The sequence below is a fragment of the Patagioenas fasciata genome, chromosome 10 (genome assembly GCF_037038585.1).
Source record: "Patagioenas fasciata isolate bPatFas1 chromosome 10, bPatFas1.hap1, whole genome shotgun sequence".
In the NCBI taxonomy this organism is placed as follows: Eukaryota; Metazoa; Chordata; class Aves; order Columbiformes; family Columbidae; genus Patagioenas; species Patagioenas fasciata.
This window is the reverse complement of record NC_092529.1, coordinates 25,080,242-25,151,689: the sequence shown is the minus strand read 5'-3', so window position 1 is coordinate 25,151,689 and position 71,448 is coordinate 25,080,242. Positions and strand designations below refer to the sequence as shown.

General features: G+C 53.0%; 1 pseudogene; it reads right to left on the bottom strand.

Annotated features, from left to right (window-relative positions):
- Positions 1 to 34,221: 34,221 nt before the first annotated feature.
- LOC136105621 (antigen WC1.1-like) lies at positions 34,222 to 43,792 on the bottom strand (annotated as a pseudogene).
- Between the last annotated feature and the right edge of the window lie 27,656 nt (positions 43,793 to 71,448).

The window sequence follows — 71,448 nt, the reverse complement described above, 5'->3', positions numbered from 1 at the left end:
GTAATCATGGCGAAAGATTTAAAGAGCTTCTAATAAAAATGTCTTTTTTATTGTAAAGGGTGTATTTTATTACTCTTCAGTTTGCAGAAGAGGTGACTGCAGCATTATCTGATGTTGATCCAGGGTCTCTCCTAAGGAGGTCTGGACTGGCTGGAGAAGCTGTCCCTTGAGGTCTCACACCGTGTGCACAACCTTGCTCCTCACCTCCCCAACCCCATCGTTTCTCTCATGGCCCCCTGGGTCTTGCATCCCTTTTCCTTACACCAGACTTCTCCACTGCAGTCTGCAGCTGGATGTGCCAGCTCCTTTGCACCAGCTCCCACCTGCTCTCCTTGGAGACCTGGCTGCACACAGCAAACAGGGACTTTGTTTTACCTTTGAAGAAACAAAATACAACTGATGAGAGTCATGATTAAAAGAAAACACACTCCTCAACTGTACGCCAAGGACAAACTGCCACCACTGAGGTTCACCTTCTCCAAGGCAGAACCATGCAAGAAATGTTGTAGACAGTAAGGTAATTATAAAATAAACACAATAAAAGAGTTGGCTAAAGACAGAATTAGACAAACTACTGAAAGACAAGGAAGCTTCTAACTCCTTGAAGCTGAAAGCAGCAACTGGATTGTGGAAAAGTGTCTGAGTGATCAAAGAACAGGAGGAAGGGAAATCCAGAGAGCAATCGCAAGTGCTTGTGTGCAGATCAGCTGCTGGAAATGTGACTTCAGACATGGTCGGTTTAATTAGGGCAGGAGGAAATACCTGGAGGATGAGGGAGATCAGATGCACAGATAACAGAGAGAGTGCTGAGAAGGCAAAACTAGTGGAAGATCAGTAGTTCTCCTGTTGCTCTTAATGCACATGCTGAATAGTCTGATTTTGGTCTCATGGGAAAACACTGGTATTTAAAATATTCAAAACAAAGAAAGGAGAAATAAAACACCAACAATATGTGATGCTTAAATTTGCAAGAAGACAGTTCCTTCACTCTACATCTTTCATTTGATTTCTTTTTCCCTTCAGTTTTTAAAAATGTTCTCTAGATTTCTGTCCTGCCAAAGCATCCAGCATTAAAAAGATAATCCTTTTTCTTTCGTGGAGTCGAAGGCACCAAACAATCCACTGCCATGGACTGTCAGTGCCACTTTTTACCCTTGGCACAGAGTGAGTCCTGCTGGAAGCTGTTGGCCACTCTTGCCTGATGGAGGGAAGAAGGAGAAAAAGGTTAATTGAACTGTTCTCTTTTTAGATGGTCATATTGACAGTCATCTTAACACACCTGTGTTATATGTCTTTCTATGTGGTCATGAGCTCCCTTTGAGCCTGAATGGCACTGCCCTTCCTTCTCCTTCATGTTTTCAGTTTAGAGATTCTCCCTGACCACAGGAATAATTCACATGAAGTGCAGGGCTGCTTTACAAGTACCCCTGAACAGTCCTGACCACATTGCTTTTCGTTTGACCCAACCCAACTTGTTCTTTTTTGCTATACTAATGCTCTTCCAGAAAACACTGCCCATTTTGTTAATCCTCTCAGAGCAGGTTGTTCAAGAGGTGTCAGCATCCATGTGCAGAGTCTGCACATCAGCCAGGCAGCAAAGCCACCACTGCAGAAATGGAGACAAGGAACTTGACCAGATCCTTGAACCCAGATATCAGCGTGAGGTGTCTGCTGAGACTGCAGTGAACATCTGAACTTGAAGAGCAGAGCATGTGAGTCCCCAGTGGGTATCCTGGCTTGTCTCCTGACCCATGGGGTGCTTCAGGGTGTGAAGAGAACCAAAAAAGCCATTTGACTGGGGTAGTTCCATTTTACACGTGTCACACTGGGCAGGTGAAGGTGAAGGGAGCTCAGAACTCCAGACTCTGCTGCACAGTTGGGACTTGAGAGACTGGATATGCATGTAAAAGTGTTGTGTAAGTGTACATCACATAAACATTCTGTCTTCCTTTGTGCCTTTGCACTGACCTGGGATCTGTTCCTTGGCCTTCTTTGCCTCAAAAAGAAACTGTTCTCATATGCCACCTCCACATCACACCAGGGAAAATAAAAAAGGAGGAAAGTTATGAAAGAAGCATGATTTCGGGGTAATTCTTTCCAACAGGTGTAATCTTTAAATGATTAAAATAAAGGTGAGACAAAAAGCATTGCTCCAAGAACTTATTTCAGGACACAACTACTGAGGCGTAGTAGATGTTTTGAAAAGTAAGAATGACTGTTAGGAATGCAATTAAAGAGCTTTACTTCATAACCATCATCAGTGAGAATAAGGAGTTCCCTGTTACTGTTTTTAGTGATAGCACCACTGTTCAAAACCATCTTTCAGAGCATCTCTGTTGCCCCTCGGCTCCAAAGCTCAGCCTGCTCAGATTTTGAAGGGATTGCTTCAAACCCCTGTGACCCAAATCTCTACAACTGTCTCTCCTCAACAGCCCTTTACCCCAGGAAGGGGAAAACTCCCAATGCAGGCACCAAACCAGTGCCCAACCTGCCTGGAGAGTCAGGACAGCTGTGCCACACAACAGCAGCCTCTGAGGGAAGCTGGAGGTGATGGAATTGAAATGGTTTCAACCCAAATCATAGAACTGTAGAATCATTTAGGCTGGAAAAGACCCTTAAGAACATGGAGTCCAACCATAAATCAAACACTGTCAAGCTCACCACTAAACCATATCCCAAAGTGCCACATCTCCACATGTTTTAAATACCTCCAGCAATGGAAGCTCCAGTCCTGAGCTGGCAGGACACCATTGGCTGCAGTTGGGCATAAGATCCTGGCCATGACTGTGATTTCAGCCCTCGCTGGCAGAATGTCTCACACCCTCACTGAGGAGGGCAGGGGGTTGGGAGATGGGAGCACGTTTCAGTTTCCAGATCTCAGGACAGAGCCCAAACCATCCTGCCCTTGAACTCTGGCATCCCATTTCCTGAGATGCAAAGCTGGTGGCCTTCTGAGGATAATCAGGTTAAAAGGCATGAGAAGTCCTTCAAATGTTTGCGTAACTTATCTAGACACAGGGGTAACTCACCAGGTCTTTACAGCATTTCACTCGGCATCAGTTTGACATAATGGGTGCTGTCCTGTGACTGCCCTTTCTGCACAAATGATCATAAAAACACAACCATTAAGTAAGACATGGCCATAGGGGGCTGTTATGGACAAGAAAGCTCACCATGAACTCTGCAGAGAGCAAAGAAGTTTATTATTATCACCATGAAGAACCAAGAAGCTCAAGGCCTCTTCTGAAGAGTGGGAGGCCCTGAGCAGCCATGATTGGCCATGTGTAGGTGTGGGAGAGGGTCAGGGCATGTCAGGGAGAAGCAATGAGATGGCTGATGGCTTCAGTGAACCCTTCCAGCCATGTCTGAGCCCAGAAATGGAAAGCAGTTGATGTCTGTAGGCGGAGGAGGAATAGGAGGAAGATTTTCCTGGGAATATGGAAGGAAGAAAGGCCTCTCTTGGGCTACTCATGTATGGCAGTGCCATTTGCATGCTGTGGGCATGGCTGTGCCTGGGAGATGGGGAATGGCTGCTGCTGGGGTGTTTGTGCTCAGCCATGGCCCATGAGCTGACCCTGCTCTGCTCCTCTCTTACACTGCCCACACTTGGATGGTCTTCAGGAATCATCCATGAGCCTCGTGGACGCATGAACCTCCTGGAGTGATGGGTATGGATCCAAATAGAGGATTCAAGCAAGTTTGGGACTGGGACAGCTCAGGTGATTGGTGACCATTGCCAGGTGTGTGAAAGAAGCTGGATGAGTTGTGAGGAACTCACAGGCATTTGCAGATCCACAGAAAACCACAGCCTTGCAGTTAAAGCAACAGCAGTTCACATAAAACCAACTCCCAAAACACAAAACACACTGTCCACAGGAAAAACCTTGATAAATATTTGAGAAGGATCTACCAGGTCCCAGGGGTCAGGTCTCAGCCATTCTGGAGATGAACAAGCATCAAGGGCTCACATGGCATCAGAGCCACCTCCACATGGCCCTCACCACCTGTAACCAGTGTCTCCACGTCTTTCCTTGACCAGCCTCCAGGGACAGGGACCTGCACTGGTTGTTTCCTTCACAGCTGTGTCAGTGATGGCCCTTCATGGGGTTCCAAACACCCTCAGAAACTTGGGGTTTGCTTCTGCCTTTCACTTCATCAGAGGTTTGTTCGTTGTTTCTGTAGCTGCAGTTCAGGATCATGGCAGCTCATTAACATTGAAAATGCTCTAACAAGCCAAGGCTCTGTGCAGCATTTTCCTAAATGTTTCAAGTCTGGTGTGGATGATTAGAGAGATTTCAGGAATAGCCAAACAGAAAGCATTTCCATAATAAACAGCAAGAAATCAGTATTTCTTCTGTTTCCTTCCCTGCTCACCCTTCCCTTCCTTTCCAGAGCAGTTCATCTCAACAGTTTCGTTTTCATATTGTTCTGGAGCGTGTCCTGATAAAGACTGAATATAATGGAAAAGTGGGTGCCTAAATCACCATGTGAATGAGGAGACAGGCCAGGACACCTCAAGAGGAGTCACACTCCTCTGGACCAGAAGGTGTTCCTGGGAATTTCAGGCAACAGAACACAGTGATACTTGTGTTCAAGGACCTGGTCAAATGACCCATCTCCTTTTCTGTAATGGTATCTGAGTTTCCTCAGGTCACCCCTGACTTGAGCCCCACCCACTCCTGGGTGTTCTCCTTTAGGATTAAAGTCCCAGGAAACCTTGCTGGGAAAGATGGAGGCAAGGAAGCCATGAAGAACCTCAGTCCTGTCTGATTCTACTCTTACGAAGTTCAGCAGCAGACCCATGATCTAGACAGGCTGTCTGTTCTTTTACTGCAAATGAAGCAATGCCAGCTCGTCTTGGTGTCCTCAGACTCCCATTCAAAGATCAAGCCCAGGGCATCTTTCCATCATCCCTACATCCATGTTATAAATGTCTTCTTTTGCAGCTTCCCCTGCTTCCACCTCGTGTGTGCTGCCTTTTTGCCCTGGAGCTCCATCAGTTCAGACAAGCACCCTCAATGAGATAAATGCTTCTGTTCATGGGTGCTTGGAGAGAAAATTCTTTGCTTGGAGCAGGCTGCCCTGTAAGGCTGATCAGATTTCCTGAGCTCCTTCATCCTTCAGACCTACTTCCTACTTCCAGACCTACTTCCTACTTTGCTCACCATCCCCCAGTATGGCAGTCTTCTCCTCTGGAGCCCACCAGGCTGTGCTCTGCTGCTGCTCTTCCTCCCTCCCCTCCGGGGTCTGGGACCCCACTGTTTCCTGGTCACGACAGCCAAGGTGGACACTGATGTTCACATCCCTCACCAGGTCTTCCTTCTTCATCAGTACCAGATCCAGGTGAGCATCACCCTCATTGGCCCACCAGGCAGATATGTTAAGAAGTTGGCCCAAGATCCTTTGAACTGTTGGCACCTGCAGCTTTGCCTGGCCAGGTAATGTCAGGGCAATTACAGGTCCCGTAGGAACCTGCTCATTGACTGGAGACATCCTAAGGTTCCTGACAGAACATCTTTTTCATTTCTTCTGCATGATCAAGTAGTTTGTAACATCTAACTGGATTTACATGGCAAAGTCTTGGAACTGGGGGTGAGTGTGGCTGTGCTACAGTTGTCACCTCTCTGAGAAGATAACAAGAGTTTGACCAACGTCAGACAGAGCCGACTTCAGCTGCTCCAAGATGGACCCACTCCTGCCAAATCTGAGCCACTCAGTGATGCTGGCAGCACCTCTGTGATATTGTGTTTGAGAAAGGGTAAAAAACACTGCACAACAGCAGGTGGGGGAGAGGAGGGAGGAGATGTGAGAGAAAAGCACTGCAGACACCAAGGTCATATCCCACAGGACCCAAGCAGGTTCCTCAGCAGGCCAAAGCTTGCTCTCCTGAAATCCTGCTCTTGGCCTTGTTATCATCTCCCAGGAGCCTCAGCTCCACTTTCCCATCCCTGACTGTTCCATCCTGACCAACTCTTTCTGGTTTGTAAGCGTGAAGTCCCACAGGGCACCTCACCCCACTGACTCCTCAGTCACCCGTGTCAGGAAGATGTTGTCAATGAGCTCCAACCCCTCCTGGATGGCTGGTACCTTGCAGATATTGGGATATCTCAGGTCTGACACAAGGACACTGCCCTGGAAACATGAGGCTTCTTTCATTTGTCTGAAGGAGGCCTCATCTAATTCCTCTTCCTGATCAGGGACCCTGTAGCTGATGTCCAGTCACCACAACATTGCCCATGCTGTTCTGCCCTGTCATTCAGACTCCTCAAACTTCAGCTGGCATTGTCTGCCCCCAGGCAGAACTTCAGGCATCTGGTATTTACCCATCAGAAAACTGAATTTTGACAAGATGAAATGACCAGTGATGTATCGGGGCAGGAGAATAAACCCATCCATGAGGACAGAGCAGGACCTGACACGCTGAGCAGTGACCCTGAGGAGAAGGGCCTGGGCACTCCAAGGTCCCCACACCAGCCCGTGGTGCACGCTCACCATGAACAAGGCAGCTGCACACGGGGCTGCATGAGGAGGAGCGCGGGGACCCAGACCTGGAGTTCTCATCCCATTCGGTTCAGCACTGGTGTGACCCCACACACACGGGGGTGTGCCAGTGTGCGGCTTCCCAGTTTGGAGAAGCAGGGAGGAACTGGAGAGTGCAGGGCTCTGCCAAAGCAGGTTCAGCACCTTTTGCACATGGTGTGGGATGCTGAGGGACCTGGGCTGCTTTGGCCCAGCAGCGCTGGGGAGGCTGCAGCAGTGCAGGAGTAGCCTGAGAGTGCTTGAAGGGTGGCTTCAGAGATGGTGGAGGTTTCTTCATAGTGGGAAAGAGCATGAGAAAGAAATAATGGCCCAAAGTGCAGCTGGGGAGGTCCAGGCTGGACATGAGCAGAAACTAATGTGACTGGAAGGGCAGTGCTGTGGTGGAGCAGGTCAGCAGAGGGAGTCTGCATCAGCCCAAGGCTTTGTGCTTCAAGGAACAGCTGGGGAGGATGCAGAGATCTCAGCAAAGGAAGGAAGATGCTCAGACAAGAGCAAGGTGGGGCAGCAGGGGGGATGTCTGCAGCCTGCAGGGAAAGAGGTGCAGGGGATGCCACAGCACAGGACAGGCTGTCGTGGAGATGATCAAGGGATGTAGATGCCAAAAACCCCACCAGACATGAGCTCCTTTTCCCCTTAGCGATGGTTGTTGTGTCCACCTCTGATGCCTGTGAGGAGACACCTCGTCCTTCCAGCACAGGGGCCTCATGGCCTCCATGTCCCCAGCCAGGAACCTAGGAGGTGTAGGACCATAGTGCTGCCCTTGGCCTTGCACAGCCCCACATCACACTGTCCCAGGAAGAGCCCAGGGTTGGGGTCAGGGCTTGGCCCTTTGGTTAAAGAAACACATCCAGGTTTAATCAGTATCAAAGAGACCTTTACTTTGCTTTTGCTGACCTGTCATCACTGCCTCCAATTTTCTGCTCTACCCAGATCCTGGATATTGTTTCTCAGTAGGTTCCCTCAGTGGGACTCATTAACATTACAAGAAACTTTGCAGTTTGAATCTGACTTTGACTTCTTGAGAAGTTTCTTCATCTTCCTCCAGGGTCTGAGGTCCATGGACTCAGCACCAACGCCACCAGAGGGGTCATTAAAGCGCCTTGGGCTGCTCCTGTGCTGCTGAGCTGGGCTGGGCTCCTGGGACAGAGGGAGCTCCTGGCAAGCGGCAGCGCTGCAGAGAGACAGCTCTGCCCAGGAGCAGCTCCTCTGCACAGCGCAGCAGGGCTGAGGGCTCTGCCTGGGGATCTCAGGGAGACGAGCAAGGCAGAGAGAGATTAAAGGTGGTCAGGATTGGGAGGATGACTGAGAGCTCACTGGAGGAGGAACCTTTGCAGCCCTTGCCATGGTAAGTCTCTGGGTGCAGGGCAATGCAGCTGTAGCTCCTGGAGGCATCTCCTAAAACTGGCACAGGCACAGCTGGTGGGATCTGTAAGGAGGGGGCTCTTGTCAGGCAATGTTGAACAGCTGTGAAGCCGGGTGAGCACCCAGGGGTGCCCAGGGCTGTCCTGCAGACCAGGGTCCCTGCACCCCAGGGCTGTGCCGGGACAGGGACTCTGCCGCCTGCCAGGGTCAGCGCTCAGCCTGCCTGGGAGATCCCATGGCAGCAGCTGTGGGTGGAAGGAGCGACCCCCGGCAGGGCAGGCAGGGAGCTTGTGGGGTTGAAGGGTGCTGTGTGGGTCAGGGCTGCTCAGAGCTCCAGATCAACCCCACAGACATGGCAGAGGGTCCTTCTGAACAACAACATCAAGACAGCAACAGCTGCAAGGGAAGGAGTCTGTGCTTTCAGTTTTCCACTCTTGGTTGTCTGGGTGTGCAGTGGGAGATGGGGATTTATTTCTCTCTTTGGAGAAGACACTGAGACCCCAGTTCTCGTTAGGACTTGTCTGAGCTGCTCCTGAGCCCCTGCACACAGAGCTGCCCCTGGGCAGTGCCAGGAGGTGTGAGCAGGACAGAGCTGAGCACACAGCGGGTGGGACGGGGTCTGTGACACTGACAGGGAGCAGACCCAGGGACAGAGACACAGCTGCAGGCAGCACAGACATGGGCAGGGAGAGGGAGATGGACCAGAAATGCTGGGGAGGGGATTCAGGAACCCCCTGCAGTGCAGACACATTTCCCAGTGCAACCCCTGGTCTCCTCTCCTCCCCAGCAGAGCCTCTGCCCCAAAGCCATGGGGTCCAGGTCACGAATCTCCACCTCAGCAGCTGCTCCTCCAGGTGAAGGGTTCCTGGAACGTGGTACACAAAACATTCTGAAAGTACTTGCTCTACAGTGTCATTATGTGAGTGGCAGCAGCACAGCCGGGTAAGGAGAAGGTTCCACAGCCTGCCCGTCTGCCTTTCTGTTATTGCTTTAATTTTCAGCAACACTTCAGTGTTCTTCCCTGTTGCTCCACCTCTCCCTGGTGCTCTTGCTGTATGGGATTGGCGTGGGAGTGTGGTTCCATTCTTGTTCTGACACCAACACTGGGGGTCTTGCCCCAGAGGTGATTCATGGAAACCAGGTGCCTAAGCTGTATTTTAAGTTGTGATGAAACATGTTTTTCATTTTGTAGAAACAAAATAAACTGACATATCCATCTTTCAGGGAGGAGGTTTTAAAGAGAAACAGCATGTTTATTTTGCTCAGAGAAGTCTCCCCTAATTTGTCACTGTCTTTTTCTCCTATGGCAGGTCCCCATGTTCACAGACAGCAAATGTCCAACAGAAGCTCCGTCACCCAGTTCCTCCTCCTGGCATTCACAGACACACGGGAGCTGCAGCTCTTGCACTTCTGGCTCTTCCTGGGCATCTACCTGGCTGCCCTCCTGGGCAACGGCCTCATCATCACCACCATAGCCTGGGACCAGCACCTCCACACCCCCATGTACTTCTTCCTGCTCAACCTTGCCCTCCTCGACCTGGGCTCCATCTCCACCACTGTCCCCAAGTCCATGGCCAACTCTCTGTGGGATACCAGCGTCATTTCCTATGCAGGGTGTGCTACACAACTCTTTCTGTTTGTCTTTTTAGCTTCAGCAGAATTTTGTCTTCTCACTGTCATGTCCTACGACCGCTACGTTGCCATCTGCAAACCCCTGCACTACGGGACCCTCCTGGGCAGCAGAGCTTGTGTCCACATGGCAGCAGCTGCCTGGGCCACTGGGTTTCTCAATGCCCTGCTGCACACGGCCAATACATTTTCACTGCCCCTGTGCAAGGGCAATGCCCTGGGCCAGTTCTTCTGTGAAATCCCCCAGATCCTCAAGCTCTCCTGCTCACACTCCTACCTCAGGGAAATTGGGCTTCTTGCAGTTTGTATATTAGTAATATTTGGGTGTTTTCTGTTCATTGTGGTGTCCTATGTGCAGATCTTCAGAGCTGTGCTGAGGATCCCCTCTGAGCAGGGACAGCACAAAGCCTTTTCCACCTGCCTCCCTCACCTGGCCATGGTGTCTCTGTTTATCAGCACTGGCATGTTTGCCTACCTGAAGCCCCCCTCCGTCTCTTCCCCATCCCTGGATCTGGTGGTGTCTGTTCTGTACTCAGTGGTGCCTGAAGCAGTGAACCCCCTCATCTACAGCATGAGGAACCAGGAGCTCAAGGATGCCCTTAGGAAACTCATTTCCTAGAGTTTTCTGAAGCAATAAACTGACCATCATCTTCTGTATAGGAGTTTTAATGTAGCTAATTACAGGCCCAGCCTGTCAACTGGATTGTCTAGTCCTGTTGGTTGTTTTCTTATTGTGATAATGTTGTCATTCCCTTTCTAATTCGATGTTGGCTTTTCTTTTATAACTGTTGGCTGTGTAAATGAGCAGCAGTGCTCTTCTTGTCTCTAAACAGAATAAAGGGGTCTTTAGTGACTTATTTTTCACTATATCTATCCTGCAAGGGCTTTTTAGAGCTGCAGAGATAATTCCTGTGCGTGAGTGGAGGGGAAAAGAGCTCTCACATGGCAGCACTGCCAGGGAGCATCAGCGCTTCGTCTTCCAGAGCTGTTCTGGTTCCACTCCCACACTCTCCTTCTCATCCCTTGTGCTGGTGCAAGGCCTGAGTGCTCTGGCAGCTTGGTCCCCGTCCTGCTGTGTGTCACTCCTGTCAGCGCAGACAGGGACAGGGAATGGGCACTTGTGTCACAGAACTGGCCTCAGTAACAGTACTTCCACAAGGAAAAGTGATCTTCTTTGGGCACTGCATGATGGTTTCTATCTTCTTGCAATGTTTCTCTCAAGCTTATTCCTACAAAAGTGTCCCACAGGTGAAACACCATTGTACATCTGAACAGTGTGTGCGTGCAGGGCTGGCACACAGCAGTGTCCTCTCACAGCCAGGCCTCCTGCCAGAGACCTGCAGGACCAGCAGAGCAGGGTCTGGACTGTGCCCCTGTGCACTGGACACCCCTCAGAAGGTGCCTCTGGTCAATCACCATCGACTGACCCTTCACAACCACCATTTCAAGCACTGACCTCTCACCCCAGCTCAGAGTTCTTTGCCCCTCCATGCAATTACACTGAATGAGTAGGTCAGAGGTTCATGTTTGCCTTGTACAGATGAGATGTGAGCATGCACATCATGTACGTGAGTTGACATGAACTTGAGTCAGCAAAAACACCATCAGCTATTTCTTGTGGTTCCATGAAGGCCTGTGTGACAGACAGTTTGTTGAGGTGACATCATGTTGGGACTAGCATCCCATAAGGAACCATCAGAAAGCAGCACTGGGATGTGTTTCCGTGAACGAATTTCCCAATCAGAACCTGCAAAGAACACTGTCCTTGCAGCGCAGACACTCTGGAGCCTGCACAATTAGTTGAGTCTTGTTTTAACATCTGCTCAAGACTGTTACATCAAGTGTCCTTTAGCTGAACTTTGCTCCTTATACGCTCCTTATAATACTAAAATACACATCCGTAGGATGGGAGCCCCAGGCTCAGCCTGGGACCCTTCCTCAACAACCAAGCATGGTGATAAAATGATTATGTAACCAACATACCAATGTGTAAAGATTTGGCTCTTTAGGACTGCTGGGAGGGTCTGAATGTAGGGATAAGATTTTGGATATAATAGATCTGGAGGCTGGTGAAGGAAAGAATTGGAGACACTGGTTACAGGTGGTGAGGGCCATGTGGAGGTGGCTCTGATGCCATGTCAGCTCCTGATGTTTGTTCATCACCAGAATGGCTGAGCCCTGACCCCTGGGACCTGGTAGATCTTTCTCAAATGTTTTTCAAGGCTTTGCCTATGGACAGTGTGTTTTGTATTTTGGGTGTGGGTTTTATGTGAACTGCTGTTGCTTTACCTGCAAGGCTCTGGTTTTCTGTGGAGTTGGAAATGCCTGTGAGTTCCTCACCACTCATCCAGCTTCTTTCATACAGCTGGCAATGGTCACCAATCACCTCAATGTCCCAGTCCCAAACTTGCTTGAATCCTCTATTTGGATCCATACCCATCACTCCAGGAGGTTCATGGATCCACCAGGCTCATGGATGATTCCTGAGGCCCATCCAAGTGTGGGCAGTGTAAGAGAGGAGCAGAGCAGGGTCAGCTCATGGGCCATGGCTGAGCACAAACACCCCAGCAGCAGCCATTCCCCATCTCCCAGGCACAGCCAAGCTCACAGCATGCAAATGGCACTGCCATACATGAGTAGCCCAAGAGAGGCCTTTCTTCCTTCCATATTCCCAGGAAAATCTTTCTCCCATTCCTCCTCCACCTGCAGACATCAACTGCTTTCCATTTCTGGGCTCAGACATGGCTGGAAGGGTTCACTGAAGCCATCAGCCATCTCATTGCTTCTCCCTGACATGCCCGGACCCTCTCCCACACCTACATGTGGCCAATCACAGCTGCTCAGGGCCTCCCGCTCTTCAGAAGAGACCTCAAGCTTCTTGGTTCTTCATGGTGCTTATTATAAACTTCCTCACTGTCTCCAGAGTTCGTGGTGTGCTTTCTTGTCCATAACAGCCCCTTTATGACCATGTCTTACTAAGTGGTTGTGTTTTTATGATCATTTGTGCAGAAAGAGCAATCGCAGGACAGCACCCAATGTGTCAAAACTGATGCTGAGTGAAATGCCCTAAAGACCTGATGAGTTACCCCTGTGTCTGTGTCTCTCCTGGAAGGAGTCTGTCCCGAGAAGGGGATCCAGCTCCTGCCACTCTCTGCAGAGGCACATGAGCAGTGTCCGTGTACCTGGGGACACAAAGGGTGACGTTTGCCAGACCACCCTTCATCTGATCCGCGTAGATGTGTGCTTGTGGATGGGGTATCATGCCTTATAGTGCAAATATCTATTTAATTGTCATTGCCAGAGGGGCTATCACGGATACAGAGTACTATTTTACAGATATTTAAATATTAGCCTGTTAAACTTTTATTTTTCTTTAAAAACTGACATTCCTAGACGTATTACACAAACACTTGAAGGATGCTTTTTAACATGATTATCCACAGAAGCCCACCAGCTGTGCAGCTCAAGGAATTGGATGCCAGATTTCAAGGGCAGGATGGTTTGGGCTCTGTCCTGGGATCTGGAAACTGAAACGTGCTCCCATCTCCCAACCCCCTGCCCTCCTCAGTGAGGGCTGTGAGACATTCTGCCAGCAGGAAACACAGGTCAGCCAGGCATGGTGGTGGAGCTGCTCTCTATGTGAGAGAGCAACTGCAATGTACTAAATTCTGCCCAGGAGCGGATGAGGAACGAGTTGAGAGTGTATGGGTCAGGATCAAGGGACAGGCTGGCAGGGGTGATACGGTTGTAGGTGTCTATTATAGGCCACCAGATCAGGCTGAGGAGGTTGATGAGGCCTTCTATGCGCAGCAGAGAGTGGCCTCACCGTCTCAGGCCCTGGTTGTTGTGGGTGATTTTAACTTCCCTGATGTTTGCTGGAAGGACCATTCAGCCAGCCAGCCACAGTCCAGGAGGTTCCTCCAGTGCATTGATGATAACTTCCTCATGCAGATGGTGGAGGAGCCGACTAGGAGAGGTGCACTGCTGGATCTCATCCTCACTAACAAAGAGGGTCTGGTCGAAGCAGTAAAGGTTGAGGGCTGCCTGGGTTGCAGTGACCACGAGATGGTGGAGTGCAGCATCTCGTGTGGCAGGAACAGAATAGCAAGTAGAATTGCAACCCTGGACTTTAGCAGGGCTAACTTCGGCCTTTCCAAGCAATTGCTGGGGGAAATCCCATGGGCAAGACTGCTTGAAGGAAAGGGGCCCAAGAGAGCTGGATTGCATTCAGAGATTGCTTCTTACACGCTCAGGATCAGAGCATCTCCATAAGTAGGAAATCGAGGAAGGGAGCCAGGAGGCCTGTGTGGTTGAATAGGGATCTGTTGGGTATGCTCAAGCAGAAGAGGAGAGTTTACAGGTCATGGAAGCAGGGGCTGGCCACTTGGGAGGAATACGAGGCTGCTGTTAGAGGATGTAGGAAGGCAGCTAGGGTAGCCAAGGCCTCCTTAGAATTACAGCTGGCGAGAGGGGTCAAGGACAGCAAAAAGAACTTTTTCAAATACATAGCAGATAAAACTAATATCAGAGGTAATGTAGGCCCACTGATGAATGGGCTGGGTGCTCTGGTGGCGGAAGACACAGAGAAGGCAGGGTTACTGAATGCCTTCTTTGTCTCTGTCTACTCTGTTGGAGGCTGTCCTGGGGAGCCCTGTACCCCTGAGACCCCAGATGAAGCCAGGTCAATGGAGGAGTTTGCTTTAGTCGATGAGGACTGGATTAGGGAGCAATTAAATAGTCTGGACATCCATAAATCCATGGGTCCAGATGGGATGCATCCGCGGGTGCTGAGGGAGCTGGCTGAAGTCATTCCTGGACCACTCTCCATCATCTTTGCCAAGTCTTGGGAAACGGGAGAGGTGCCCAAGGATTGGAGGAAAGCAAATGTCACTCCAGTCTTCAAAAAGGGCAAGATGGAGGACCCGGGTAATTATAGACCCGTCAGCCTCACCTCCATCCCTGGGAAAGTAATGGAACAGCTTATCCTTGGTGTCATCTCAAGGCATGTCAAGGATAAAAGGGTCATTAGGGGCAGTCAGCATGGCTTTACCAAGGGTAAGTCATGCTTGACCAATCTCATAGCCTTTTATGAGAATGTAACAAGGTGGATGGATGATTGCTGAGCGGTGGATGTGGTCTACCTTGACTTCAGTAAAGCCTTTGACACAGTCTCCCACAGCATCCTCACCGCTAAGTTGAGGAGGTGTCATCTAGACAATAGTGAGGTGGTCAATGGTGCGGAGTCCACTTGGAGGCCTGAACCTAGTGCAGTGCCTCAGGGGTCAGTACTGAGGCCAATATTATTCAATATATTCATTAACGATTTGGATGAGGGAATTGAGTGTACTATCAGCAAGTTTGCTGATGACACTAAGCTGGGAGGAGTGGCTGACACGCCAGAAGGCTGTGCTGCCATCCAGCGGGACCTGGGCAGGCTGGAGAGTTGGGCGGGGGATAACCTGATGGAATTTAACAAGGGAAAGTGTAGAGTCCTGCATCTGCGCAGGAACAACCCCAGGTTCCAGTATAGGTTGGGAAATTACATATTAGAGAGCAGTGTAGGGGAAAGGGACCTGGGGGTCCTGGTGGACAACAGGATGACCATGAGCCAGCACTGTGCCCTTGTGGCCAAGAAGGCCAATGGTATCCTCGGGTGTATAAGAAGAGGGGTGGTTAGTAGATCAAGAGAGGTCCACCTTCCCCTCTACTCCGCCCTGGTGAGACCCCATCTGGAATATTGTGTCCAGTTCTGGGCCTCTCAGTTCAGAAGGACAGGGAACTACTGGAGAGGGCCCAGCATAGGGCAACAAAGATGATTAAGGGAGTGGAGCACCTCCCTTATGGAGAAAGGCTGAGGGAGTTGGGTCTCTTTAGTTTGGAGAAGAGGAGACTGAGGGGTGACCTTATTAATGTTTATAAATATATAAAGGGTGAGTGCCACGAGGATGGAGCCAGGCTCTTCTCAGTGGCAAACAATGATAGGACAAGGGGTAATGGGATCAAGCTGGAACACAAGAGGTTCCACTTAAACTTGAGAAAAAACTTCTTCTCAGTGAGGGTGACAGAGCCTGGACCAGGCTGCCCAGGGGGATTGTGGAGTCTCCTTCTCTGGAGACATTCAAAGCCCGCCTGGACATGTTCGCGTGTGACCTCACCTAGGCGTTCCTGCTCCAGCTCGGGGATTGGACTAGATGATTTTTCGACGTCCCTTCCAATCCCAAACATACTGTGATACTGTGATACTGCGAAATGCTTCTTTTCATGGGTACTTGGAGAGATCATTCCCTCCCTTCTGTTAAGCAGTTGGCTCAGGGTTCTCTGGATTGTTGGCAGCTGCTGTTTTGCCTGACCAGTGAATGTCAGGGCAATTACAGTTCATCATAGGAACCTGCTCATTGACTGGAGACTTGCTTGAGTTACTGACAGAAGATTTTTTCCATTTCTTCTCCATGATCATGTAGTTGGTAATATCCAACACGTTGTCACTCTCTATTGGGTTTACATGGCAAAGTCTTGGAACTGGGGGTAGGTATTGATGTGCTACAGTTGTCACCTCTCTGAGAAGACATCAGGAGTTTGACAGAAAACAGACAGAGCTGATTTCAGACGCTCCAAGATGGACCCACTCCTTGCCAAATGTGAACCACTCAGTGATGCTGGCAGCACCTCTGGGATATTGTATTTGAGAAAGTGTAAAAACGCTGCACAACAGCAGGTGGGAGAGAGGAGGGAGGAAATGTGAGAAAAAAGTACTGCAGACACCAAGGTCATATCCCATAGGACCCAAGCAGGTCCCTCAGCAGGCCAAAGCTTGCTCTCCTGAAATCCTGCTCTTGGCCTTGTGATCATCTCCCAGGAGCCTCAGCTCCACTTTCCCATCCCTGACTGTTCCATCCTGACCAACTCTTTCTGGTTTGTAAGTGTGAAATCCCACAAGACACCTCACCCCACTGACTCCTCAACCACCCGTGTCAGGAAGATGTTGTCAATGAGCTCCATACCCTCCTGGATGGTTGGTACCTTGCAGACATTGGCAGATCTCAGGTCTGCCACAAGGACGCGGACCTGGAAACGTGAGGCTTCTTTCATTTGTCTGAAGAAGGCCTCATCTAATTCCTCTTCCTGATCAGTGGGTCAGTAGCTGACGTTCAGTCACCACAACATTGCCCATGTTGTTCTGCCCTCTCACGCTGAATCCTCAGCCTTTAGCTGACATTGTCTGTCCACAGGCAGAGCTCCTCGCATCTGGTATTTACCCATCAGAAAACTCTGAATATTGACAAGATAAAGTGACCAGTGCTGTATCAGGGTGGGACAATAACCCCATCCATCAGGACAGAGCAGGACCTGACACACTGAGCAGTAACCCTAGGGAGAAGGGCCTGGGCACTCCAAGGTCCCCACACCAGCCCGTGGTGCACGCTCACCATGAACAAGGCAGCTGCACACGGGGCTGCATGAGGAGGAGCGTGGGGACCCAGACACCTGGAGTTCTCATCCCATTCGGTTCAGCACTGGTGTGACCGCACACACACGGGGGTGTGGCAGTGTGCGGCTTCCCAGTTTGGAGAAGCAGGGAGGAACTGGAGAGTGCAGGGCTCTGCCAAGGCAGGTTCAGCACCTTGTGCACATGGTGTGGGATGCTGAGGGACCTGGGCTGCTTTGGCCCAGCAGCGCTAGGGAGGCTGCAGCAGTGCAGGAGTAGCCTGAGGGTGCTTGAAGAGTGGTTTCAGAGGTGGTGGAGGTTTCTTCATAGTGGGAAAGCATGAGAAAGAAATAATGGCCCAAAGTGCAGCTGGGGAGGTCCAGGCTGGACATGAGCAGCAAGGAATGTGACTGGAAGGGCAGTGCTGTGGTGGAGCAGGTCAGCAGAGGGAGTCTGCATCAGCCCAAGGCTTTGTGCTTCAAGGAACAGCTGGGGAGGATGCAGAGATCTCAGCAAAGGAAGGAAGATGCTCAGACAAGAGCAAGGTGGGGCAGCAGGGGGGATGTCTGCAGCCTGCAGAGAAAGAGGTGCAGGGGATGCCACAGCACAGGACAGGCTGTGGTGGCGGTGATCAAGGGATGTAAAGAGGCTGAAAGCCCCAGCAGACATGAGCTCCTTCTCCCCTTGGCTATGGCTGTTGTCTGCACCTCTGATGCCTGTGAGGAGACACCTTGTCCTTCCAGCACAGGGGCCTCATGGCCTCCTTGTGCCCAGCCAGGAACCTGGGAGGTGTGGGACCATAGTCCTGCCCTTGGCCTTGCACAGCCCCACATCACACTGTCCAGGAAGGGCCCTGGGCAACGTGGGAAGGACAGGATCTGACTTCCCAGGGCTGGGGGCCCTTTGATTAATGAAACACAACCAGGTTTACTCAGAATCAGAGCCACCTTTACTTTGCTTTTCCTGACCTGTCATCACTGCCTCCAGTTTTCTTCTCTAAGTGATCCTGGGCAAAGTTCCTCAATATTGTCCCTCAGTGGGACCCATTAACGTTACAAGAAACTTTGGAGTTTGAATCTGACTTTGACGTCTTGAGAGGTTTCACCAACTTCCTCCACGGCTTGAGGTGCATGGACTCAGCACCAAACCCACCAGAGGGGTCATTAAAGCACCTTGGGCTGCTTCTGTGCTGCTGAGCTGGGCTGGGCTCCTGGGACAGAAGGAGCTCATGGCAAGCGGCAGCGCTGCAGAGAGACAGCTCTGCCCAGGAGCAGCTCCTCTGCACAGCGCAGCAGGGCTGAGGGCTCTGCCTGGGGATCTCAGGGAGAGGAGCAAGGCAGAGAGAGATTAAAGGTGGTCAGGATTGGGAGGATGACTGAGAGCTCACTGGAGGAGAAACCTTTGCAGCCCTTGCCATGGTATGTCTCTGGGTGCAGGGCAATGCAGCTGTAGCTCCTGGAGGCATCTCCTAAAACTGGCACAGGCACAGCTGGTGGGATCTGTCAGAGCAGGGATCTTTATCAGCAGCTTTGAAAATCTGAGAAGCAAGTTGTGCACCCAGGGGTGCCCAGGGCTGTCCTGCAGAGCAGGGTCCCTGCACCCCAGGGCTGTGCCGGGGCAGGGACTCTGCTGCCTGCCAGGGTCAGCGCTCAGCCTGCCTGGGAGATCCCATGGCAGCAGCTGTGGGTGGAAGGAGCGACCCCCGGCAGGGCAGGCAGGGAGCTTGTGGGGTTGAAGGGTGCTGTGTGGGTCAGGGCTGCTCAGAGCTCCAGATCACCCCACAGACATGGCAGAGGGTCCTTCTGAACAAGGACATCAAAACAGCAACAGCTGCAAGGGGGTGAGTCTGTGCTTTCAGTTTTCCACTCTTGGTTGTCTGGGTGTGCAGTGGGAGATGGAGATTTATTTCTCTCTTTGAAGAAGACACTGAGACCCCAGTTCTCGTTAGGACTTGTCTGAGCTGCTCCTGAGGCCCTGCACACACAGAGCTGCCCCTGGGCAGTGCCAGGAGGTGTGAGTAGGACAGAGCTGAGCACACAGCGGGTGGGACGAGGTCTGTGACACTGACAGGGAGCAGACCCAGGGACAGAGACACAACTACAGGCCACATAGACATGGGCAGGAGGAGTTAACTGCTACCAGAAATGCTGGGGATGGGATTTCGGAACCTCTCTCAAATCCTCTGCAGTGCAGACACATTTCCCAGGGCAACCCCTGGTCTCCTCTCCTCCCCAGCAGAGCCTCTGCCCCAAAGCCATGGGGTCCAGGTCATGAGTCTCCACCTCAGCAGCTGGACCTCCAGGTGAAGGGTTCCTGGAACATGGAACACAAAAGAGGTGCTAAAATTACTTGCTCTACAGTGTCACTATGTGAGTGGCAGCAGCACAGCCAGGTAAGAAGGTTCCACAGCATGCCCGTCTGCCTTTCTGTCCTTGCTTTATTTTCTGGTAGCACTGCAGTGTTCTTCCCTGTTTCTCCACCTGTCCCTGGAGCTCTTGCTCTCTGTGTATGGGGTGGGAGTGTGGGTCAGTTTTTGGTCTGACAATAACTCAGAGGTCTTGCCCCGGAGGTGTGTTCATGGAATCTAGATGACCAAGCTTTATTTTAAGCAGTGATGAACTGTTTTTTCAATTGGTAGAAACATAATTGACTGAAACATCCTTCCATCAGGGAGGAGGTTTTCCATGAGAAACAGTACATTTGTTTTCCACAGAGAACTTGCCCCTAACATGAAACTGTCTTTCCTTCTCACACAGGTCCTCATGCCCACAGGCAGCAAATGTCCAACAGCAGCTCCATCACCCAGTTCCTCCTCCTGGCGTTCACAGACACACGGGAGCTGCAGCTCTTGCACTTCTGGCTCTTCCTGGACATATACCTGGCTGCCCTCCTGGGCAACGGCCTCATCATCACCACCATAGCCTGGGACCAGCATCTCCACACCCCCATGTACTTCTTCCTGCTCAACCTCGCCCTCCTCGACCTAGGCACCATCTCCAGCATTGTCCCCAAGTCCATGGCCAGTTCCACCTGGCACACCAGGGCCATCTCCTACACAGGATGTGCTGCCCAACTCTGTCTATTTTTGTTTTTCATTTCAGCAGAATTTTATCTTCTCACCATCATGTCCTACGACCGCTACATTGCCATCTGCAAACCCCTGCACTACGGGACCCTCCTGGGCAGCAGAGCTTGTGTCCACATGGCAGCAGCTGCCTGGGCCGCTGGGTTTCTCAGTGCTCTGCTGCACACGGCCAATACATTTTCACTGCCCCTGTGCAAGGGCAATGCCCTGGACCAGTTCTGTGAAATCCCCCAGATCCTCAGGCTCTCCTGCTCACACTCCTACCTCAGGGAACTGGGGCTTATTGTGGTTAGTGTATTAGTAATATCTGGATGTTTTGTTTTCATCCTACTCTCCTATGTGCAGATCTTCACGGCCGTGCTGAGGATCCCCTCTCAGCAGGGACGGCACAAAGCCTTTTCCACCTGCCTCCCTCACCTGGCCGTGGTCTCCCTGTTGGTCAGCACTGCCATGTTTGCCCACCTGAAACCCTCCTCCATCTCTTCCCCTTCACTGGACCTGGTGGTGTCTGTTCTGTACTCGGTGGTGCCTCCAGCAGTGAACCCCCTCATCTACAGCATGAGGAACCACGAGCTCAAGGATGCCCTGAGGAAACTGATGGCTGGATGCTTTTCAAAGGCGTTAAACATTCCATGTTCTGCATATCACTCATGACATGACTCATGACAGGTCCAACCTGTCTTTTTTATATTTTGTAGTTGTAGATGATCTTTTGGAGTTGGGGAAGGCTTGTCTGGGTTTGCTTTTTTAACTCTGATAATATTGCTAACAAAGAAATGTTATTATTCATCCCACATCTCTGTCAACCTTTATAGATCAAGTCAAAGACGTTGCAAAGGAGAAGTCGTGCTCTCTGTGTGTTTAAAGAAAATAAATGACCCTTCCATGAATTGTTTCTCTGAGATCCTTCCTCTGAGACATTTGTGAAGCTCAATACGAGGAAGCTCAAGACGGAGGAAACAGTCCTAAGAGAGCAGCTCTGCCAGGGGGTACCTGCGTTGTTCTTTCCAGAGTCGTTCTCTTTGCACTTCCCCACTCTCGTTCTCAGCCCTTGTGCTGGTGTAAGGCCTGAGTGCTCCCCAGGCTTTGTCACAGTCTTACTGTGTGTCAGTCCTGTGACCAGGACAGACAGTGGGCACTTGTGTGACAGAGCCGGCCTCAGAACAGCAACTCCATCAGCAAGGGCATCTCCTTAGCACAGTGCCTGAAGGGTTAGGTCTTCTTCCCAAGTTCCTTGAAGAACATTCCGTAATAACAGACTCTGAAGAGGCTCTTTGTTTGGTTTGTTTCTCTATAGGCTCAGTGTGAGGAGATCAGGGTCCCAGTGCGGCTTAGAAGAGACTTGGGGCTGGTTGTTCAGGTGTTGCTTGTTAGTGACCAGCACCCACACACATGGTGAATAAGGTAGGGTCCCTCTGAGCACCCTCCATGACCTCCCAAGAGTTTGTGTGGGAGGTGGTCAGTGGCAGTGACCACCATCAGCTGGGGCTGCCTCCCAGCCTGACCAGTATGGCCCCGCAGAGTCACCACAGCCCGGGCACCACAGCCCACTTGATCTACACAGCAAAACCCCCAGCTCGGGGCTGTGGGGAGCGTGGGGACAGGGGGCAGGAATGGCAGCCAGGCCAGTGCAGGTGTGCTCTCCCTACGGAAAGGCTTTGTGGGAGATGGGATGTCCCAGGTGAAGAGCAGGACACAGTGTGTATGCAAGAGAGACATAGAAACAGTCTGTCATGCTGCCAGGTGCCAGCTTGGGGCTGTTGCCTCTTGCAGCCACCATTTTGATCACTGTCCTTTCACCACAGCTCAGAGAGCTTCTTCTTCCCTCCATGGAAGGATCCAGATGACTAGGTCAGAAGTCCAGGTGTGCACTGAGGGGACATGTGAGCATCCACATCCTGTGTGGGGAGAAATGAACCCAAATGAGCACAAATGCCATCAGCTATTTGTGTGGGGGCCATGGAGGCCTGTGGGGTGGTGTATCAATGTTACTTCATGTTGAAACTGACTTCCCCAAGAAACCACCTGAATGCAGTACTGGAATGTGCTTCCTTGAACCAAGGTCAGTGTGACCTCCCTGGAGACCCGATACAGCTCCACCACCCAGACCCAGCTGCTGCCCAGTTTTGTGACTGACAGCGGCACCATCTCTGCTCACAGACATGTTAGGATTATTTCCTGCAACTCTCGCATGTACTGTTTGCATTTTAGAGCCATTTGTCCCCTCCCTGTTCACATGGGCATCGCATGAGTGCATCACTGCTCTCTACCCCAGTGTAGACAGGCACAAGACCTTCTCCACCAGCTCCTCTAACCTCACCAGTGCCACTGTTTTCTACAGCACTCTCATCCTTGACTGTGGGATGCCCAGAACAGCCCTCACAAGACAGTTTGACACAGGTTTTTTTTCTACACCATCCCCACATCCCTGCTCAATCCCCTCATCCACAGCTTAAGGACCAGAAAGGTTGAGTACAAGTGAGGCATTGAGAAAAATGGTCAGGAAAGCTTTGAGGTGCACAGAGAGCCCATCAACATGTTGGCCTGCTGTTCTCTTCTGAACAGGCCCAGAGGACCTGGACAGCATTTGCTGTGTCCCAGAAACTCGCCTGGAAGGTTGGAATATAGAGAAAACTTTTGGTGCGGGAAGGGACAGACAGGTGCTGGAGGAACTGGCTGGTGTGACCGTGAGACATCTCTCCAACATCTCAGAAAAGTCCTGGCTCTCAGGGAGGTTGCATGGTCCTCTGAGAAAGAAAATATCCAAAATGACTTATCATAGAATCAGAGAATAATTGTGGTTGGAAGAGACCCTTAAGATCATTGAGTCCAACCATAACCTAAATCTGGCATTAAACCGTGTTCCTAAGAACCTCATATATCTGTCTTTTAGACACCTACAGGGATGGTGACTCCACCACCTCTCTGAGCAGTGTGTTCCATTGCTTCCAAACCTCTCGGTGAATAAATGTTTCCCACTATCCAATCTGAACGTCCTGAGGCCATTTCCTCTTGTCCTGTCACTTGATACTTGGCAGAAGACACCCTCCATGCTCCAACCTCCTTTCAGATAGCTGTAGAGAGTGATAAGGTCTCTCCTCAGCCTTCTTTTCTCCAGACTCAATCCCCAGAGGTCCCTCAACTGCTCCCCATCACACTTGTGCTCCAGTCCCTTTAACAGCATTGTCACCCTCCTCTGATCTCTCTCCTGCACATCGATGTCTTCCTTGTCATTTAAAGTGCGACCTCACCAGTGCCGAGTACGAGGGAATGATCACTTCTCCAGTCCTGCTGGCAACACTATTGCTAAAAGAAGTCAGAAGGCTGGTGGCCACCTGGGCACACACTGGCTAATGTTCAGCTGCTGTCAATCAACACCCCAGGTCCCTCACTTCCAGGCAGCTTTCCAACCACTCTCCCTGAGACTGTAGCGTTGCCTGTGGTTGTTCTGACCCAAGTGCAGGATGCGGCACTTGGCCTTGTTGAACCTCATACAAGTGGCCTCAGCCCAACCCTCCAGCCAGTCTGATCCCTCTGCAGAGCCTTCCTATCGTCCAGCAGATCAACACTCCCACCCAATTTTGTGTCATTTGCAAACTTACTGAGGGTGCACTCAATCCTCTCATCCAGACCATTGATAAAGAGATTAAACACAACTGACGCCAATACTGAGCCCTGAGGACACCACTCATAATCGGTCACCAACTGGATTTGACTTCATTCAACACAACTCTTTGGGCCCAGCTAAAGCATCCCTGTAGTCCCCTTGAGTCTCCTGCCAGTTCTTCCAAAAGTTATACATTCTCCTTTTATTCCCAAGTTCCAGCCACAGCTCTCTTCACCCGGGCCAGAACTTCCTCCCTGAGAGCTCGCCTTCTGGAACAAGGGCACAGCCGCTCCTGCACCTCTGAGATCACCTTCCTGAAGAGAGAACACCCTTCCTGGACTCCGTTGTCTTTCTGGACTGCCTCCCAAGGGACTCTGCCAACCAGCCTTCTGAACAGATCAAAGTCTGCCTTTCGGAAGGCCAAAGTAGCAATTCTGCTGACCACCCTCATCGAGTCCAACTCCTGTCCCTGCACAGGACACCCCACAGGTCACCCCGTGTGTCTGAGGATGTTGTCCAGTCTCTTCTTGAACAACGTCAGGTTGGGGCCGTGACACCTCCCTGGGAGCCTGTTCAGTGTGCAGCACCTCTGGGTGAAGAACCTTTTCCTCATGTCCAACCTAAACCTCTCCCAGATCATCTTCTGCCATTCCCTCGGGTCCTGTCACTGGTCACTAAAGACAAGAGTTCAATGCCTGCCCTTCCTCCTCCCCTTGTGAGGAAGCTGTAGACCATGATGAGCTCAACTCTCAGTTTTCTCCAGGCTGAAAAAAAGAAGTGACTTCAGCCACTTCTCATACAGCTTCCCCTTCAAACCCTGCAATAAGTTCATAGCCTCTTCTGGACATTCTCTAGCACGTAATATCTTTTTAATACTGTGGCACCCAGCCCTGCAAACAGTGCTCCAGGTGAGGCTGCAGGAGAAGACTAGAACATAGGAGAGACCCTAGATCAGCATCAATGCTGCAATCACCTCTTCTCCACACTGAAAAATAATAAACTATACACTTTACTAGAAAAGAAAAAGAATTTTATTAGAAGGCTTTTGAAATCATTCTCTGTAACTAGACTAGGAAAACGCTTTAATTAACTGTACAAGGCTAAAAGGAAATTACACAAAGAGACAAAGCCAGAAGAAAAAAAGTACTAAGTACCTTGAAGTATTAATGAGTTCCACTGAGGGCAAGTACCAGCAGAGCCTCCCAGGGACTCGTTAGAGCAGAGGATTGGAGGCCATGATGGCAGATAAACAAAGGGAAATGTGCAGGCAGCTGAGGTGCTGAGAAAACCCTGGTTTTGTTGGGTGAAGCAGAGAGGCCAAGGCCTGACCCCCAGCCCCTGGGAAGGCAGATCCTGTCCTTCACACATTGCTCAGGGCTCTTCCTGGGCCAGGGGGATGTGGGCTGTGTGGTGCTGAGTGAAGGACAATGGTGTGACAGTTCCCAGCCTTCCTGGGGGTGTGCAAGGAGGCCATGAGGTGCCCAAGTGCCTGAGGACAACGTCTCCTCACAGGCCTTGGTGGCAGAGGTCATTGCCATAGCCAAGGGGACAAAGACTTGGGTCCTCTTGGTGACATCCAACCTTGCCAGTGCCCTTTGCCATCTCCACCTCGAAACACAAGGAGATGGAGTGATCTCATGCTCCTTCTGAATGGCTTTTGTACCACAGCACTACCATTTAAATCACATTTCTCCCTCCTCATGTCCAATCTCTCCTTTCCAATCTGAGATGTGTGGCAGCGTTCTTCTCCTCTGCTGTAGAAAGAATGACCCTGAAATCTACCAACCTGTCAACCTCTTACCTGTGCCTGGGAAGATCATGGAACAGATCGTCCTAGAAGCCGTGCTAAGGAACAAAGAATGGTGACTCAACCACCTCCCTGGGCAGCCTGTTCCACTGCTTCACAACCTTTTCCATGAAGAAATGTTTCCTGTTATCAATTCTGAACCTTCTCTGGCACAAGCTCAGGCCATTACCTCTCATCCTATCACTTGCTACCCAGGAGAAGACCAACACCTCCAGCCTGTCCCCCTTCTCTGCACTCACTCCAGCACCTCAAGGTCTTTCCTATAGTGAGGGGCCCAAAACTGAACCAAGGATTTGAGTTGTGGCCTCACCAGCACCGAGTACAAGGGCATGATCGCTGCTCCGGTTCTGCCCACTACACTATTCCTGATACAAGCCAGGATCCCCCTAGCCTTTTTGGCCACCTGGGCACATGCTGGTTCATGTGCAGTTGCTGTCAATCAACACCCCTAGGTCTTTTTCCACCAGGCAGCTTTAACAGCTGCTCTTCCCAAAGCCTGTAATGTTGCAGGGGGTTGTTACGACCCCAGTGCGTGACCCGTGCATGAACGTGTTAAACCTCAGACAAATGGCCTCAGCCTAACGAACCAGCAACACCAGATCCCTCTGTAGAGACTTCCTACCCTCCAGCAGATCAACACTCCCACCCAATTTGGTGTCATCTGCAGACTTACTGAGGGTGCACTGATCCCCTCATACAGATCATTGATAAAGAGATTAAACACAACTGGCCCCAATACTGAGCCCTGGGAACACCAATTGTGACCGGCCACCAACTGGATTTCGCTCCATTCACCACAACTCTTTGGGCCAGGCCCTCCAACCAGTTCTTTACCCATCGCAGATACACCATCCAGGCCATGAGCTGCAGCTTCTCCAGGAGATGCTGTGGGATACGGTGTCAAAGGCTTTACTGCAGTCTAAGGACACAACACCCACAGCCTGTGTGGCGGATTCACTCCCCACCACAGACTTTCCCTCATCTGCTCAGCCGGTCACCTTGTCATAGAAGGAGATCAGGCTGGTCAAGCAGGACCTGCCTTTCACAAAGCCATGCTGATTGGGCCCGATTGCTCGTCTGGTATGTGTGACCTCACAGTCCTTTCCCAGCCATGTTCCTGCTGTTGGCCTGTCCCCTGCAGAGGCAGAAGTGACCTCACAGTGCCCTGCACAGCCATTGGCTTCCTACTGGACTATGAGTTCCTGAGACACAAGTGACCACATGGCATCATACCCATCCATCACCCTCCTTGTGGTCCAGTGTGTGAGCAGATCGAACTGAGCTGCTTTCATCAAATGTATCCAATAGATTTCCTATCAAGGGTTTGAGTGGAGAAACGTTCCTCAGAGGAGCTGCTGTATGTACTCTGGGGCATTTTATATCTCTCTTGAAACAGCTCTCCAAGGAAAATATTCATGGAATCCTACAATAACACAGGTTGGAAGAGACCCCTGAACACCATTTCTGTCCCACTGACCTTTATGGCACCCCAAGGAAGAGCTGACAGCATTTGTGCTCACTTGGGCTCATCTCACGACATGCACACAATGGACATGCACATGATGTGTATGGTTACATCTCATCTGCACAATGAAGCATGGACTTTTGACCTTGTATTTCATAGAATCATAGAATCTCTTGGGTTGGAAGGTGCGCACGAGGATCATCAACTCCAACTCCTGTCCCTGCACAGGACACCCCACAGGTCACACCGTGTATCTGAGGACCTTGTCCAGTCTCTGCTTGATCACTGTCAGGTTGGGGCCGTGACTCCTCCCTGGGAGACTGTTCAGTGTCCAGCACCTCTGCAAACATGGAAACATGGACTTCTGACCTATTCATTCAGTGTAATTCCATGGAGGGACAAAGAACTCTGAGCTGGGGTGAGAGGCCAGTGCTGGAAATGGTGGTTGTGAGGGTCCAGCCCATGACGATTGCCCTGGGTGTCCAGTGCACAGGGGCACAGCCCAGCCCCTGCTCTGCTGGTCCTGCAGGTCTCTGGCAGGAGGCCTGGCTCTGAGAGGACACTGCTGTGTGCCAGCCTGCACACACACACTGTTCAGCTGTGCCCTGGGGTTTGCATCTGTGGCCACTTTTGTGGACATGTTCTTGAGAGAAGGTTTATAAGAAGACCTAAACGTTCAGGCCCTGCCCCGAGGAGATCACCTTTCTATCTGGAAAGGCTGTTGTGAGCCCAGCTCTGTCACAGCAGTGCCCATTGCCTGTCCCCGCCTGCGCTCACAGCACTGACACACAGCAGGACGGGGACCAAGCTGCCAGAGCACTCAGGCCTTGCACCAACACAAGGGGTGAGAAGGAGAGTGTGGGAGTGGAACCAGAACAGCTCTGGAAGAACAAGCACTGGTGCTCTGTGGCAGTGCTGCCATGCTGAACTCTTTTCCCTTCTACCCATGCACACAGGAACTGTCCCTGCAGCTCCAAAATAGCCGTGCAGGAGGGATACAGTGAAAAACAAGTCACTATAAGAACCTTTATTTTGTTTAAACAGAAGGAGAGCACGGCTCCTCATTTATACAGCCAGTGGTTATAAAAGAAAAGCAGACAGAGAATTGGAAAGGGGATGAAAACATTATAAAAATAAAAAACCAACACAAAAAAACAGAAAATCCAGATGACAGGCTAAGCCTGTAATAAGTTACTTTAAAACTCCTATGCAGAAGCAGAGGGGCAGTTTATTGCTCCAGAAAACACTTATATACGAGTTTGCACAGGGCATCCTAGAGCTCCTGGTTCCTCATGCTGTAGATGAGGGGGTTCACTGCTGGAGGTAACACTGAGTACAGAACAGACACCACGAGATCCAGGGATGAGGAGGAGACAGAGGGGGGCTTCAGGTGAGCAAATATGCCAGTGCTGACAAACAAGGAGACCACGACCAGGTGAGGGAGGCAGGTGGAAAAGGCTTTGTGCCGTCCCTGCTCAGAGGGGATCCTCAGCACAACCCTAAAGATCTGCACATAGGACACCACAATGAAAATGAAACACATGAAAGCTAAACAGCAACTGACCACAAGAAGCCCAAGTTCCCTGAGATAGGTGTCTGAGCAGGAGAGCTTGAGGATCTGGGGGATTTCACAGAAGAACTGGCCCAGGGCATTGCCCTTGCACAGGGGCAGTGAAAATGTATTGGCCGTGTGCAGCAGAGCATTGAGAAACCCAGTGGCCCAGGCAGCTGCTGCCATGTGGACACAAGCTCTGCTGCCCAGGAGGGTCCCGTAGTGCAGGGGTTTGCAGATGGCAATGTAGCGGTCCTAGCACACGATGGTGAGAACAGAATATTCTGCAACAAACAATAAACATACAAAGAAGATCTGGGCAGCACATCCTGAGTAGTAAATGACCCTGGAATCCAGCAGAGAGTTGGCCATGGACTTGGGGACAGTGATGGAGATGGAGCCCAGGTCCAGGAGGGCGAGGTTGAGCAGGAAGAAGTACATGGGGGTGTGGAGGTGCTGGTCCCAGGCTATGGTGGTGATGATGAGGCCGTTGCCCAGGAGGGCAGCCAGGTAGATGCCCAGGAAGAGCCAGAAGTGCAAGAGCTGCAGCTCCCGTGTGTCTGTGAACGGCAGGAGGAGGAACTGGGTGATGGAGCTGCTGTTGGACATTTGCTGCCTGTGGGCATGAGGACCTGTCATAGGAGGAAAAGACAGTGAAGGTTTAGATGAGACTCACAGACCCTCAAACCCCGTCACACAAGGAGACACTTTGAGTTTTCAGGAGAACCTTCTGCCTGGAGCCCTTGTTGGTGCTTGATGAGTGTGCAATGAAGAGCAGGGTCTGTGCCCAGGGGCTCTTGAGCAGTCAGCCTGACCATGTGTGATTGGGTGGGGCAGGGGCCAGTCCTGGGTTTCATCTTTGTCAGCTGGAACTGCTCCTGGTGCAGAAGGGACTGTCACCATCTGCACCCCCATGCCTGAGAAACTGAGTTGGAGAGGTCTGGTGTTTCTACAGCTCCTTCTCCCTTCCCACCCTGGGGAGTGTTCTTGGGTGTCAGAAACCCTCAGCATTTCTGGTGCACTCAGGGACAACAGAGCGAGTCCTGCGAGACCAGAGGATGCCTGTGGGTCAGTGCAGAGTGAGGGCAGCTGCTCTGTCCCTCTGTCTGGCTCCAGCTGCCCTGGGCTGGCACCTTTCTGAGATGGAGCCTGATCACACTCCCATGTTACCCTGAAAAGCCACCAGGCACTGCTGAGAGCAGAGGGATCCACCTCAAACCATGACATATCTCAGCCTTTATCAAGGTCTCAGCACCCCATGTTTAACCCAAGAAACACACCGCTCATTCCCCAGCCCCACAGACTGCGTTGCCCACAGCCCCACAGGTCAGAGCAAAGCTGGACACGTGTTCCCATGGACACACCTGCAGGAAAGGACCCACAAACTCAGGCTGTGACTCTGCAGCTGAAACTGCCATCCCCAGAGAGCCTGACAGCAAGAACAAGATCCCAACAGCAGTGACCCAGAGCAGGGGAGCAAGAAGGACAATGTGGTGAGGGTGGGTGTGAGAGAGGCCAGGGTAGAGGCAGCCGGGCACTCAGACAGCGTCACCCTTCCCCAGCTGTGCAGCCACCTCCCAGACACCAACATTGCCGGGCAGCTGCTCTCAGCCCCTGTGCTCTGCAGAGGAACTGGAGCTCTGGCTGCACAGGAGCTGCTTCATGCCTTGGAGCCCCCGGCCCTGAGGGCAGAGGCTTTGCTGGGTGGGACAGGAGGCCAGGGGGCTGCTCACAGGAGGGATCTGCACTGCAGGGGATCACGGGGACTTTTCTCTGTTCTCCCTTTCATAACAATTCCGGGTTTAATTTCCTCTCATTTCTGATCATTTCCCTGCTGCGTGGAGATTCTCCCCCTGGGAGGTGTTTCCCTGTCCATGTCTCTTCCCTGTCAGTGCTCACAGACCCCATCCCACCCTCTGTGCCCTCCCCCTGGCCCTACAGACCTTGCCTGTTCCCAGGGCACTGCCTGGGGGCATCTTCCTGTTTGCAGGCTGGAAAACAGGACAGGTCAGACTAGGCTGACGGGTCCAGCCAAGGTGATGCAGGTGCTGTGCACAGGCAGAGGGGTGGTGAAGGGATGTTATGAGCCTTCTGGCAGATGTGCTGATCACTCAGAGTTGCGGCTCAGGAGTCTCAGTGACTTGTTTAAGCATGAGAGCTCATTTTCATTTTATCCTTTCCTGCACCCCTCACCCCTTGGGAGAGGAAACCGAAAAGACAGGCTCAGGAAAGTTCCTTATCTGTCTGGTAATCCTTGCATTGATCTTCTCCTTGAGGTATCCCCCTGGAAAAGTGCTGGGGGTGATCTGGAGCTGTGAGCAGCACTTTACTCATACAGCACCCTCTCCACAGCAGAAGCACCTTTACTGCCCTAATAGGGTTTGCTCCTTCTACCTACATCTTCTCCCCTCGGTGTTATTGGGATCTCCCGGGGCAGGCTGAGCACTGACCCTGGCAGGCGTCAGAGTCCCTGCCCTGGCACAGCCCTGGGGTGCAGGGACCCTGCTCTGCAGGACAGCCCTGGGCACAACTGGGTGCTCACCCGGCTTCACAGCTGTTCAACATTGCCTGAGAGAGCCCCCTCCTTACAGATCCCACCAGCTGTGCCTGTACTAGTTTTAGGAGATGGCTCCAGGAGCTACAGCTGCATTGCCCTGCACCCAGAGACTTACCATGGCAAGGGCTGCAAAGGTTTCTCCTCCAGTGAGCTCTCAGTCATCCTCCCAACCCTGACCACCTTTAATCTCTCTCTGCCTTGCTCGTCTCCCTGAGATCCCCAGGCAGAGCCCTCAGCCCTGCTGCGCTGTGCAGAGGAGCTGCTCCTGGGCAGAGCTGTCTCTCTGCAGCGCTGCCGCTTGCCAGGAGCTCTCTCTGTCCCAGGAGCCCAGCCCAGCTCAGCAGCACAGGAGCAGCCCAAGGCGCTTTAATGACCCCTCTGGTGGCTTTGATGCTGAGTCCATGGACCTCAGACCCTGGAGGAAGCTGAAGAAACCTCTCAAGAAGTCAAAGTCAGATTCAGACTCCAAAGTTTCTTGTTAAGTCAATGGATCCCATTGGGGAACACTACTGAGGAAATGTCCCCAGGGTTGGTTAGAGCAGAAAAATGGAGGTAGTGATGACTAGTCAGGAAAAGCAAAGTAAAGGTGGCTCTGATGCTGAGTAAACTTGGTTGTCTTTCATTAACCAAAGGGCCAAGCCCTGACCCCAGCCCTGGGAAGTTAGATCCTGTCCCTCCCACGTTGCCCAGGGCCCTTCCTGGACAGTGTGATGTGGGGCTGTGCAAGGCCAAGGGCAGGACTATGGTCCCACACCTCCCAGGTTCCTGGCTGGGGACAAGGAGGCCATGAGGCCCCTGTGCTGGAAGGACAAGGTGTCTCCTCACAGGCATCAGAGGTGCAGACAACAGCCATAGCCAAGGGGAGAAGGAGCTCATGTCTGGTGGGCCTTTCAGCCTCTTTACATCCCTTGATCATCTCCACCACAGCCTGTCCTGTGCTGTGGCATCCCCTGCACCTCTTTCCCTGCAGGCTGCAGACATCCCCCCTGCTGCCCCACCTTGCTCTTGTCTGAGTATCTTCCTTCCTTTGCTGAGATCTCTGCATCCTCCCCAGCTGTTCCGTGAAGCACAAAGCCTTGGGCTGATGCAGACTCCCTCTGCTGACCTGCTCCACCACAGCACTGCCCTTCCAGTCACATTCCTTCCTGCTCATGTCCAGCCTGGACCTCCCCAGCTGCACTTTGGGCCATTATTCCTTTCTCAAACTCTTTCCCACTATGCAGAAGACCTCCACCACCTCTGAAACCACCCTTCAAGCACTCTCAGGCTACTCCTGCACTGCTGCAGCCTCCCCAGCACTGCTGGGCCAAAGCAGCCCAGGTCCCTCAGCACCCCACACCATGTGCACAAGGTGCTGAACCTGCCTTGGCAGAGCCCTGCACTCTCCAGTTCCTCCCTGCTTCTCCAAACTGGGAAGCCGCACACTGGCACACCCCCGTGTGTGTGGGGTCACACCAGTGCTGAACCGAATGGGATGAGAACTCCAGGTGTCTGGGTCCCCACGCTCCTCCTCATGCAGCCCCGTGTGCAGCTGCCTTGTTCATGGTGAGCGTGCACGATGGGCTGGTGTGGGGACATTGAAGTACCCAGGCCCTTCTCCTCAGGGTCACTGCTCAGCGTGTTGGGTCCTGCTCTGTCCTGATGGATGGGGTTATTGTCCCACCCTGATACAGCACTGCTCAGTTCCTGGGATCAGCAGACTGAAGCCAGCTCAGCTGGAGCTGCGAGTGAAATGTCAAAGTTACAGAGATCGAAGAGGGTAAAGAGAGGGACTTCTGGTTGCATTTTCGCTTTCGCTGCTCGGAAGTCCCCAGCAGCCCTTGTGGAGGCCGCTGACGTTACCACGGCGATGGTGATCACATCCCCTCCCCTTTGCCTTGAAAAAGCTTCTAGGAGGGCAGAGACGCACCAGGCACTGGGAGGTGAACGAGGTTATGGGGCAGGTGAGCACGACCCACGCTGTGCTGCAGCAGTGACCGTGGTAGCTCGTGCAGTAGGGCGCAGAGGTTCTGTTCCTCCTTGCTGTTAGACCTCTCACCTGTTGCTGGTGACACACACTGGGGAGTGGCAGGGCCAGCAGACAGGACACAACCAGCTCTTGTAGGTCAGATTATCAGGGGTTTCGTCCGGCTGTGGTTTTTTTCCCCGGTTTAACTAAAGGCAGCAGTGGTTTCTAGAAAAGGAAAGCTGTTGCTGCTGTTAACACAAAGAGTGTGTCTACACAGACACTGCCCTCCAAGGAGGATGCAGCCACCCAGGTTTCTGGTTGTGCAGAGTGTCTGTGCCCGGCATTGGTACCAGAGGATGGTAAGGGAGGCACCTGTGTACGATGTGACCAGGTCAATGACTTACTGTGCCTAGTGGCAGAGCTTAAGGAAGAGGTGGAGAGACTAAGGTGCATTAGGGAGAGTGAAGAGGGAATTGACTGGTGGAGTCAAACCCTTTTGACTCCTTAGGGTGGGCAACAGGAGATGACGAAGCCCTGTCCCTCCTGCCATAAGGCAGATAGAGCAGACCTAATTGATGGGGAGGAATGGGAATAGGTCCCTGATCGGAGAGGTAAAAGAACCCTCTCTTGAACCCCATCACCACCCCTGGTGCCCTTAACAAATAGATATGAGGCCCTGGACCCAGAAAATCAGGCAGAGAACAGCCAAGAAGATGTGCCTGGATGGACCATGCTCCTGGATGGACCTCATCTACAAAACGGATTACAACTGCAGCTGTAAGAAAAAAACAAACAAGGGTGGTTGTAGTCGGCGACTCCTCCTGAGGGGAACAGAGGGCCCTGTATGTCGCCCAGACCCATCCCACAGGGATGTCTGCTGCCTTCCTGGGGCCAGGCTGAGGGACATTAATAGAAGACTTTTTCCGGAGCTAATTCAGCTCTCAGACTATTATCCCCTGTTAGCAGTCCAAGCTGGTAGCGAGGACATTAATAGAAGAAGTGCCAAGATAATTAAAAAAGACTTTAAAGCACTGGGTCAGTCAGTTCATGGAACAGGAGCACAGGCAATATTTGCCTCAGTTCCTGTGCTGTCTGGGATGGATGAGGAGATAAATAATGAGAGGAGTAGAAAAGCCCATCTCATTAACAGGTGGCCAAAGAATTGGTGTCACCATCAACATTTTGGGTTTTTTGACCATGGGGCAAACTCCATGGTATCTGGTCTCCTCATATGAGATGGGCTTCATCGTTCTAGGAAGAGCAAGAGGACTATAGCCCAGAAGTTGTCGGGGCTGATCAGGAGGGCTTTAAACTGGGTTTGAAGGGGGAAGGGATTGAAACTGGGCTCTCCAAAGATCAGCCTAAGGATGGAAAGCCTGAATTAAGAGTGAAATCAGCAGCCTACTTGAAGTGCATGTACACTAATGCATGCAGTATGGGCAACAAGCAAGAGGAGCTGGAAGCCATCGTGCAGCAGGAAAGCTGTGACATAGTTCCATCACAGAAACATGGTGGGATGACTCATACGACTGCAGGGCTGCTATGTGTGGCCACAAGCTCTTCAGAAGACACAGGCAGGGTAGGAGAGGTGGAGGGGTGGCTTTATATGTTAGAGAGTCTCTTGACTCTGTTAAACTTGAGGTCAGCAGTGACAAGGTTGAGTGTCTGTGGACCAGAATGAGGGGGAAGTCCAACAAGGCCGACATCCTCGTGGGTGTCTGTTCTAGACTGCCCAACCAGGATGATGGAGGAGGTGAATGATTCTACAAGCAGCTGGCAGATGTCTCAAAATCAACAGTCCTTGTTCTTATGGGTGACTTTAACCTGCTGGATATCTGCTGGGAGCTCAATACTGCACAGAAGAGGCAGCCTAGGAATTTCCTAGAGTGTATAGAGGACAATTTCCCTCATTAGCTGGTAAATGAGCTGACCAGGGGTAAGGCCCCACTAGACCTACTATTCACAATCAGAGAAGGGCTGGTGGGAGATGTAGTGGTTGGAGGCCACCTGGGCATAGCGACCATGAAATAATAGAATTTTCAATACTCAGAGATGCAAGGAGAGCCGTTAATAAAACCTCTACACTGGACTTCTGAAGGGCAGATTTTTGCCTATTCTGAAGTCTAGTTCAGAGCATACCCTGGGAAACAATGCTTAAACCACCTTGGGGTTCACTTCTGCGGGGTCACAGCCCAGGGCTGACCCTGATTGGCAGCTCTGTCATGGGCTCTGCACTGTGGGACCAGCGTGACCCAGGCAGCTGGGAGATCTTGGGATGAAGAAATGGGCACTGGGGAGCATCATGGGATCTGTTAGAGAGTCATTTTGACTAGAAACTGCCTGTGGCAAAGCAGGATGGAAGCCTCTCTGTCAGCATGATTATTCCACAGGGACCACGGGCTCTGGCAGCACCACAACCTGACCCCAAGCCTGTTGTCCCTGAGACAAACCCCTTCCGCACCACCATGTCTTTGTTCTCTGCTGCTCCTGTTAAAACTCGTGAAGATTTCCTGACACCTGGGCAGACACAAACCAGCTCCGGGTCAAACCCCCTGAGACTTTTAATAAGCACAAATATGATGCACAATGTAAAAATGGAAAACAACTGGAGGAAACTCTGGTCTGTTGGTGCTGCCCATGGGCAAAGGGAGGCGGTTCCTGGTGCCCACAGTTCTCCCAGCTGCACTGACCTCTCCTCCCTCCCAGCTGCACCCACCTGCACAGCAGGGATGGGCTCTCCTGGCCGGGGGCTCAGGGGCTGCTGTGCACCCAGCTCTGTCACAGCCTTTGTGTGTCACAGATGTGCCAGAGAGATCTCTTCAGCGTCATCGTAGCCCATGCTCCTCGGGGACAGGGACGCGGTATCTCCTTCAGCTCCAGCGACCCCAGCACTTCTCTGGGAGCACAGGCTGCCCCCTGCAAGCAGCAGTGTGGGACATTGCAGCTCACCCCATGGGGTCTGTGCATCACCTTCCTGCTCCTCACCACACTTAGCTCCTTCTCCCACCCTTCAGTCCCTCCACGGGAAACTCCTGGGGCAGGTGCCCCCTTCCCAGGAGGTTTAGGTCTCAGTGCAGCAGCAACCAGGGTGGCAGTGGGGGTGGCACCCCAGGAACCAGCAGTGCTGAGTTTCCCTCTCACCTCTGGGTGCATCGCTGGGTTCTGCTCCCTCCTCTGGCACCCTGGGCATTTCCCAAGCTCCCTCTCCAGGGGCATCGCCCTCCCCAGGGAGAGAAACCTCCCTGGCATCATCATAGCCATCCACTGGGTCACCCTCAGGCAGAACAGAAACATCTGAAAAGAGAGGGGAGCTGGTGACAACGAGAAGATCCATCGTGCAGAGCAGAGGATGGGAGGCACTGGTGTTGGCAGCAGCACAGGAGACCCTCAGGTCCTCCTCATCTCTGACGGTGACACCCAGTGACACCTCTGTCCTTCACTTGTCTGCAGGCAGATCAGCCCCTTCCTGCTTCATTACCTGGTGCTGATCCCAGACCATCCTCCTCCTCTCGATGCCCAGGGTAGGGCTGCAGCTGGGTCAGGGACTGCTCCGAAGAGGAGCCTGGAGAGATGCGCAGTGGGTGTTATGGGACGAGACCACTGACCTGGTTTGTGGCCAGTGCTGCTGGGGAAGGGGGACCCACAGAGCTGGGGCTTCATGGGGAGGAGGGCTGGGAATTCACCCTGCTCCCCTGGGACAAGCCCTGTCTCAAAGGTGCTCCCAGAGCTGCCCCAGGACAGCTCTTCCCTCACTCGTCAAGTGGCTGTAGGGGCAGGAAGAGAGGGGCTGTCCAGCTGTGACGGACAAAGCTGGTTGGGAGGCAGCTCCTCTCCCGGGCCCAGGGCTGCGGTGCTCTCCCCACAGACCACACAGCCCCAGCACTGCAGGGACCACGGGCTGGGGGCTTCAGGGGATCAGCCCTGGGTTGGGGTGAGGGGAAAGGGTCCTGCAGATGTGCCCACACCCACCTGAGCGACCAAACCTCGCCTGCTTCTCCCACACTGGGCTGTGACCGATCTCCTTGTACACGGCCTCGGGAAAGAGATCCTGGGCTGTCCTGGAGCCTGGGGACAGAGGCAGAGCTGGCATGGGGACAGGCAAAGGGGCAATGGGACCCCACTGTGCTCCCCAAACCTGTTCCTTGGCCCAGCCCAGGACTGCTCCAACAGCACAGCCCCACCATGCTGTCCAGGAACAGCTGCCACATCCCCAGTGAGGGCCACATTACTGTGGAGATGATCTGGGGCAGCATCACCCTCACATCAGCCCCTTGGAGACAGCGCTCAAGCCCCTCTGACCCCTGGGTCATCCCCCTTGTCTGACCCCAGAGCAGCTCCCATGCTTCCCCTCCACCTGGAGCCAAACCCTGTTTGCCCCACGAGTCCATAGCAGGGCCCCTGTCCTACCAAGGGCAGGCAGGGCTGAGCAGAGGGTCAGCCTGGGACCTGACGCCATGGAGATGGGCCCTGCTGCCCTGTGTTCCTCCCGTCTTCTCCTTTGCCCCAGAGCGCCCTCCAGCACTACTGAGAGCACTGTCAGCCTTGGCCATCTCCCCCAGGATAACGTCTCCTACAGCATAACATCTCCCCTGGTCCTGCTCTGCCCTGTCTCTCCTTGCTCCATCTCTTGCTCCAACCACCTCTGGGCTCTCTCCACCCCTTCCTGCTGGTGCCCTATGGCCAGACAGTCAAAGGAGTGTGTGGGACAGGTGGCAGCACACAGTCTCCTCCCCTCAGCTCTGATTGTACCCCTTACTGACCCCCCACAGCACCCCCAGGCCTTCCAGGAGGGATCACTGGGAGCTCTGTGGAAGGACCCACCTCTGCGCCCAGCCCTGGCACTGAGCGCTTGCCAGGCCAGCAGGGCCAGGAGCAGGCAGAGAAGGGCCCCCAGGATGATGCAGATGATGACGGGCACTGAGATTCTCCCGCTGACAGTCGGACGGCCCCGGGTGGGATCTACATGGGCAAGAACATGGAAGAACAGCACCAGCCCTGGGAGAGATGGAGGCAGCACCAGCCCTGACCCCCATCACACAAGGCAGTAGAGAGTGGAGGGCCCCAGGGGGAATGATGGAGAAGCTTCCACCCTGCTGACTGAATTTCACCCCCTCCTCAACCCCCACATAATCACCCCAGTGCCTCCTCCTGGGAGTTTCACGCTCCAGCAAGAAGCCCCTTCCACCCAACTGTGGGTCAGAGCCTGGCCCTGGGATACCCAGCCCTGGGGAGGTTGAGTTACCTGCTCAGGGTGGGGATGCTGCTGTCCTGGGTGCAGCTGCAGGGGAGGAAAAGGAGAGCTGGGCTGAGAGGGTGGGAGTGCATGTACCAGGGAGCCTCCCCTGCAACACACGGTGTCTGTAGGGTCCCTGACACATCCCACCCTAATTACCCCTCCCAGAGTGCTAGATAGGAATCCAGGACAGGGCCCGGGGCCTCTGCGCTGGGCGGCGGGCAGGGTGGCACAGGCATCCCAGGGGATGGATGGTGCTGGAGCTGCAGGGCCCCATGGGCAGTAGTGCAAGGACACCCAGTTCCACCAAGGGTGCTCCCTGCTTGGCACCAGGCTGCTGCACCCCACAGGAACGTTCCTGCTCTTGGAGCTCAGGGGCAGTGTCAGGACCAAGCGGGTGAAAGGCCTTCCCCAGCTCCCTGCCGATACCTGAGCAAGGGGTCCCAGCCCCCCGCTCACCTGAGCAGCGCACGGCAGCGTCTTCCTTATGCCGGCAAGCACGTCCATCCCCAGGCCGGGCCCAGCAGTCCTGCAGAGATGACTCCGTCCCCCGGCACTCCACCCGCTCCAGCCAGATGGGGCCTTGGCCCACCCCAAAAGCAGCCTCATGCAGGGCAGACACCGCGGGGCCACAGCCCAGCTGCCTGCACGCCACCTGGGCGTCCTGCATGTCCCAGAAGTCATCGCACACTGTCCCCCAGGAGCCGCGATGCCAGAGCTCCACTCTGCCCGAGCACCCGTCCTCACCTCCCACGGCACGGATCTTCTCCCTGTCTGGAGAAGGCAAAGAGCTCCCACGGCACTCAGACAGCAGAGGAGCCAGGCAAGAGGAGCACGCAGAGGAGCAGCTCCCTACCTGTGCAGCTACTGGAGTTGGGGCATGGGGCCAAAGGCTCTGGGGGCATTTCTGGGCGTCCCCCTGAAGAAGGAAACACGGTGGTGAAGGGGCTGGCTCGGGGGATTGTGCAGAAGAGAGCGGGGCTGAGCTCTGCTTGTGCCTGTTTGTGCCATCTTGGTCACAGAGCAGCAGGAGGGTGGCCATGGAGGGGAGGCTCCTCTGAACCCTCTCTGGTCTCTGCTGAGAGCCCACTTGGAGATGTCGCTGCCTCCCCCAGGCACTGCTAGGTGGCAACGGCTCCCAGACATGTGGGACACTGAGAACTGTGGTCACATCTGTACCACCAGCAGCAGAAGAGTCTGACATGGCAATGAAAACCCCTCCAAGCTCTTTCTCTGCATTTGGCCGTGCCCAGAGGGGAGCAGAAGCTGGGGTGACACCAGTGCCCGAGTGGCTCAGAGTTACCATTGCAGGTGATGTGGGTCTCATCTCGCAGGTCATCGCAAGACTGTGGGTCCCAGGGGGCGGATGGACACTGCCAGAAGGAGCTGGTTCCCTTCTCACATTGCACATAATCCAGCCAGGCAGGGCCAGACACCCTGCCATAGGGCAGGCCTGTTTCCAGGGATCCTCCGTCCCCACAGCCCAGCTCCTTGCACACCAGTGACACCGTGTCAGGAGTCATCGAACTGGAGCAAACGCTTCCCCACGTCCCATTGTAGAAAACCTGGAGGCGCCCAGAGCAACCATCACTGTTCCCCAGCCTCAGGTCCATGAACTCTGGGAGGAAAGGCAGCAAGAGAACGGCTGGTGTGGGGCTGTGGGAGCCAGGACACCCCTGCGCTCCCCAGGCCCCCAGCCAGGCAGGACAGGGCCAGCAAGTCCCCCTTGCACCCAGGGCAGAGAGAAGTCCCTGATGGACACAGTCCCTGCTCTCCCCGCTCACCCTGGGGGACAGCTGAGCTCCCCAGGGACCCCGGCGAACTGAGGGCACCCGTGCATGGGTGTCCCTAGGCCAGGCTCAGGCAGGGGCTCAGCCAGGGACAGCCCTGCATCCCGGCCTCCGGGGAAGCATCCCGGCACAGCTGCCGGCACACACCTGAGCAGATGACACCCGCATCCTCTTTGTGCCCACAGTCGTGCTGACCCCAGGGCCCGGCAGCGCAGTCCCAGAGAGCAGCTTCGGCCCCGGAGCAGTTCACACCGTCCAGCCAGATCTGCCCGGAGCCTTCCCCGAAGCGAGCGGAGCCAGCCGCCTCCACCGCCCCTCCGCAGCTCAGCTGGTGGCAAACGACGGCGGCATCAGACAGGTCCCAGCCATCGTCACAGACGGTCCCCCAGCTGCCCTGGTAGTAGATCTCCACTCTCCCTGTGCAGCGCCCGGGCCCGTTCACCAGCCGGACCCGCCGGCTCCCTGCAGTGGGGAGGAACCCCAGGTGTTGTCAGGGGGTGGCCGCCCCCCCACCCCATCATCTGGGGACCCGTGCAGCGCTGCTCACCCCAGCAAATGACTCCCACGTCCTCCACAACCCCTCCCAACAGGGCACTCCTGGGCAGGGAGGTGTTGCAGCGGGTCAGGCTGGCCTCGTGCCCTGCGCACCGGACCCCTCGCAGCCCCACGGGGCCCGTCCCTCGCTCAGGCTTTGGGGGGTTGTAGGCTTTTTCTGCCTCTCCACACCGCAGCTGCTGGCACACCACGCTGGCCTCCCGCACGTCCCACTGGTCGTCCAGGACTCTGCCCCACATCCTGTGCTGAAAGATCTCCACTCGCCCGTCGCACCGGCTCCCGCTGCCGACCAGTCGCAGGGACGCAGGGTCGGCTGGGCCTGGGGACAGCAGAGGAGCCACAGCCATCAGCGGCACCGGGCAGCACGGCAGCCTCCAGGGAGGAGGGCAAGGGGGGGTTGTCCGACCAAACAGGGCAAGAGTGAGCCCTGTGCTGACAAGAAGCGAGGGCAAAGCCCAGGCCCTGTCTGCAGCTCACACCCGGCTCTGCTGCTGCTGGGTGGTGGGATGAGGCTCTGCAGGGCTCTCTGTGGGGATGGGATGTGTTTGTCTGCAGCTGCAGGATGGAGCAGAGCCCCACCAGCCTGTTCTGGGCTCATCCTATGGAACCTGGGCTGGGCAGTGGTACCAGGGTCTAAGGCGCTGCCCTGGGGACAGGTGTCTGTCTCTGTTCAGACCTCAGCTCTCCCAGAGCAGAGCAGTCAGTCTGAGCAAGGAAAGGCCCCAGGGATCCTCCAGGGAGAAATTCAGTCTGGTGCTGCCATGGGACCCCTGCTTTGGGTGGCCATGTCTCACACAAAGGGAAACGGAGCTAATGCACCATTTTCCCAGCACTCACCTGAGCAAATGACAGCAGCGTTGTTCCCGTGGGAGCACGGGGAGGCCCCCATGGTGACCACTGGGCACTGTCCCAGGTGGGCTTCAGTCCCATCACAGTGGAATGAGTCTCTCCAGACAGGGCCAGTCTCTCTCCCAAAATGCTCTCCTCCAGGAATGGACTCAGCAAACCCACAGTTGAGTTGATGACACAGTACGTGGGCATCTGAGAGATCCCAGCGGGAGGCACAGAGGGTCCCCCAGCTCCCCAGCACCTGGACCTCCACCCTCCCCGCACACGCTGTGCTGCCATTCACCAGCCTGAACCCTGTGTACTCTGGGGACAGAGGAGGAGAGAGGGTGGGTTGGTTTTCTTCTCCTTCTGCACGGTTTTCACACTGCAGACAGTCCCATCATCCCTCCTGTCCTACATCCACCCAGCCTGGTCCTTGCTCTGTCCCCAACCCCCGGCACAGCCCCAGTGTTCAACACCCCACCCCGAGTCCTCACGTGTGCAGCTGACAGCAGCGCTGTTCATCTGGGTGCAGGCCTGGTCCCTGGAGGACCCCGTGGGGCAGGAGGACAGGAGGGACTCATTCCCCACACACTGCAGCTCTCCATCCCACACGGGACCAGCCCCTTCTCCAAAGTGACCTCCTGCAGACTCAGGCAGGGCCACGCCGCACTGCAGCTCCCTGCAGACCACATCAGCAGCCTTGGTGCCAAAGTGGGAATCACAAACACTTTTCCACTGGTCTCCATCATGGATCTCCACACGTCCTGAGCAGCGGCTCTTCCCGTCCACCAGACGGACAAATCCTGGAAAAAAACACCAAAAAACAAATCATACAAACCTGTGGGCAGGCAGGAGGGGTTGGGCAGCTGGTCAGCACTGCCTGCACAGGGTCCTGTGTCCACAGGGCTGTCACAGCTTTCCCCAAGGACCGGTTACTCCAGCAATGACAGTCCCAGCTCAGCAGAGTGGTTGGCCACACTGGGACCTGCTCCAGCATGTTTGTTGCTTACTGAGAGCACTGCCAGGGCCTTCCCCCGTGCCAGCCCCAAAGGTGGGAACAGGCTGACCCCTTACCTGAACACGTCACTCCAACATCCTCAACATGAACACAGTTATGTTCACCCCATCCTCTGTGTCTGCAGTCAGACAGGGCAGATTCAGTGCCGTTACAGCCGACATCATCCATCCAAATAGGGTCAAATCCTGCCCCAAAGTGTCCATAAAAATGAACTCTGACAGCAGATCCACAGTCCAGCTGCTTACAAACCACTGCTGCATCATTCATGTCCCAGTAGTCACCACACACTGTCCCCCACTGTCCCTGGTGTTTCACCTCCACTCTCCCAGCACAGCGCCTGCCGCCATCCGCCAGCCTCACCTCTGCAGCACCTTCAAACACCAACATGGGATGTGTCAAGAGAGCACCAAGCCCCAGCACTGCAGCTCTGGGGGAACCTCCTGCCTAGGTAAAGTCAGGGGTACCAGGGTGGGACCCCCCTCCCCTGCAGGTCCCCAGAGCAGTGTCAGGGTCCCTTCTGTCCCTACAGCTGCACAAGGCTGGGGGTGCCCATGTCCAGCCCTGCTGGGTCATTCTCCATCCCACCACACAAGGCACCTCTTCCCACCCCAACAGCCACCTGCCCCCCATCCATGCCCACCCACACACTGCCCAGCTCTGCACTGGGCACCCGCTGCCCCCAGCCCAGCACCCCCTGAACCACCCCATGTACCCAGGGCTGCAGCTTCCCATATAAACCACCTGCCCCAGCACCATCCAAACCCAGCCCATCCCCAGAGCTTTCCTATTCCCACTGAGATGATCCAGAGGATTCCACATCCCCTCCTCTCCCTTGGCATCAGCCCAGCCCCTGCCCTGGGCCAGGCCCCCCAGGAAGGACGTCTCCCTACTGCAAATGTCCCTGTCCTCTTCTCTCCATGGGGCACAAACTGCCCTCGTGGGGTAAGGGCTCCCCTGGAACAAGGGGCGCTTAGCAGCACACAGAGGTTGACAGTGCCCTGGGGATCTCTGGGTGCTGCCATCGCCAGTGAGGCCACCACTGGTCCAGGGTCAGAGCGCTGGGGACAAGGGGTCCCAAAAGGTACCCCAGGACAGGGGGTCTGTGAATCCAGCCAGGCACAGAACACTGGAGCTCTGGAAAAGGAGGTGCTCTCTCCCACCCAGACAGGCACAGGGAAAGGCACAGGCTCCGTGGAACTGAACACCTTCTGCCCCCTGTCTCAGCAGCATCTGCAAAGAAACCCCATTCCCAAACAGATCCCCATGACCACACTGGTACCCGCTGGCCCTGGGCGGTAGGACAAGGGAGTCAGCAGTTACCCCTGCACAGCTGTACCCAGAGGAGCAGCCACAGCGTCTGAGGGGACAGGAGTCCCTCCGTGCCCATCCTGAGCCTCCTGCCCTGATGGCACATCCCTCTGTGCTGCACTTCCTGCCACAGCTCCAGGGACTCGTGGCAGCAATGATGATGGGAGGGCAATATATCTCTGCAGATGCCCCCCAGTTACAGGAGGAGCCAATCGAAGCAGCAGCACCTTTTTAGACATTATCGGGAGCTATCTCCCCTCCGACACGGCACAGTCCTCCAATGAACTTCTCCAACGCCGTTCATGACCATATATGAGGGACGGCTCCGCTGCAGGTGCCACATCACTGCAATGGTAGAACATCACAGGACAGGGCTGGCTGTGGTGGGGGAAACAGTTTGTTCACCCCTTGAGCTCTGAGTGCGGACCAGGAGCACTGAGCATGTGCTGCGACTGGCACATCAAAGAGCCCGAGGTGAGAGTGTCCAGTCACCCCGGTGCCATAAGACCCAGGGGGCTGGGACTGTACCGGGGCTGTGTCAGGAAGGGAAGGAAACAGCACCTGTGACAGAGCCCGCTGTGTTGGGAGCAGCAGCTGGGAAAGGGCCTTAGCCCAGGGCAGAGCCCCATCCCAGGAGCGCTGGCTCACCCACCGCTCCCTGGAGAGCCCGCGGAAGGTCCCTCACAGGAGCTGGAGCTGGGACACGTCCCTGTCGTGGCAGCAGACGTGCAGCCCAGAGGCTCAGACATGTCCCCGACTGTCAGCGTGTCACCGAGGGGCCGTTATTCCCCACGGGTGGATCAGAGCTGCAGCCTGCAGGTGCACAAACCACAGCCCCCGTGCTCCCCCCGCGGCGCCCGGGCAGGAAATCTGTGGTTTCCTCCTGGCGCCGTGCCCGGGCTCATCCCTGCGGTGCCCCTAAGACACCCCCAGCCCGACGGCTGCAGCCAGGGCTGCAGGGGCTGCTCCTTCAGCCTATCAGGCACGGGGCCGGGCAGCTCCTGTAGCTCCTGGGGACCCTGTGACAGCACATGGACGGTCAGCACCGAGCTCCATGGCCATGGGGTGACACTGGTGACGTGAGCACTGTTCCTCCTACTGCCACTGCTGTGTGCTCATTGGTTGTACTGACAGTGACCTCACACCTTCTACTGCCACTGCTGTGTGCTCATTGGTTACACTGACAGTGACCTCACACCCTCTACTGCCACTGCTGTGTGCTCATTGGATATACTGACAGTGACCTCACACTCTCTACTGCCACCGCTGTGTGCTCATTGGTTACACTGACAGTGACATCACACCCTCTACTGCCACTGCTGTATGCTCATTGGTTATATTGTCAGTGACCTCACATCCTCTACTGCCAGCACTATGTGCTCATTGGTTACACTGACAGTGACCTCACACCCTCCAGTGCCCTGCTGTGTGCTCATTGGTTACACTGACAGTGACCTCACACCCCCCAGTGCTGGCTCAGCCCACAGCACCCACTATTCTCAGCTGGTCTCCCATCCAAGCACTGACCAGGCCCGATCCTGCTTAGACGAGATTGGGCGTTCTCAGGGTGATGTGGTTGCTTAATTTATATATATATATGTGTACATATATATATATATATATATATCTATATTTAAGTTCCCCGAGTATATCCTGATAGTATCTGAACTAAACTCTTTTTTTAAGGGCAGAGCAGAGGGGCAGGAGAACCTCTCTGACCTACTGACCACCCCCTTCTAATCCCCTTCTAACCCCACTAAGACCTAAAATGTCCCATCCCTGGATCCAAGATGTCCCATCTCTAGACACTTTAGGCCACCCAGGCCCAGAAGGACCCCATGAAGCCACCAAGACCCAGGTTGACCCATCCTTGGAAACTTTGGGGACACCAAGTCCTAAGTTGTCCCATCCTTGCATCGAAGATTTCTCATGCCTGGAGACTTTGGGCCATCCAGGCCAAAGTGTCCCATCCCTGGACTGTGTGAAGCCACCAAGACCCAAGATGTCCCATCCATGGACACTTTGGGCCACCAAGATGCAGGATGTCCCATCTCTGGACCCCTTAAACCATGAAGACCTAAAATGTGCCATCCCTGGACACTTTGAGCCACCCAGACTTATAATGTCCCAACTCTGCATCCAAGATGTCTCATTTGCAGCCATCTCGGGCCACCAAGACCTTAAATGTGCCAACCCTTGGATGTCTTAGACCACCCAGGCCAAGATGTACCATCCCTGGACCCCTTAGGCCACCAAGACCTATGATGTCCCATCTCTGGACCCTTAGGACCACCGCGAGCCAGGTTGCCCCATGTCAGACCTCCAATGTCCTATCCCTGGAAACTTTGAGCCACTCAGGTCAAGATGTTCCATCCCTGGACACTTTGGGCCAACAAGATGTAGGATTTCCCATCTCTGGAAACTTTAGGCCACCAATACCTAAAATATTCTATCCCTGGACCCCTTAGACCACCAAGACTTTAACTGTCCCATCCCTGGACACTTTGGGGACACCAAGACCCAGGATGTCCCATCTCTGGACCCAAGATGTCACATCTCCAGCCCCCTTTGGTCACCAAGACCTAAAATTCCCCAACCCATGGACCACCTAGGCAAACATGTCAATTCTGGGGATACTTTGGCCACCAAGACCGAGACGTCCCGTCTCTAGACCCCTTTTGGTTACCAAGAACAGCATGTTTTATATCCAACCACCTTGTGCCACCAAAATGAAGATGTCCCATCTCTGGAGCACTTGGGCCACCGAGAGCCTGGATGTCCCATCTCTGGACATCGTGAGGCCACCAAGACCCCGGATATCTCATCCCTGGAGCCAGATTGTCCCATCTCCAGGCCCCTTGGGCCATCGAGAACCAAAATTTCTCATCCCTTTATCTCTTGCGTTACTCAGGGCAGGATGTCCCATCCCTGGGGCCCTTAGGACACCAAGACCTAAAATGTCCCATCCCTGGACACTTTGGGCCACCAAGACTTATAATGTCCCAACTCTGGATCCAAGATGTCCCATTCCTGGACACTCTGCGGACACCAAGACCAGGGCCCTGGGGGACATGAATGGGACATCTTGCATCTGCCCAACCAAAGAGGTCCAGGGATGGATCATCTTGGGTCTCGGTAAATCTCCAATGGGTTTGGGAGATCTCCAATGCATTGGGGGATCTCCAATGGGTTTGGCAGATCTCCAATAAGTTTGGGGGTATCTCCAATGGTTTGGGGGATCTCCAATGGGTTGGAGGGGATCTCCACTGGGTTTGGGGATCTTCGATGGGTTAGGCTGGGGGATCTCCAATGGATTTGGTGGGATCTCCAATGGATTGGGGGATCTCCCATGGTTGGGTTGGGCGATTTCCCATGGCTTGGGGGATCTTCAATGGGTTGGGGGGATCTCCAATGGGTTTGGGGGATCTCCCATGGGTTGGGGGATCTTCAATGGGTTTGGGGGATATCCAATGAATTGGGGTATCTCCCATGGTTGGGTTGGGGGATCTCTGATGGGTTTGAGTGATCTCCAATGGGTTTTGGAGATCTGCAATGGGCTGGAGGATCTCCAATGGGTTTGGGGGGATCTCCAATGGGTTGGGGATCTCCCACGGTTGGGTTGAGGGATCTCCAGTGGGTTTGGGTGGGGTTCTCCAGTGGGTGGGGGTATCTCCCATGGTTTAAGGGATCTCCAATGTGTTGGGGGATGTCCAATTGATTGGAGGATCTCCCATGTTTGGGTTTGGGGGCATCTCCAATGGGTTTTGTGGGATCTCCAATGGGTTGGGTTGGGGGATCTCCAAAGGGTTGGGGGGATCTCCCATGGTTGGGTTGGGTGATCTCCGATGGGTTTGGTGGGATCTTCAATGGGTTAGGGATCTCCAGTGGGTTTGGGGGATATTCCGTGGTTGGGTTGTGGGATCTCCAATGGGTTGGGGGATCACCAATGGGTTGGGGGGCATCTCTAGTGGATTGGGGGATCTCCAATGGGTTGGGGGATATTCCGTTGTTGGGTTGTGGGATCTCCAATGGGTTGGGGGATCACCAATGGGTTGGGGGGCATCTCTAGTGGATTGGGGGATCTCCAATGGGTTGGGGGATCTCCCATGGTTGGTTTGGGGGGATCTCCAGTGGGTTTGGGGGGATCTCCAATGGGTATGAGGGGATATCCAATGGGTTGGGAGATCTCCCATGGTATGGTTTGGGGTGTCTCCAATGGGTTTAAGGGATCTCCAGTGCGTTGGGGGATGTCCAATGTGTTGGGAGATCTCCCATGTCTGGGTTTGGGGGGATCTCCAATGGGTTGGGGGATGTCCAATGGGTTTGAGGGGATCTCCCATATTTGGTTTTGAGGGGATCTCCAATGGGTTTTGTGGGATCTTTAATGGGTTGGAGGATCTGCAATGGGTGGGTTGGGGTGATCTCCAGTGGGTTTGGGGTGATCTCCAATGGGTTTTGGGAGATCTCCAATGGTTTGGGGGTTCTCCAATGAGTTTGGGGGATCTCCCATGGTCGGGTGGGGGGATCTCTAATGGGTTTGGTGGGATCATCAATGGGTTGGGGGATCGCCAATACGTTGGGCGATCTCCAATGGGTTGGGGGATCTCCGATGGGTTTGGGGGGATCTCCAGTTGATTGGAGGATCTCCAATGGGTTGTGGGATCTCCCACGGTTCGGTTGGGAGGGTCTCCAATGGGTTGGGGGATGGACAATGGGTTTGGGGGATATCCAATGGCTGGGTTCAGGGAAACTTCAATGAGTTTGAGGGGATATCCAATGGGTTGGGGGAATCTCCCATGGTTGGGTTTGGGGGATCTCCAATGGGTTGGAGGAACTCCAATGGGTTGGGGGACCTCCAGTGGGTTGGGGGATTGTGAGAGTTGGTCTGAAGATGGATCAGCATTTGCCTGACCATTGCCATCAAGAACTGAGAGAACTGAGGCCCTGACTGAAAGAACAGTTGGATGATGATTTGGAGAGAGGCCCAAGGAGAAGCATTGTGTTGAACTGTTTTCTCCGATATGGGGGGGCTCCTGCTTACAATGGCTGCTGTGTGGACTTTGCCTGCTGCTTCAGCCAAGCCAGCCCCTGTCTCCTGAAAGCTGTTGTTATGAGGGTCTCTTCAACCCAGGGACAAGAGCTGCCGTCCAGAAGATGTGTTCTCACCTGCAGCCTCAGTTACACATGTCCCTCACCTGCTCCCTCAAACAATGGCAAACAAAGAGGAGCATGCCCAGGAGCTCGCCAGGGGTCCTGAGATCACCCAATGGACCAGAAAAGGACCCCTGAATGCAGGACACATAAGCGTTGGGAAAAGAAAGCGTGAACCTTTCGAGCCTGCGCAGTACGAGCCTGGGCTGTGAAATCAAGGCGGAGACTGGCCTCAAACAATGGGAGCGAGGAGGCGTGAAGAAGCATAAAAGGTAATTCCAGAATGGACACCACTGAAGATCTTCCCACCAGAGGATCCAGAACCACAACGGAGGACCAGCAGGACTTCTTTATCTTTCTCTCTCTCTATCGCGTGCCGCTTTATGGGCAAATTAATTAAGTTACACTGCTTGATTGAACTATAAGCCCTTGGCATTTTGGTCACCTTAATGTTGCGCTCTGAGATCAAGGTAAAAGAACCATCACAAGTACATCATTGAATGGATCGTGATAGATGGGCATACAAGCCACAAGACAGTTGAGAGGAACCTTGCAATCACAGGCCCTGGTTGTGGTGGGGGATTTTAACTTCCCTGATGTTTGTTGGAAGGACTACTCAGCCAGGCAGCCACAGTCTAGGAAGTTCCTCCAGTGCCTTGACGAGAACTTTGTGATGCAAGGGTGGAGGAGCCGACTAGGAGAGGAGCTGCTGGACCTCATCCTCACTAACAAGGAAGGTCATGTTGAAGCGGTAAAGGTTGAAGGCTGCTTTGGTTGCAGCAACCATGAGATGATGGAGCTCAGGATCTCCTGTGGCAGGAGCAGGATAGCAAGCAGAATTGCAACCCTGGACTTCAGCAGGGCAAACTTTGGCCTTTTCAGGCAATTGCAGGGGGAAATCCCATGGGTAAGGCTGCTTGAAGGTAAAGGGGCCCAAGATAGTTGGTTAGTGTTCAGGAACTGTTTCTACCGGGCACAAGATCAGAACATCCCAACACGTAGGAAGTCAAGGAAGGGAGCCAGGAGACCTGTGTGGTTGAACAGGGAGATGCTGGGGATGCTCAAGTGGAAGAGGAGAGTTTATAGATCATGAAGGAGGGCCTGGCCACTTGGGGAGAATATCAGGCTGTTGGCAGAGGGTGTAGGGAGGCAACTAGGAAAGCTAAGGCCTCCTTAGAATTAAACCTGGCGAGAGGGGTCAAGGACAACAGAAAGAGGTTTTTCCAATACATGGCAGATAAAACTAACAGCAGAGGCAATGTAGGCCCACTGATGAACGAGGTGGGTGCCCTGGTGACAGAAGATACAGAGAAGGCAGAGTTACTGAATGCTTCTTTGTCTCTGTCTGCTCTGCCGGGGGCTATCCTGGGGAGCCCTGTACCACAGAGGCCCCAGAGAAAGGCAGAACAATGGAGGAATTTGCCTGGGTTGATGAGGACTGGGTTAGGGAGCAGCTGGGCAATCTGGATATCCATAAATCCATGGGTTCAGATGGGATGCATCCGCGGGTGCTGAGGTACCTGCTGAGGTCATTGCTGGGGCACTCTCCATTATCTTCGCCAAGTCTTGAGAAACGGGAGAGGTCCCTGAGGACTGGAGGAAAGCGAATGTCACTCCGGTCTTCAAAAAGGGCAAGAAGGAAGACCTGGGTAACTCTAGACCGGTCAGCCTCACCTCCATCCCTGGGAAACTGATGGAACGACTTCTCCTTGGTGCCATCTCAAGGCATATCAGGGATAAGAGGGTCATTAGGGGCAGTCAGCATGGCTTCACCAAGGGGAAGTCGTGCTTGACCAACCTCATAGACTTATATGAAGACAAAACAAGATGGATAGATGATGACAAAGCAGTGGATGTGGTCTACATTGACTTGAGTAAGGCATTTGACACAGTCTCCCACAGCATCCTCACAGCTAAACTGAGAGAGTGCGGTCTGGATGAGCGGGTAGTGAGGTGGACTGTGAACTGGCTGAAGGGAAGAAGCCAGAGAGTTGTGGTCAGTGGGACAGAGTCCAGTTGAGGCCTGGATCTAGTGCAGTGCCTCAGGGGTCAGTACTGGGGCCGATATTATTCAATATATTCATCAATGATTTACACGAGGGAATAGAGTGACTGTCAGCAAGTTTGCTGGTGACACCAAGCTGGGAGGAGTGGCTGACACTGGAAGCTCTGCTGCCATCCAGAGACCTGGACAGGCTGGAGAGTTGGGCAGGGAAACATTTACTGAACTAGAACAAGGGCAAGTGTACAGTCTTGAATCTGGGCAAGAACAACACCAGGTTCCAGTGTAAGCTGAGAATGAGCTGTTGCAGAGCAGTGTAGGGGAAAGGGATCTGGGGGTCCTGGGGCCAGCAGGGTGACCATGAACCAGCACTGGGCCCTTGTGGCCAGGAAGGCCAATGGTACCTGGGGTGGGTTAGAAGGGGGTGGTCAGTAGGTCAGAGAGGTTCTCCTGCCCCTCTGCTCTGCCCTGGGGAGACCACAGCTGGAATATTGTGTCCAGTTGTGGCCCCTCAGTTCCAGAAGGACAGGGAACTGCTGGAGAGAGTCCAGCGCAGCCACCAAGATGCTGAAGGGAGTGGAGCATCTCCCATGTGAGGAAACACTGAGGGAGCTGGGGCTCTGGAGCTGGAGGAGACTGAGGGGTGACGGAACGGACGAACGGACAAGAAAAGATGATTCTCATACCATTTATTTTTTACTAACAAGAATACAATGCTGGCAAGAAGTATTTCGGCAAAGCAGGCACAACTAACATCACTGATTACTTGAGGTTCCTTCAAAGGATGTTCCTCTGGAGCCCCAGGGACACCTGGAGCTCTGTCCCCAGAGGGGACAGAGCAAGGGACATCATGGGCTGCTCCTGTGCTGCTGGGCTGGGCTGGGCTCCTGGGACACAGGGAGCTCATGGCCAGAAGCAGCGCTGCAGAGAGACAGCTCTGCCCAGGAGCAGCTGCTCTGCAAAACGCAGCAGGGCTGAGGGCTCTGCCTGCAGCACCAAGGGCACAGGAGACAGGCAGAGAGAGGGAAACGCAGTCTGGGGTGGGAGGATGCTGAGAGATCACTGGAAATGAAATCCTCTCAGATCTGAAGCCTGTGGCTGCAGGGCATTGCATCTGCAAATCATATTAGGACCTCAGAAAGCTGTCACATCGCAGAGCCTGCAAGAAATGTGATTAGAACTTTCAGAGATTCTCTGATGCAGAGGAGAGGATGTGCTGCCGAGCAGGGGTTGCCTTCTGCACTGTCAGGGGGACAAGACGTGAATGCTGTGTTCTCCCAAGGATGGCTGTGGGGTGTAAATGTAAATGTGCACCCAGGGGTGCCCAGGGCTGTCCTGCAGAGCAGGGTCCCTGTACCCCAGGACTGTGCCAGGGCAGGGACTCTGCTGCCTGCCAGGGTCAGCGCTCAGCCTGCCCGGGGAGATCCCCACGGTGCTGTGGGGAGAAGCTGTGGGTGGAAGAAGCAAACCCTATTGGGCAGGAAAGGTGCTTCTGCTGTGGAGAGGGTGCTGTGTGGGTCAGGACTGCTCACAGGTCCAGATCACCCCCAGCATTTTACCAAGGGGATGCCTCGAGGATAACATCAATGAAAGGAACAGCTGACAGATAAGGAGCTTTCCTGAGCCTGTCTTTTGAGTTTTCTCTCCCAAGGGGTGGAAGGTGCAGGACAGGATAAATTCAAATTGAGACTCCTGAACTGCAACTCTGAGTGATCAGCACATCTGCCAGAAGGCTCATAACATCCCTTCACCACCCCTCTGCCTGTGCACAGCACCTGCATCACCTTTGCTGGACCCGTCAGCCTCAGTCTGACCTGTGCTGTTTTCCAGCCTGGAAACAGGAAGATGCCCCCAGGCAGTGCCCTGGGAACAGGCAGGATCTGTAGGGCCAGGGGGAGGGCACAGAGGGTGGGATGGGGTCTGTGAGCAATCACAGGGAAGAGACATGGACAGGGAAACACCTCCCAGGGGGAGAATCTCCAGGCAGCAGGGAAATGATCAGAAGTGAGAGGAAACTAAACTCGGAATTGTTATGGGAGGGAGAAGAGAGAAAAGAGAAAGGTCCCTGTGATCCCCTGCAGTGCAGATCCCTCCTCTGAGCAGCCCCCTGGCCTCCTCTCCCACCTAGCAAAGCCTCTGCCCTCAGGGCCGGGGGCTCCAAGGCATGAAGCAGCTCCTGTGCAGGCAGGGCTCCAGTTCCTCTGCAGAGCACAGGGGCTGAGAGCAGCTGCCCGGCAATGTTGGTGTCTGGGAGGTGGCTGCACAGCTGGGGAAGGGTGACGCTGTCTGAGTGCCCGGATGCCTCTGCCCTGGCCTCTCTCACACCCACCCTCACCGCATTGTCCTTCTTGCTCCCCTGCTCTGGGTCACTGCTGTTGGGATCTTGTTCTTGCTGTCAGGCTCTCTGGGGGTGGCAGTTTCAGCTGCAGAGTCACAGCCTGATCTTGTGGGTCCTTTCCTGCAGGTGTGTCCATGGGAACACGTGTCCAGCTTTGCTCTGACCTGTGGGGTGTGGGCAATGCAGTCTGTGGGGCTGGGGAGTGAGCTGAGTCTCCCTTAATCAAATGCTATCATCTCCCTTGACTATCGCCATGAGGTTGCCTTCCAAGCTGTTAGATAGCCTCCAGCATGCAAAGTTGTCTTACAGTATCTTTGTTTTATCTGGAATCCTCATGGAGAAGCACAGAGATGCTGTGACAGAGAAAACACTGCTGGGTTTGTGAAAGGAGTCGTGTGTGTCCTTGGCCAAACATGGGGTCCTCAGACCTTGGGAAAAGATGATACATGTTGTGGCTCCATCTGACAAAGCTGAACCCCAGGACTGTCCCCTGCCCCCCGTTCCCATGCCCCGCACTGCAGAGCAGGGCTGACTCCTCGGCAGCCAGCGGGCACAGGCCCTGCTCCTCACGACACCTCCAGCCAGCACCAGCCAGGGCTCAGACACGGAGCTGGAGGAAGGTCTGGAAAAGGACAAGGGTGTGTGGAACAGTGGGAGTGTATTTAATGGCTTTGATTTCACTCATAGAAAACTCCCCTATTTGTCACTGTCTTGCTATAGTGCCCTATGTCCAGTGGCTACAAATGTCCAACGGCAGCTCCATCACCCAGTTCCTCCTCCTGCCATTCACAGACACACGGGAGCTGCAGCTCTTGCACTTCTGGCTCTTCCTGGGCATCTACCTGGCTGCCCTCCTGGGCAACGGCCTCATCATCACCACCATAGCCTGGGACCAGCACCTCCACACCCCCATGTGCTTCTTCCTGCTCAACCTCTCCCTCCTCGATCTGGGCTCCATCTCCACCACTGTGCCCAGCTCTATAGCCAGTTCCCTCTGGGACACCAGGGCCATTTCCCATGTGCTGCCCAGCTCTTTTTTTTCTTTTTCTGCGCTACAGCAGAGTTTTATCTCCTCACCATCATGTCCTACAACCGCTACGTTGCCATCTGCAAACCCCTGCACTATGGGACCCTCCTGGGCAGCAGAGCTTGTGTCCACATGGCAGCAGCTGCCTGGGCCACTGGGTTTCTCAATGCTCTGCTGCACACGGCCAATACATTTTCACTGCCACTGTGCAAGGGCAATGTCCTGGACCAGTTCTTCTGTGAAATCCCCCAGATCCTCAAGCTCTCCTGCTCACACTCCTACCTCAGGGAAGTCTGGCTTATTGTGGTCAGCTCTTGTTTAGCATTTGTTTGTTATATTTTCATTCTTTTCTCCTATGTTCAGATCTTCAGGGCTGTGCTGAGGATCCCCTCTGAGCAGGGACGGCACAAAGCCTTTTCCACCTGCCTCCCTCACCTGGCCGTGGTCTCCCTGTTCCTCAGCACTGGTGCATTTTCGTACTTGAAGCCCACCTCCATCTCCTCTCCTTCCGGGGACCTGCTGGTGGCAATTTTGTACTCGATGGTGCCTCCAGTTATTAATCCCCTCATCTACAGCATGAAGAACCAGGAGCTCAAGGATGCCCTGTGGAAACAGATATCAGGGTGTTTACCAAACCAATAAACTTATTCTATATAGCAGTTTTAATGTAACTAATTACAGGCCCAGCCTGTAATCTGTATTTTCTGTTGTTACCGGTGTTTTTTTCTACTGTGAAAACATTGTCATCCCCTTTCTAATTCACTCTGTTCTTTTATAATCACTGGCTGGGCAAATGAGGAACCATGATCTCTGTGTATTTAAACAAAATAAAGGGTTCTGTAGTGACTCTTCTTTCACTGTATCTTTCCTGCAAGACCTGTTTGGAGCTGCAGGGACAGTTCCTGTAAATGGGTGGAGGGACAAGAGTCCAGCATGGCAGCCCTGCCAGGCAGCACAAACGCTTAGTCTTCCAGAGCTGTTCTGGTTCCACTCCCACACTCTCCTTCCCATCCCTTGTGTTGGTGCAAGGCCTGAGCGCTCTGGCAGCTTGGTCCCCGTCCTGCTGTGTGTCAGTGCTGTGAGCGCAGGCAGGGACAGGCAATGGGCACTTGTGTCACAGACCTGGGCTCAAAACAGCCTTTCCAGATAGAAAGGTGATCTCCTAAGGGCAGTGACTAAAGGATTAGGTCTTCTTCCAAACCTTCTCTTAAGAACTTGCCCACAAAAGTGGCCACAGATGAAACACGAGTGTACATCTGAACAGTGTGTGTGTGCAGGGCTGGCACACAGCAGTGTCCTCTCACAGCCAGGCCTCCTGCCAGAGACCTGCAGGACCAGCAGAGCAGGGGCTGCGCTGTGCCCCTGTGCACTGGCAATTGTCATGGGCTGGCCCCTCCCAACCACCATTTCCAGCACTGGCCTCTCAACCCTGGTCAGAGCTCTTTGCTCTTCCATGGAATTACACTGAATGAGTATTTCAGATGTCCATGTTTGCATTGAACAGATGAGACTGAGCATGCACATCATGTACATGAGGTGATATGAATCTGAGTCAGTACAAACACCGTTCCTTGTGGTTCCATGAAGACCTGTGAGACAGACAGTTCATTGAGGTCATATCATGTTGGGACTAATATCCCATAGGAAACCACCGGAATGCAGCACTTGGATGTGCTTCCTTGAGCCAATCTCCTTTCCTAATGGTGTGGGACATCAAAACAAATGTAGAACATGGTGAAACAACATAGGACTGAGGTGCCTTCTATTCTTTGGGAACAGGAACAGAAGGACAGAGGGATACTGTGACTCCTGCCTCTGTGTGTAAAAGGGAAAGTGTCTGTCCCTCAATATCTCTATGTGCACACCTGACAGAACCCCAACATCTGCGTGTGTGACTTCAGGGACAAACCCCAGTGGTGCAGTGAGTTTCATCTCAGCTGCCTTGGACAGGCTTATCGCAAGTGTCCCTGTTTGCTATATCACCTTTGCCATCTCCACCACATGTTGTTCTACACAGTCCTGCATCTGCCCCTCTTTCTCTCTGGGAAATTCTGGATTGTGGTCTCAGAAGTGCCAGAGTAATCAGAGAGGATCAGAGGTCCCTCAGAAGGGCAGATGTCAAACCCATCTTCAAGAATGACAGGAAGGAGAACTGGGAGAATGACAGGCTGGCCAGTCTACGTCTGTCCCTGGGAGGGTGATGAGTCACATTCTCCTGCAGCCATCTCCAGGTAGTTGTACGACAGGGAAGGGATTGCTGAACCCAGATGGGCAGGGGAAAGAAAGGCATGTTGTGTACATGGAGTTTTGCAGGCCCCAGACATGGTCTCCTGTGGTGGCCTTAGAGCAGCTTGGGAAGATCTGGGATAAAGATGTGGATGTTGTGATGGGTGGGAAGTTGGCTGGATGACCAAGCCCAAATATCATCAGTGGTACAAAGTCCTGTGTTTAGCCAGTTACAGGCTGCATCCTTCAGTGATGAGTACTGGGGCCAACACTGTTGGACGGCTTTATTCTGCCCCTGCATCGTGTCATGGAGCACATTTTCAGCTCCTTTGTGGATGATGCAAAGCTGGGCAGAGGCCTAGAACAACATCACCTGGTGGACCCTGCCTTGAGCAGGAGAGTGAGACAAGATGATGTTCAGGGCTCTCTTCAAACCTGAGTTATTCTATGAGTCAATGAATCTTTACCTTGGAGAGGCGTTTGAAGACAGAAGATGTAGTCCTTACGAGTTAAAAGAACAAATCCTACCTGTAATTGCTAAACTAAAATATGTAAATCCTCTCCGTTTTGGTCGGTCTGCCCTGCTACCAAAGATAAAAGTGACTTTTAAAACACCTAATCAGAACCTGCAAGGAATTCTGTCCTTGCAGTGCAGTCACTCTGGAGTCTGCACAGTTGGTTGAGTCTTGTTTTAACATCTGTCTCAAGACTGTTACATAAAGTGTCCTTTAGCTGAACTTTGCTCCTTATACACTCATATGCATCCCTAGGATAGGAGGCCGGGGTCAGACCGGGACCCTTTCTCAACAAGCTTGCGTGGTGATAAAATGATTATGTAACCAATATGCCAATGTGTAAACACTTGGCTCTTCAGGACTGCTGGGAGGGTCTGAATGTAGGGATAAGATTTTGGATATAATAGATGTTCCTTCTCTACTTGTTGTGCTGGTTTTATTCCAGCATCCAGACTTGCACAGCTCTCGAATAAACAATATCTCATCTCTGGGTGTGGGATTGGCTTTGCACTTCAGTTAGTGAATTTGCAATTAGCAACCAGGAAGAAGGTAAAAAATCAAAAAATAAAAGAGGCAGGAGAGGACATAGAAAGGATGTCAACATTTCACATTCCCTTAAATAATACTTCTCCACTCAGGTTTTTAGTAGGAAAAAAATTTGATCAATTTGATAAAACAAGCATGCTTTATCTAGTCAGGTCCTGGCTCATAAGGAGGCTGATGGATGGGTGTGGGATTACGAGGTCACTTGTGTCTCAGAAACTCATAATTGAGTTCAAAGACTTTGGCTGTGAAGGGGACTGTGAGGTCAGTTCTGTCTCTGGAGGTGGCAGGCCAGAAACAGGAATAGAGCTGGCAAGGTATCTCTGCCTAAGCACCCACAGGCCCTACCCAGGAAGAGGCCTTGGAGACGGGTTGTCACGTCCATCCCACCTGAGAATATGATAGGACAGCAGCAGGGACACGGTCGTGTCTGTCAGAGAAGCTGAAAGGCCAGCAGCAGCCGTGGGGTTCAGAAGATCATGGTGAGGTTACTCGTCTTCTGTCAGGGAAAAGACCACAAGAAATGTTGGGGTGAGAGCAGGTGGGGAAGCGAGATGGGTGTCTGCAGCCTGCAGGGAAAGAGGGGCAGGTGTAGGACCGTGTAGAACAGCCTGTGGTGGAGATGGCAAAGGGCGCTGGCAAGGCTGGAAGGGACCCACAGAACCCAGGTGTCTGTCCCCTTGGCCATGGCAGTTGTCTCTGCCACTGAGGCCCAGGAGAAGCCATGTTGTCCTCATGGCATTGGGGCCTCGTTGCCTCCTTGCAGCCTCTTGGGGAAGCTGGAAGTTGTTGGACCAGTGTTGTCCTTCCCTGGGCCTTGCACACCCACATCCCACGGTCCCAGGAACAGCCCTGAGCCGTGTGTGAGGGACAGGATGCCCCTTCCCATTGCCTGGAGGTCATGGCTTCTCCTTTCTGCTCAGAAAGTAAACCAAGGGTTTTTCACCATCAGAGCTGAACAAAAGTCTAAAAGGAGACCTCATGGTGGCTACAGCTTCCTCAGAAGGGGAGAAGGAAGGGAAGGTACTGATCTCTTCTCTTTAGTGACCAGTGGCAGAACCCCAGTGGTGAGATGAACCCAAGTGAGCACAAATGCTGTCAGCTATTCCTTCGGGTGCCATGAAGGTCAGTGGGACAGAGATGGTGTTCAGGGGTCTCTTCCAGCGTGTGTTACTGTAGGATTCCATGAATCTTTTCCCTGGAGAGCTCTTTCAAGTCAGAATAGACAGAGGAAAGAGAAAAAAATGAGGCAGAAGCAGAGGTATAAATGGCCCAGTGTAAATACAGCAGCTCCTCTGAGGAACGTTTCTCCACTCAAACCCTTGATAGGAAATCTATTGGATAAATTTGATGAAAGCAGCTCAGTTTGATCTGCTCACACACTGGACCACAAGGAGGGTGATGGCTGGGTACGATGCCATGTGGTCACTTGTGTCTCAGGAACTCGTGGTCCAGTAGGAAGCCAATGGCTGTGGAGGGGACTGTGAGGTCACTTCTGCCTCTGCAGGGGATAGGCCAACAGCAGGAACATGGCTGGGAAAGGACTGTGAGGTCACCCATACCAGACGAGCAATCGGGCCCAATCAGCATGGCTTTGTGAAAGGCAGGTCCTGCTTGACCAGCCTGATCTCCTTCTATGACAAGGTGACCGGCTGAGCAGATGAGGGAAAGTCTGTTGTGGGGAGTGAATCCGCCACACAGGCTGTGGGTGTTGTGTCCTTAGACTGCAGTAAAGCCTTTGACACCGTATCCCACAGCATCTCCTGGAGAAGCTGCAGCTCATGGCCTGGATGGTGTATCTGCGATGGGTAAAGAACTGGTTGGAGAGCTGGGCCCAAAGAGTTGTGGTGAATGGAGCGAAATCCAGTTGGTGGCCGGTCACAATTGGTGTTCCCAGGGCTCAGTATTGGGGCCAGTTGTGTTTAATCTCTTTATCAATGATCTGTATGAGGGGATCAGTGCACCCTCAGTAAGTCTGCAGATGACACCAAATTGGGTGGGAGTATTGATCTGCTGGAGGGTAGGAAGTCTCTACAGAGGGATCTGGTGTTGCTGGTTCGTTAGGCTGAGGCCATTTGTCTGAGGTTTAACACGTCCATGCACGGGTCACGCACTGGGGTCGTAACAACCCCCTGCAACATTACAGGCTTTGGGAAGAGCAGCTGTTAAAGCTGCCTGGTGGAAAAAGACCTGGGGGTGTTGACTGACAGCAACTGCACATGAACCAGCATGTGCCCAGGTGGCCAAAAAGGCTAGGGGGATCCTGGCTTGTATCAGGAATAGTGTAGTGGGCAGAACCGGAGCAGCGATCATGGCCTTGTACTCGGTGCTGGTGAGGCCACAACTCAAATCCTTGGTTCAGTTTTGGGCCCCTCACTACAGGAAAGACCTTGAGGTGCTGGAGTGAGTGCAGAGAAGGGGGATAAGGCTGGAGGTGTTGGTCTTCTCCTGGGTAGCAAGTGATAGGATGAGAGGTAATGGCCTGAGCTTGTGCCAGAGAAGGTTCAGAATTGATAATAGGAAACATTTCTTCATGGAAAAGGTTGTGAAGCAGTGGAACAGGCTGCCCAGGGAGGTGGTTGAGTCACCATTCTTTGTTCCTTAGCACGGCTTCTAGGACGATCTGTTCCATGATCTTCCCAGGCACAGGTAAGAGGTTGACAGGTCGGTAGATTTCAGGGTCATTCTTTCTACAGCAGAGGAGAAGAACGCTGCCACACATCTCAGATTGGAAAGGAGAGACTGGACATGAGGAGGGAGAAATATAATTTAAATGGTAGCGCTGTGGTACAAAAGCCATTCAGAAGGAGCAGGAGATCAGTCCATCTCCTTGTGTTTCGAGGAACAGAGCACGAGAGTGGAGACACATCAGTCAATGTATGGAAATACCAGGGTGAGAGCAAGGGGAGGAAGTGAGATGGGTGTCCACAGCCTGCAGGGAAACAGAAGCAGCTGTGGGACAGTGTAGGACAAGCTGTGGTGGAGATGGCAAAGGGCACTGGCAAGGCTGCATGTCACCAAGAGGACCCAAGTCTTTGTCCCCTTGGCTATGGCCATCGCCTCTGCCACCAAGGCCTGTGAGGAGACATGTTGTCCTGAGGCACTGGGGCACTTCATGGCCTCCTTGCACACCCCCAGGAAGGCTGGGAACTGTCACACCATTGTCCTTCACTCAGCACCACACAGCCCACATCCCCCTGCCCCAGGAAGAGCCCTGAGCAATGTGTGAGGGACAGGATCTGCCTTCCCAGGGGCGGGGGTCAGGCCTTGGCCTCTCCGCTTCACCCAACAAAACCAGGGTTTTCTCAGCACCTCAGCTGCCTGCACATTTTCCTTTGTTTTTCTGCCTTCATGGCCTCCAATTCTCTGCTCTAACGAGTCCCTGGAGAGGCTTTGCTGGTACTTGCCCTCAGTGGAACTCATTAATACTTCAAGGTACTTAGTACTTTTTCTTCTGGCTTTGACTTCTGGAAAGGTTTGTGCAATCTCCTCTCATCACCTGAGTAATGTTCAAGGACTCAGCACCACATGCTCCATGGGGCTCATTACAGAGAAGAAAGCTCTAACAAACCATGTCTCTTCTTGTAATTTCATTCCAGTCTTGTACTGTGAATTAGAGAGCTTTCTTTTTGTAATCATGGCGAAAGATTTAAAGAGCTTCTAATAAAAATGTCTTTTTTATTGTAAAGGGTGTATTTTATTACTCTTCAGTTTGCAGAAGAGGTGACTGCAGCATTATCTGATGTTGATCCAGGGTCTCTCCTAAGGAGGTCTGGACTGGCTGGAGAAGCTGTCCCTCGAGCTCTCACACCGTGTGCACAACCTTGCTCCTCACCTCCCCAACCCCATCATTTTTCTCATGGCCTCCTGGGCCTTGCATCCCTTTTCCTTACACCAGATTTCTCCACTGCAGACTGCAGCTGGATGTGCCAGCTCCTTTGCACCAGCTCCCACCTGCTCTCCTTGGAGACCTGGCTGCACACAGCAAACAGGGCCTTTGCTTTATCTTTGAACAAACAAAATACAACTGATGAGAGTCATGATTTAAAGAAAACACACTCCTCAACTGTACGCCAAGGACAAACTGCCACCACTGAGGTTCACCTTCTCCAAGGCAGAACCATGAAAGAAGTCTTGTAGACAGAAAGGAAATTATAAAATGAACACAATAAAAGAGTTGGCTAAAGGCAGAATTAGACAGACTACTGATAGGCAAGGAAGCATTTAACTCCTTGAAGCTGAAAGCAGCAACTGGTTTGTTGACAAGTGTCCGAGTGATCAAACAGTAAGAGGAAGGGAAACCCAGAGAGCAATCGCAAGTGCTTGTGTGCAGATCAGCTGCTGGAAATGGGACTTCAGACATGGTCAGTTTAGTTAGGGCAGGAGGAAATACCTGGAGGATGAGGGAGATCAGATGCACAGATAACAGAGAGTGCTGAGAAGGGAAATGGTGTCAAAGATGAGAACTTCTCCTCTTGTTCTTAATGCACATCCTGATAAGTCTCATTTTGATGTCATGGGAAAACACTGATATTTAAAGTATTCAAAACATAAAAAGGAGAATTAAAACACCAACAACGTTTGATGCTTAAAGTTGCAAAAAGACATTTACTTCATTCTACATCTTTATTTTGGTTTCTTTTCCCCTACACTCTTTAAATGGGTTCTCTAGATTTCTCTCCTACCAAAGCCTACAACATTAAGAAAGATTATCCTTGTGTCTTGCACAGAGTCGAAGGCACCAAACAATCCACTGCCATGGACTGTCAGTGCCACTTTTTACCCCTGGCAGACAGTGAGTTGTGCTGGAAGCTGTTGGCCACTCTTGCCTGATGGAGGAAATAAGGATAAAAAGGTGAACTGAACTGTTCTCTGCTTAGATGGCCATGTTCACAGTGACCTCAACAGATCTGTGTTATCTGTCTTTCTAAGTGATCATAAGGAAAAAGAAATACATTTATGTGTTGGTAAATACATAGGGAAAATAAATAATCGTGTCCAGTTACTCAGCAAAATACATTTCCTACCAGCACTCTCAAAGGAAGAATCTTTCTTCTGAAAAATTTCTGCCTCCCAAGCCTCTGTGGCTTGAGACAGGAATCTGGAGAACAACCAGCAGTGGATGTGGATCAAGTCAGGGGTCAGTGGAACTAACACAACCCTTTCCAGTCTATGGGACAGCAGGGGCAGCATCCCAGGAGCTGAGACAGCAGGACGATGTCACAGGGAGGCCACTCTCCACCATCTTGGAAAGCTCATGGAGACTGGGGGGACTCCCTGACTACTGGCAGCTCTCACACAGTGTGTGCACTTTTCAAAATGGCCAGTCGGTGAGCAGGGGAACTAAGGGCTGTGCCCCAGAACATGTCCACTGGGACCCCATTTCTGGGTGTCTGGAAGAGAAGGTGACGGGGTTTACCCAGGGCAGGTTCTGCCTGTCCATCCTCTTTGCTTTCTGTGAGGAAAGGACAGGGTTGTGGATGTGGGGAGAACATTGATGGTCTGTTACCTGGAAGTCAGCAAGGCATTCAGCGTCATCCCCCACAATGTGCTTGTGCCCAAGTTAGGATATTATGGTCTGTGTCAGTGTGCAAGTAGATGGGTAAAAGGCAATCTGGATGGTTTGGCTTAGAAGGACAGTAGATAAAGGGAAAAACTTTCCATTCCTGACGACAGTCAAGCACTGGAAGCTGTTTCCCAGCAGTGTGCATCCACTCTACCTCAGAAAGTTAACACCATGTGTTTGTATAGACCCCTCACTAATCTGGTCTGACCCTGCTTTTGTGAGGAGGTTGGTCAAGACACCTCTTTAGGTGCCTTAGAGACTGAATGATGCTGTCCTTCCTTCCTTCCCCTTCATGTTTCTGATTTGGAGAAAGCTCTCAGGTTCCCTCTGATCACAGAAATAATTCGCATGAGGCGCAAGGCTGTTTTGGAAGTAACCATAAACAACCCTGATCACAACCTTTGTATCCTTTTTAATTTCCTCCAACCCAGCTTCCTCTTGTTTGCTCTCCTAATACCCTTCCAGAAAGAAAACACCACCTTGTTCATCCTTTCAGAGCAGGTTGTTCAAGAGGTGTCAGCATCCATGTACAGAGTCTGCGCATCAGCCAGGCAGCAAAGCCACCGTTACAGAAATGCAGACAAGGCTCTTGACCAGCTCCTTGAACCCAGATATCAGCGTGACGTGTCTGCTGAGATTCCAGGGAACACCTGAACTTTAAGTGCAGAGCATGTGAGTGCTGGTTGAGTATCCTGGCTTGTCTCCTGAGCCACGTGGTGCTTCAGGCTGTGAAGAGAATCAAAACCAACTTTTTCACTGGGTTAATTAATTTTACAGACTGTCACACAGGGAGTTGAAGAGAGCTCAGAACTCCAGTCTTTGCTGTACTACAAGACTTGATACCCCATCCACAGGTACAGATCTAAATGGTCCAGATAGAGGGTGATCTTGCAAAAGTCACTCTTTGTGGCCCCAGGTGCATGGACACTGCTCATGTGCCTCTGCAGAGAGTGGCAGGGGTTGGATCCCTTTCTCAGGAGAAACTCCTTGCTGGAAAGACACAGCTACGGGGTTGGCTCAACAAGGTTTTATTGCATTTCACTCGGCATCAGATTTGACATATTTGGTGCTTTTCTGTGATCACTTCTTCTGCACAGATGATCACAGAAGGACAACCATTTCATAAGAGTTGGTTACAAAGGCCCTGTCATGAACAAGAAATCTCACCGTGAGATCTGGAGGGAGTGAGGAAGATTATAACAAGCACCAGGAAGAGCCAAGAAGCTCAAGGCCTCTTCTGTAGAGTGCGAGGCCCTGAGCAGCAGTGACCGGCCATGTGTGGTGTGGGAGAGGGTCAGGAGATGTGGGGTAGAAAAGGGTGATGGCTGATGACTTCAGCAAATCCTTACAACCATGTTTGAGCCACAAGTGGAGTGTGGCCGAATATCTGGGGGTCAAAGAGGAATGGTAGAAAGATTGTTGTTGATTTTGGAAAGAAGGCAGGCTTTTTTGGACTAATGATATATGGCAGTGCCATTTGCATGCTGTGGGCTTGGCTGTGCCTGGGAGATGGGGAATGGCTGCTGCTGGGGTGTTTCTGCTCAGTCATGGCCCATGAGCTGACCCTGCTCTGCTCCTCTCTTACGCTGCCCACACTTGGATGGACCTCAGGAATCATCCATGAACCTGGTGGATGCATGGACCTCCTGGAGTGATGGGTATGGATCCAAATAGAGGATTCAAGCAAGTTTGGGACTGGGACAGCTCAGGTGATTGGTGACCATTGCCAGGTGTATGAAAGAAGTTGAATGGGTTTGGGGGACCTCACAGGTTGCCAAGTCCTCAGAAAACCAGAGCCTTGTGGTTAAAGCAACAGCACTTGGCACCAAACCCACCCCCAAAACACAAAACACTCACAGTGACCACAGACAGAGCCTGAGAAACATTTGACTGAAAGGGTCTCCTTTGTCTGGTCCTGGGGTCAGGGCTTGGCCATTCTGATGATGAACAAACGTCAAGGGCTGACGAGGCACCAGAGCCACCTCCACATCGCCTTTATCACCTATGACCATTGTCTCCAGGGACAGGGACTGCTTGTGTCAGCAATGGCCCTTCGTGGGGTCCCAAACATCCTCAGAAACTTGGGGTTTGTTTCTGCCCTTCAGTTCATGACAGGTTTGTTCATTCTTTCAGTACCTGCAGTTCAGGATCGTGGCAGCAGAGGGCTCAGTAACATCCAAAACGCCCTTTCAAGACAATGCTCTCTGCAGCACTTTCCTAAAGGCTTCAAGTCTGGTGTGGATGATTTCAGAGATTTCAGAATTGTAGCCAAACAGTGAGCATTTCCATAATAAAGAGTAATAAAACCAAATCTCTAATATTTCCGTCACCCTCCCAAAACCCTTATTTCCACAACAGCTGATATCAACAATCTCCAATGAATATTGATCTAGAGAATCTCCTGAGAAAGACTGAATGTGTCAGAGAAGTGGGTGCCTAAAGGATCACTTGACCGAGGAGACAGGCCAGGACACCTCAAGAGGAGTCACACTCTTCTGTACCAAGAGGTGGGTGTTCCTGGGAATCTCAGATGCCGCAGCACAGTGATACTTGTGTTCAGGGAGCTGTTCATGTGACCCATCTCCTGTTCTGTAATGGTGTCTGAGTTTGCTCAGGTCACCCCTGACTTGAGCCCCATCCACTCCTGGGTGTTCTCCAGACTCCTGTCTTCAGGAACAAAGTCCCAGGAGACCTTGGTGGTGAAGATGGAGGCAAAGAAGCCATGAAGAACCTCAGTCCTGTCTGATTCTGCCCCTATAAAGTTCAGCAGCAAGCCCATGTTCTCCCTGTCTATTCCTTTTTTTTTTTTTTGTAAGGAAGCTGTATCAGCTCATCTTGCTGCCCTCAGCCTCCCCTTTAGGTATCAAGTCCAGGGCAACTTTGGAATCATCTCTGCATCCGTGGCCAAGGTTTCTAAATACCTCCTTTGCAGCTTCCCCTGCTTCCACCTCCTGTGTGATGCCTTTTTACTCTGCAGCTCCATCAGTTCAGAGGACCAGCTTCACAAGATAAATGCTTCTTTTTATGGGTACTCGGAGGGATCATTCTTGTGCTTGGAGCAGCCTGTCCTATAAGGCTGATCAGATTTCCTGAGCTCCTTCACCCACAATGACTTTACCACATCACCACCTCTGCCTGCCATCCCCTAGTATGTCAAAGTCTTCTCCTCTGGAGCCCACCAGCCTGTGCTCTGCTGCTGGCCTTCCTCCCTCCCCTCTGGTACCTGGGACCCCACTGTGTCCTGGTCACAACAGCCAAGGTGGACACTCATGTTCACATCCCTCACCAGCTCTTCCTTCTTCGTTGGTACCAGATCCAGGTGAGTATCACCCTTGATGGCCCATCAGGCAGCTCTCTAAAGCATTTGGCCCAAGATCCTTTGGACTGTTGGCACCTGCAGCTTTGCCTGGCCAGTGACTGTCACGGCAATTACAGTGCCCCATAGGAACCTGCTCATTGACTGGAGACTTTCATGCGTTGCTGAAAGAAGATCTTTACAATTTCTTCTTCACGATCAATTATTTTGTAACATCCAACGCACTGTCACCCTGTGCTGGGTTTATGGCAAAGTCTTGGAACGGGGGGTGGGTGTGGTTGTGCTACAGTTGTCACCTCTCTGAGAAGACAACAGGAGTTTGACCAACGTCAGACAGAGCTGATTTCAGCTGCTCCAAAATGGACCCACTCCTTGCCAAATCTGAGCCACTCAGTGATGCTGGCAGCACCTCTGTGATATTGTATTTGAGAAAGGGTAAAAAACGCTGCACAACAGCAGGTGGGAGAGAGGAGGGAGGAGATGTGAGAGAAAAGCACTGCAGACACCAAGGTCATATCCCATAGGACCCAAGCAGGTCCCTCAGCAGGTCAAAGCTTGCTCTCCTGAAATCCTGCTCTTGGCCTTGTGATCATCTCCCAGGAGCCTCAGCTCCACTTTCCCATCCCTGACTGTTCCATCCTGACCAACTCTTTCTGGTTTGTAAGCGTGAAGTCCCACAGGGCACCACACCCCACTGACTCCTCAGTCACCCGTGTCAGGAAGATGTTGTCAATGAGCTCCAACCCCTCCTGGATGGTTGGTACCTTGCAGATACTGGGATGTCTAAGGTCTGTCATGAGGACAGGGCCCTGGAAACATGAGGCTTCTTTCATTTGTCTGAAGGAGGCCTCATCTCATTCCTCTTCCTCATCAGAGATCCTCCAGGTGATGTCCAGTCACCACAACATTGCCGATGTTGTTCTGCCCTCTCATGGTGACTCCTCAACCTTCAGCTGACATTGTCTGTCCCCAGGCAGAGCTCCACGCATCTGTTATGTACCCATCAGATAACTCAATATTGAGAAGATGAAGTGACCAGTGCTGTATCAGGGTGGGACAATAACCCCATCCATCAGGACAGAGCAGGACCTGACACGCTGAGCAGTGACCCTGAGGAGAAGGGGCTGGGCACTCCAAGGTCCCCACACCAGCCCGTGGTGCACGCTCACCATGAACAAGGCAGCTGCACATGGGGCTGCATGAGGAGGAGCGTGGGGACCCAGACACCTGGAGTTCTCATCCCATTCGGTTCAGCACTGGTGTGACCCCACACACACGGGGGTGTGCCAGTGTGCGGCTTCCCAGTTTGGAGAAGCAGGGAGGAACTGGAGAGTGCAGGGCTCTGCCAAGGCAGGTTCAGCACCTTGTGCGCATGGTGTGGGATGCTGAGGGACCTGGGCTGCTTTGGCCCAGCAGCGCTGGGGAGGCTGCAGCAGTGCAGGAGTAGCCTGAGAGTGCTCGAAGGGTGGTTTCAGAGGTGGTGGAGGTTTCTTCATAGTGGGAAAGAGCTTGAGAAAGAAATAATGGCAGCTGGGGAGGTCCAGGCTGGACATGAGCAGAAAGGAATGTGACTGGAAGGGCAGTGCTGTGGTGGAGCAGGTCAGCAGAGGGAGTCTGCATCAGCCCAAGGCTTTGTGCTTCAAGGAACAGCTGGGGAGGATGCGGAGATCTCAGCAAAGGAAGGAAGATGCTCAGACAAGAGCAAGGTGGGGCAGCAGGGGGGATGTCTGCAGCCTGCAGGGAAAGAGGTGCAGGGGATGCCCCAGCACAGGACAGGCTGTCGTGGAGATGATCAAGGGATGTAGACGCCAAAAACCCCACCAGACATGAGCTCCTTCTCCCCTTAGCGATGGTTGTTGTGTCCACCTCTGATGCCTGTGAGGAGACACCTCGTCCTTCCAGCACAGGAGCCTCATGGCCTCCTTGTCCCCAGCCAGGAACCTAGGAGGTGTAGGACCAGAGTAAGCCCTTGGCCTTGCACAGCCCCACATCACACTGTCCCAGGAAGAGCCCAGGGTTGGGGTCAGGGCTTGGCCCTTTGGTTAAAGAAACACATCCAGGTTTAATCAGTATCAAAGAGACCTTTACTTTGCTTTTGCTGACCTGTCATCACTGCCTCCAATTTTCTGCTCTACCCAGATCCTGGATATTGTTTCTCGGTAGGTTCCCTCAGTGGGACTCATTAACATTACAAGAAACTTTGCAGTATTGAATCTGACTTTGACTTCTTGAGAATTTTCTTCATCTTCCTCCAGGGTCTGATGTCCATGGACTCAGCACCAACGCCACCAGAGGGGTCATTAAAGCTCCTTGGGCTGCTCCTGTCCTGCTGAGCTGGGCTGGGCTCCTGGGACAGAGGGAGCTCCTGGCAAGCGGCAGCGCTGCAGAGAGACAGCTCTGCCCAGGAGCAGCTCCTCTGCACAGCGCAGCAGGGCTGAGGGCTCTGCCTGGGGATCTCAGGGAGACGAGCAAGGCAGAGAGAGATGAAAGGTGGTCAGGATTGGGAGGATGACTGAGAGCTCACTGGAGGAGGAACCTTTGCAGCCCTTGCCATGGTAAGTCTCTGGGTGCAGGGCAATGCAGCTGTATCTCCTGGAGCCATCTCCTAAAACTGGCACAGGCACAGCTGGTGGGATCTGTAAGGAGGGGGCTCTTGTCTGGCAATGTTGAACAGCTGTGAAGCCGGGTGAGCACCCAGGGGTGCCCAGGGCTGTCCTGCAGAGCAGGGTCCCTGCACCCCAGGGCTGTGCCGGGGCAGGGACTCTGCCACCTGCCAGGGTCAGCGCTCAGCCTGCCCGCGGAGATCCCATGGCAGCAGCTGTGGGTGGAAGGAGCGACCCCCAGCAGGGCAGGCAGGGAGCTTGTGGGGTTGAAGGGTGCTGTGTGGGTCAGGGCTGCTCAGAGCTCCAGATCAACCCCACAGACATGGCAGAGGGTCCTTCTGAACAAGGACATCAAGACAGAAACAGCTGCAATGGAAGGAGTCTGTGCTTTCAGTTTTCCACTCTTGGTTGTCTGGGTGTGCAGTGGGAGATGGGGATTTATTTCTCTCTTTGGAGAAGACACTGAGACCCCAGTTCTCGTTAGGACTTGTCTGAGCTGCTCCTGAGCCCCTGCACACACAGAGCTGCCCCTGGGCTGTGCCAGGAGGTGTGAGCAGGACAGAGCTGAGCACACAGCGGGTGGGACGGGGTCTGTGACACGAACAGGGAGCAGACCCAGGGACAGAGACACAGCTGCAGGCAGCACAGACATGGGCAGGGAGAGTTAACTGCTACCAGAAATGCTGGGGAGGGGATTCAGGAACCCCCTGCAGTGCAGAGACATTTCCCAGTGCAACCCCCTGATCTCCTCTCCTCCCCAGCAGAGCCTCTGCCCCAAAGCCATGGGGTCCAGGTCCTGAGTATCCACCTCAGCAGCTGGACCTCCAGAGGAAGGGTTCATGGAACGTGGAACACAAGACAGGTGCTAAAATTACTTGCTCTACAGTGTCACTATGTGACTGGCAGCAGTACAGCCGGGTAAGGAGAAGGTTCCACAGCATCGCCGTCTGCCTTTCTGTCCTTGCTTTATTTTCTGGTAGCACTGCAGTGTCCTTCCCTGTTTCTCCACCTGTCCCTGGAGCTCTTGCTCTCTGGGTCTGAGGTGGGAGTGTGGGTCAGTTTTTGTTCCAACACCAGTACAGTGGATCTTGCCTCACAGGTGTGTCCATGGAAACTAGATGTCCAAGCTGCATTTTAAACTGTGATGAACTGTTTTTCTCAGCTGGTAGAAAGAGACAATGAGGGGAAACATCTCTTCATCAGGGAGGGGGTTTTCCATGAGAAACAGCACATTTAATTTCCAGAGATTTCTCCCCTAACTCGTCACTGTCTTTCCTCCTTGCACAGGTCCTCATACCCACAGACAGCAAATGTCCAACAGCAGCTCCATCACCCAGTTCCTCCTCCTGCCGTTCACAGACACACGGGAGCTGCAGCTCTTGCACTTCTGGCTCTTCCTGGGCATCTACCTGGCTGCCCTCCTGGGTAACAGCCTCATCATCACCACCATAGCCTGGGACCAGCACCTCCACACCCCCATGTACTTCTTCTTGCTCAACCTCGCCCTCCTTGACCTGGGCTGCATCTCCACCACTGTCCCCAAATCCATGGCCAACTCTCTGTGGGATTCCACAGTCATTTCCTATGCAGGATGTGCTGCCCAGGTGTTCTTTGTATTTTTCTTGTTTGGTGCAGAGTATTCTCTTCTCACCATCATGTCCTACGACCGCTACATTGCCATCTGCAAACCCCTGCACTATGGGACCCTCCTGGGCAGCAGAGCTTGTGTCCACATGGCAGCAGCTGCCTGGGCCACTGGGTTTCTCTATTCTCTGCTGCACACGGCCAATACATTTTCACTGCCACTGTGCAAGGGCAATGCCCTGGGCCAGTTCTTTTGTGAAATCCCCCAGATCCTCAAGCTCTCCTGCTCACACTCCTACCTCAGGGAACTTGGGCTTATTGTGTTTAGTCTATTTATAGGATTTGGGTGTTTTCTCTTCATTGTGCTGTCCTATGTGCAGATCTTGAGGGCCGTGCTGAGGATCCCCTCTGAGCAGGGACGGCACAAAGCCTTTTCCACCTGTCTCCCTCACCTGGCCGTGGTCTCCCTGTTTATCAGCACTTCCATGTTCGCCTACCTGAAGCCCCCCTCCATCTCCTCTCCTTCCCTGGATCTGGTGGTGTCTGTTCTGTACTCGGTGGTGCCTTCAGCAGTGAACCCCCTCATCTACAGCATGAGGAACCAGAAGCTCAAGGATGCCCTGAGGAAACAGATGACTGGATTATTTCTGAAGCTATAAACTGGCTCTATCTTGTTCTATATAAGAGTTATAGTCTAACTCATTGTAGATTCATCCTGTCTGTAGTATTTTTTGTTTCTCTTTGTGTTTGTTTATTATGAAAATATTTTAATTCCCTTTGCAATTCGCTGCCTGCTTTTCTTTTCTCACTGAGTGGCTGTGTCAGTGAGGAATTCGTGTTCTCTGTGTTTAAGCAAAATAAACA